The sequence below is a fragment of the Python bivittatus genome, unplaced genomic scaffold (genome assembly GCF_059951505.1).
Source record: "Python bivittatus isolate LINGU-HERP-01145 unplaced genomic scaffold, Pbiv_v1 ctg000210_np1212, whole genome shotgun sequence".
Classification (NCBI taxonomy): Eukaryota; Metazoa; Chordata; class Lepidosauria; order Squamata; family Pythonidae; genus Python; species Python bivittatus.
In genome coordinates, this window is record NW_028277053.1 from 9,899,060 (window position 1) to 9,958,407 (window position 59,348).

Here is a 59,348-nt window from a genome sequence, read left to right on the forward strand (position 1 = left end):
GGCAGCTCCTTCTCCAGACAAGATGGGCTTCTTAGTACTTCTGCACCAAAACCGGCCAGAGAAAGTCTCCTTGCAACAGAGCCAAAAAGAGATGGAAAAGCATTCCCTGTGTCTTTTTAGCAACGATGCTAAGAATTCTGTTTTCTTTCCATAAAATAGCACCACAGGAATGATTCATGCACACATCAGTTTGATGACAAATCATATAGGCATCATTGGCATGAGAGGAACCAGAGGACATCCACTTTCAGAGCCAGCCCCTGTTACCATCAAAGCCATTAGTGGACCTCTTGGATTCTTCTTCTGTTCCAAAATCAAGTTTCCTTTGAGTTGAGCTCAATTTGTGGTGCCTTGAGGGACATCTCCAGATGGTTTTCTAAGGAGTAGGACTGATGTAGTTTAACCCTGTTGTCTTCTGGGATGTTTTTCTACTTCACAGTTCAACCTACAGCCCTGGACTTCCCTGAAGGAATCGCACACAGATATTAACCAGGCCTGACACTCCCATCCCAGGCAGGGTCAGCCTAATGGTGTCACCTGCTGAGACAAAATTTCTCCTGGTACTGTGTGCTAAATACACACTCTCCAGCTCTATGCGCAATGCTGTTTGGAGCGTGCCTATCTAGCTACTGGTGGTGGGTGTGTTCTGGATACTGATCGATGAAGCTGTAGAAGAAAAGAATTGGTATCATTCCTTACAAGGTTGAGAATGGAGGGAAAAAATATGGGCCACCTTAGCCATTGTGCCCGTTCCCAGTTTCCAAGTAGCTTTTAAAACCATTAGTTTTCCCTTTTCTAGCAACATTCCCTGTACATTTTTATGAGCGTTAAAGCAAGATTACAGGGCTTTTCGTAATGCAGGAAAATGTTATTTTCATTCATAAGAAACAGTTTTCTCTGATTCTTTATGTGTTCAATCTGCTCATTTTTAAATGAAGTTTTTATGGAGCATAAAAATCACAGAATCATAGACCATGAGGCTGACGAATTATTCATATGCTAGGCTGCCAACATTTTAGATGTTGTCTCTCCATACGACAACAGTTCCTGTAAGAATAAAGTTGTTCGTCTCTTACATATGGTTTTCACAGCATGTATTTATACATCACCATATCCATATATAAGTTCCATTTTGGAATGTAAGTGTGAACAAGGCACGTTGTACAGCATGTCTTTTACGTGTTTAGTTAATAGGAAAAGCCAAAATGTAGGATAGTCCCTTCATCTTCCTCGTGGATGCATCACACGTTAAGATACTTTCTGGACCTGCTCAGTTGAATTATTCTCTTTGCTCTCTAATACCAGCATTAAGATTCAGGTTTTTCTGATGCTGCTAGAAAAAGATGATTGCAGATGGAAGTAGTTGAGAAGGAATGCAAGAAGAATACAGTACAAGCTGGGGGGGGGGGGGGGGGTATTTATTTATTTCTAATTTTTGCTAGCAAATAAAGTAGCATTTTCCAGACTACTGATAGCCAAGGCCAAAAAGAAAAAAAAACACCTCCTTACTTAAAAATTGGAGGTATGCCTCCTATCTATATCTGAAAAGTTTACTTTTAGAGTGGATCAGTGTATACTACATCCATTCTAATGAGTCCATGATGCAAATCTTTCTGTAGGCATTAATAATGGGCCCGCTTTATTCAGAAGGTGGGTGATCTTCTGAGTGTGTTTAGCCTCAACATAGCTGAAATCAGAAATATTAGAAGTTGCAGTCCATCAATAGCTCGAAAGTTATGGATTTCTACCATTTCTCCATAGGGTATTCTCTTGGGAAGCATATATTCCGGGTATATCTTGTCTCACAAATTAAAATGGTGAGTTAATTAATTTGTTAATTAGAGTTAGTCCATTATACTCCCAATCTACCCAATTACCCAAATTCTCTGGGTAATTTAGAAAAAGATTTACAACATTAAAAGTTTCTAAAAAAGGAAAGAAAAACAAAGAAAAATAATAACATGGAACAAATAATTAACTAGAGCAGAAAAGCTTTAGACTATAGAGAATCCACTATGCCAGTGTAGACTAGGCACTTAAAATCACATTGAGTCCATGGCTGTGGAAAAACTGGGAAAATGTCTTTGGGTGGGAACTAAGAGATACCCGCACAGATAACAATTCTGCATTCCTGGGCAGGATAATCCCTAAGTAGCCCCTTTCTTTAACTGGAAAGACCCTCTTCTTGAAATCAACAATCTCACTTCGCTTGGACTACATACAGTTGGCATATAGTTTAGGACTTGCAGAAGTGCAGACCCAAAGGTGTCAGGGACACATCTTTACACACCTACACAACATATATTTAAAGATTTTTTTAATCTCACCATCATTATTATTATTATAAATAACTCAAGATGGCAAACACACAGTACCTAATACTCCTTCTTCCTCATATTTTCCCCACATCAACAACCCTGTGAGATGAGTTGGGCTGAGAGAGATCCAAAGTCACCCAGCCCCTAAGGCAGGACTAGAACTCACTGTCTCCTGGATTTTAGTCTGGAGTCTTAATCACTAGACCAAACTGGACTGTGCCTCTGGTTTGTATGAACACTTTTATTAACCATCTCTTTTTCTATCCAAGGTTGCAATCAAAATAACAGTAAAAGTGAAGTATGAAGAATAAGAACATCACATGGAAAATATTCAAGGATAATGAAGTTAACTAGCCATCTGGTTGAAGGCTTGCCAGAAAAATCAAATCTTTCTACTTGGATGCAAGGAAGACCACCCCTGGAAAGGTTGTCCCTCAGCTTAACCAAAGACACCTTCAAGCAAACGTGGCTGATAGATATGAAGCAGAGTTTCTCCAACATACTTCCAAAGTATGTAGATTTATATGGGAGAGATCTTTCTTTAGGTATGCTGGTTTCAAACCATTTCTGCCTGTAAAGGTCTTAACTCACACATGGAGTTTGCTCCACAAATGAATCAGAAGCTGTTGCAATCAAGGGATCACATATACCTGTTCATTGACTTGGGTCTGCCTTCTGGCCATAATATTCTGCATCAGTAGAACTTTGGAGACAGTTTCCAGACCTGTTCCCATGTGCAATCATCTTAGAGACAGAGGGCACCAAATCTGCCTGTTCCAGCACAAGATGTACACCAAGCAAACTGGAAAAGAGTGCTCCAAGGCATAGCTGTCTCAGGCATTTGTATGGTCAAAGAGGGTGACGGGGCCAGTCCAGAACCTGGGCCTGAGCCTTTCTGGAGAAGGTTGCCCTGCACAAGCCAGGCTGAGCTCCTGTTCTACCCCAGAACACCTCCACCTTATATGTATTAAATTTAGTTTGTTTATCCACTCAATCCATTATTCACTTCATGCATTGGTTCAGATGATAGCCTCCTCAGGTGGCAATAAAAAACTGAAATTGGGATTCAGTTCATCCCAGCTTCAATGACACAACTCAAATCCCCAGATAAACTCTACCTGCAACATCATGCAGATATTAAATAACATGACTGAAGCCCTACTGAACTCCATAAGTTAATGTCCACAATGCCAATAGGAGCATCATTAGCCTAGCCTAAAATGTGCCTCTTGCCCTATTCTAGATAGGTGATTCAGCTGGGCATTGTGATATCTCCTGGATTGAAAAGTTTAGAACAAATAGGATGCATTCATATGCACTCCCTAGTCTACAGACTTCACCAGAATGAAGACAGCTTTCAACAGAGGTGAATATGTGTAGCTCAGGGTTGAACTGTGGAGTCCTTGGGGTTCTCTGAGCTTGGTTCTTTTCTTGCAAATGTTTCATTACCCAGCTAGGTAACACCTTTAGTGCACTGAAGATGTTACCTAGCCAGGTAATGAAACGTTTGCAAGAAAAGAACCAAGCTCAGAGAACCCCAAGGACTCCACAGAAGACAGCTTCCTTTGTTCATGGCTTTGTTTTACAGAATGATTGAAATGCGATTGAAACAGGGTCAGCCAGGAACATCTAGAGTTGAGAACTCTCTCTGTGTTTAGCTATATTGTGCAGAAGAGAAATTCAGGGAATGGCTAGACATTATCCAGTACAGTGAGATTCAAATAGGTCTCAGATTGGAAGTCCAGGGGAAGCCACTAAAGAGGATGTAATGCAAGAGAATCTCATATTGTGATGAAAATGAGTCATTCTTCTCTAACTCACAAATGCACAATATATTTCACATTTGGCCACAATGGAATTTAATCCAAAAATTTCCCATGCATAAATTTTTTGGAGGGAATTGAAGAGTTGGCTCTGCCAACTTGCGTGGGGCAAGGAAAGATACAAACGACCCTGGGGATGACCGGTGCCTTGACAATGCTCCCCGAGTTTATTAACACCTAATTAACATCAGCTTCTTGGAAGTATCATATAGGAAGTTTGTTTTTAGCATGTTTTAATTAGTTAATATTTATCTATTTTAATTAATGTTTATTCTATTTCTACTGTAAACGGCACGGAGTCACTCCACAGTGAGATGGGCAGTGACAAATTTGAAATATAAATTAGTGTTTCATTTCATTTAGAAATATAAATAAATAAACAAACAAACAAATAAATAAATAAAATAAACAAGTACCATACGTTTAGAGAAGAACATCGCTGAGAAATAAACCTGCATGAAATTGACTAAACCATAATAATAATCCCTAACTTAATCTTGACTAAGCCATAATAAGGTCTATATTTAAGAAGAGTTTCATCTTTGCTAAAACCACAACAATTATATTCTTTATAAAGTATGATAATTTGTCCTGCCCCTATGAAATCTGATGTGTAAGATTCAGGACCGGTCACAAGATGTCCAAATTTTAGGAAAAACATAGATGGAAAATAGCTACAACACTTGACAAAATCTAGAAGCAGAAAGCTTTCTTCAGGGGTGTTTGTCATCATTATTTATTGACGAGGTTCACTTAGATTTCTAAGAGATCTAATGGAGATGCTCTCCAAAATTCACCTGTGCCAGTATTAATGCTTTGCAGGTCTATATGTCGACCAGAGGAGTTTGAAGGGTCCAATGCTTTTGTCAAATTATGGAAGCGGAATTGCTCTGTTGTGGCATCACATCTCCCACATCACAATGCATGTACAAATGTGGCAGAGCCCGCATTGCATCAGCACAATGCTGCTTTCCCCATTGTCGCCTCCTTGACCCCCCCCCCAAATGCTTCTGATGTCAACCTTATAAAAGCATATCTTCTCCATAACACCAGGACCAGCTAACTTGGGTTGGTTTCAACTTTTGAAAACAGCAAGAATACAGCCAGCCAAGACTCCAGTTATGGTAGAATGCTACAGCAGTAGGAGGCCCCCCATGGATATCTTCTGCTTCTCACAATTCTCTCAAACTCAGATTGTCACAACAGCCACGTGGGCCTGGGCTATAAGCCCAAGGGCTGCAACAGTGAAGCCTTTCATATATTGAGGCAAAAATCCCTAGTGAGTAAAAATGAAAAAAAAATGAAGAATATTATAGGTCACAAAAATATATTAATTTTTTAAAAAAGGCTACTGTAGAACAGAGTTACTTGTAAAACAGAGCTACAAAACAACCGTTTCAGTTTGGCTGCCGAGCTGGCAGCATTATGCATTAACTAAAACACAGATATTAGGTTTTTATTACTGGGTTGATATCAATATTTTTTCAAGATTAGATCTAGATTATAGATTATTCCTATAATTTAGGAAACTCTTCCAGTGAGAGCTATCTAAATCCTGCCTTTTTCCTCTCTCTCCTTGCTGAGAAGACAAACCTTTCTTTCCCTTGGTATTCTTCTCATTTGCCTTCCCTTCTCTTCTTTGTCTGGCTGAGTCCTTCCTTCCTTCCTTCCTTCCTTCCTTCCTTCCTTCCTTCCTTCCTTCCTTCCTTCCTTCCTTCCTTCCTTCCTTCCTTCCTTCCTTCCTTCCTCTCTGTAATGGTATGTGGGAATGACCTTGGGAGATGGGGGAAAGAGATGCTGCCTAGGGAACAATCAGATAAGAGGTGGGAGGAACCCGCAGCTGCATAACGGGTACAGAAAGAAACTCAGAAAGGATCCTCCCTAACTTATCAGGCTGTAAAAAGAGACAGTGGGAGATTTGTACTTGCAAGATTCTGTTAATGTAGCCTTACAATAAAGTAGAATTAGCTCATCTTGTCATGTTTCCTGCCTGGACTACCTGGGAAGGCTGGCACTTTTACTTTCTCTCCTCCCTTCCTCCCTTCCTCCCTTCCTCCCTCCCTTCCCTCCCTCCCTTTATGCCTTCATACCTACCTTCCTTTGCCTTACAGAAGGATTTTACATGTTTCCTCACTGTCTTTCTCACACCCTACCCAGCAAAAAGACCCTCATGGTGGGCAACCAAATCTGGCCCTTTTCTTCTCATCTTTCCCTTCCTTGAATAGCCCCAGCCTCCCACCCATCTTTATTGGCTAAAGCTTGTTCCCACTGCCCCAGGTTGCCCAGTGCCACCTCATGCAGTGTCCACCAAGGAGCATGACAGTGGCAGAAATTCCCAGAGGGCAATACTGCTTGGGGAGGCCCATCCAATCAGGCCCCACCTGATGTTGTCAGAGACCCACCAGGTGGGTTGAGATAAGGTATGAGGCCACCACTGCCAGCCTGTTCTTGTTCCTGGAAGGCTTCGTGCAGCCCATTCTGTGTCTCCATATGGTGGATGTAGACATCAAAAATGACTTCAAAAAGGGCCAGATGTGGCCTACAACCTCCAAGCTTGAGACCTCTGGATTAAAAGAGTATGACCAGAAGTGAACAAAGAGCTTTAAGTGTACAGCAAGTAAAGGGTAGAATTTGCCTCTCTCTAAATTCTTCTTCAATGTTGTGTTTGGATTTCTCAGACTGATGTTTAATAACATGGCAAAACTATAAAATGAGTCTTTTTCTTGGTGTCTGGGAAGAATTTGTGTTCCCTGAGCATTTTTTCATCAGCTTGCATTAAATGATTGGCAATACAGGGTTCGCTTCATTTTCTCGTAAAGGAGCTTTCTGCAATCTTTGCAAAAGTGTTGAATTAAAATATGTCATACTTTCCAGACTTTTAATTTTATGGCTATGCACACATGATCAGTTAGGAATGGTTTCCAGAGTGCATAATGCACGAGAAAGAGCTGAGGCTGAAAAGACACCAGTCCGCCGGATGTATTCACATGGTTAATTAAGCTGCTGAAGAAGGAAAATAGAAGGGAACATCTGTAGTTCACATGAAGGTGTCAAACTTAGGAACATGGAGGTGCTACCACTAAAAAAAATTCTTAAGACTGCACTACTGGGTTTCTTGCACAGAATATGACAGCAAGCAACTGAGCACAGATCCTAGATACTAAGTAACAGTGGCACATCTTACACTTGCAAATTTATAATCACAGGTCAATTGCAGTTTGCCCCCCCCCCCAAATTCTTGCAATACAGATGCATATGAATGAGACCTGTTGAGCTGACTCCATTCTTTGTGAAGTGATGGAAGAAGCTGTTGCTCTTTTTCTGCTATGTATCCTTCCAGCCCCCTGAAGCTTGCTGATCGTGCTTCCCAATCTAACAAAAAATAAATGTTCCTATTTTTTTCTCCCCTTGGAATTTAACTGAAATGGGGGAAGCTACAGAAGCAGCAGATTGTACAATGAAAGGAAGGAGACACTCTTACACACGTTCCTTGACCAGCTGATTGGCAAGATAAGAACAAGAAATCCATAGTCTGTCTATATGCATCTGTAGGAAGGTGTTGCTGGGGTAGGGGATTGGAGGGGGAGGGAAATTCCTTAGGGCAAAAAAAAAGGGGGGGGGTTGCAGAGTAGAAAACTTTTGGGAAATTGAAAACAGATTTTTGCATTGTATCACTTTAATATATGAAATATAGATCAGATCATGAAAACATCAGATGGGGTAAGGTCCTGTACATAAAAAGGAAAGAAGCTATAGAATCTGAAACAACTTGGCCCCTTCCCTTCCCTTCCCTTCCCTTCCCTTCCCTTCCCTTCCCTTCCCTTCCCTTCCCTTCCCTTCCCTTCCCTTCCCTTCCCTTTTTGGAAATAGGAGTTTTACTACTAGTCATATTCATTATGGAAGGAACTTGTGAAAGACTCTACATACACACACCCACACACACACACACACAATAAGGTAGTCATGATAGTGCTTAAGGTGTCTTCCAATGCTACAAATGTGTCCATTGGTACAACAAGATTTGAGACCCCTTTTTTCCCACTTGTAGCTGTTAATTGTAGGAAAGCCAATTTTTTTTTCTTTCCATTCCAGGCCAATTAAGGAATAGAGTAAAGAGAATCCCAAGAAGCAAATTAATCTAGGACATGGCTCCATGTTTCTGCATTTCACCCTGGAGATTGCTAAGGGAAAAAAAGGATATTATATATGATGACTGAGGCATATCATTGGATCAGCAATCTATCCTAAATCCACAAGAACAATTCCAAATTGATGGTTTTCGCTACTCCCTCTGGGAGACAATCACACAGTTTATGCATCGTGTGGCAAAATATTTTCCTTTATCTGCCCTGAAGCTAGTTTCCAGTCATGATTTCAGTATTATGAGAAAAGAACTTTCTCCACATCATGCATAGCTCTTAGCATGCTATTCCTCCAACCCCCATCGCTGTTTTTTTTAAGAAACAGCCTTTAATGGATTTCAGGAACCAGATGGTCTGAGCGACATCATACACCAAGGATGGGCAGCCGATCAACCCACATGCCCTTTTGCAACCCCTCAACCACCTGATCTAAGATAATACCACCAAATTTCAGCCCAAATTTTGGTTATGTAATTTCATCCCATTCTTCATGACTTGGACAGTTTTAAATGCTTGGGGTAGTTTAAAGGGGATATTTTTAAAATGGGAACTTATCATGTCTCCCCAAAATTGGTTTCCATTAGGATTCCTGGAGAACCTTCTGCAAGGCCAAAACTGGGCTGAAAAATATGGGCACACTCCTCCCACTCTTCCCACCATCACCAGAGGAAATCCATTTGTTTCAAAGACCATCTTCTTGAGATGAATTAACAGAAGGACAGTACCACCCCCAAATCTGCCAGCCAAACCAGGAGGATGCCATGGTGAATGATATGGAAATGATATGGAAAATGAAGAGGTTCAGAACTGGTTGGCTTGCAAAGATCTAATTAGTTAGGAGAGGCAAGATTTCAACAGAAGTCTGTCTCTCTCCAAACACACTGCCCACATTCTCAAGATCAACAAGCTGAAAAGAATCCAGAATAACAGGAGATGCTGTTGCCAAGAATACCTCTGCCCCAATGCTGGAGTCCAAGTTGAGGTGCATCCGTTTGACATTAACCACAAAGAACCTTGCAAATATTCACAGCAAGCAACTAACTATTCCAGCCCCACCCCACATCTTGGCAAAGAAGACACTGCAAGTATGAAAAACAATGCTGGCCTGCTCTATTCTGCTGTGATGAGTGGTGGAAGAATGTCTTCTTTGCTTCTCTCACCACATAGAAAATATCCCCAAATACTCAGTCTAGTTTCACCTCCAATGTTCTCTCTTGGTACTTTAACCGTTGTCCTCTTTGCTTCATTGCTGTCAGTTCCTGATGAAATCTAGGAACTGATTTGATTTTTTAATGAGGAAGAAGATACACAGCAAAGTTGTTATTCCACTGAGGTCATTTCTATGTTCCTCAGGAAAGAGTTGGCAAACTTTTGTGAGTTGGGGGCTGAAACTCCAACCAGCCATTGGGCTGTAGAAAACTTTCCTGTGTTTTGTCACTTGAAGGCTTCCACTCTCATCCTTTCCTTGTTTCTGAAATTTTCAGCTATGAATCCAGTGTTAATAATTGGCCATTTCGCTCCTCAATTTCTGTCAAATCCCACATAGCTGAGCAAGATGACGGAATCAAGACTCACACCGACTTCAGTATGGTATCTTTAACAGGGTAAATACTGAATCTTGGAAGGTGCACCCTGATTTATGGTGACTTGCTTAAAGTGGAGAAACACTTCGTCCCAGGTTTTCTGCTACCTGGCCTTAGTTGCCATTCATTAAATAAGTTACCAGTGGGCTCACCTTGTATCTCTTGATTGTTTATATTGACTTTCCCTTCCACTTCTTTCCCAGGCTCCCCACAATCTCTTATCATTTCCGTGGCACCATCTTGGGGTGCTCCAGGGCCTACAAATGGAGTTTTATGGGCTTGCAGGTTGCCCACTCATAAGCTGGTGAGGCAAGATGATTCCCAAGTCCATTTAGAAAAGCAGTCAGCCTCACCTTAGACCCAGGGTAGGATGTTTAACCTCCTTGTGGAATTTAAGTGGCAGCCATCGGAAGCCTAATCAGTGATTTGTTGATAACCTTGGAGTCACAATCCTCCACCTTCAGATCACCAACTCTCAGAATGGAAACCAGATTGAGAATGTGCCCTGGAATGTGATAGGGCCAGATCCTTCAGACATGTCATGATGATCTGGACAGACAAGAGATTCAGAGCCACTTCTGCCTGGGCCATTTCAGGAGGGATGTTGAAGGAGAGGGTGACCCAATACTACCCCTGAAATTGTTCCAGCTACTCCAGAAGGAAATGGTTGATGCGAATCCTGACCAGTGCCAGCTCAAGGGAAATGCACTCCTAGGCCACATTGACTGGTGGCCTCACCTCCCACCAATGTGAAGATTTGCATTTTTAGAATATTTGGAAGGAGGGGCAGCCTTGGTGCCCTCTAAGCTTTGGCACCTAGTCCAGTTGCTACTTGGCCTTAGCCTAAAACTGGCCCTGATCCTGACTCTGCCTCAGTGTTTTGAGCACAGCAGTGAGTACCAGAAGGTCTACAACTGTTTGACAGTCAAGACAATTGAGCTCTGGTCAAAGAACCCCCCAGCCCTGTTTTCCCATTCTTAGGGCTTAACCTGATATGAAAGAATGAAGGGATGGACGGAGAAATGTTTCCCTTTTCCCACAGCCAGGTCTCTGAGAAACACCCTAGGTCACTCTTTTAATCCAGATTCAAATTCTTGGTTGGAGAATCCATCATGACTCCCCAATTTGAAGAGCGGGAAGGGCAGTTATGACCAGGTGGGAATGTCCCTCAATGTTTTCCTTTGCCAATTACTAAAAAAACACTCCCCTTTTGGCCTCTACCCAGACTCATCACACCTCTCCAAGCCAGCATCAAAAACATCAAAAGCAAGGCCTTCTCTGCCTTTGTGCCCAGGCAAGTGAGAGTTGATGCCAGCATGTGCGGGTCCATGAATCTCCAAGGACGCCTCTTCCCCAGCAGCAGCAGATCCAGAGAGTCAAGCACACACAAAGGGGCTGAGCAACCTTTCCAGAGGCCTTCAAGAAAGAGCAGGTCAAGAGCAGGCCGGGTTGCAACCTGCAACAGCTTACTTCTGAGGAAATGCCTCAGAAGGCTGAACAAGGGAGCAGGTGCCCACTGTGGTACCAGTTTGGCTCTTCTAGGAGGGAGGGGGGAAAGGAGGGAGGGAGGGAAAAATAGGAAGGGAGGAATTAGGAAGAAGAAAATGGGAGGGAGGAAGGAAGGAGGAATGGAAAGGGAGGAATTAGGAAGAAGAGAAGGAAGGAAGGAAGGAAGGAAGGAAGGAAGGAAGGAAGGAAGGAAGGAAGGAAGGAAGGAAGGAAGGAAGGAAGGAAGGAAAAATAGGAAGGGAAAATTAGGAAGAAGAAAATGGGAGGGAGGGAGGGAGGGAGGGAGGGAGGAAGGAAGGAAGGAAGGGAAAATTAGGAAGAAGAAAATGGGAGGGAGGGAGGGAGGGAGGAAGGAAGGAAGGAAGGAAAAAATAGGAAGGGAAAATTAGGAAGAAGAAAATGGGAGGGAGGGAGGGAGGGAGGAAGGAAGGAAGGGAAAATTAGGAAGAAGAAAATGGAAGGGAGGGAGGTGTCGTCTTGGCTTTCAGGTTGGCCACAGATGGTCGCAGCAGGAAGTTGCTCGGAAGAGGCATTTCCCCCTTCGAAGTTGCCGCCTGCAGGGCTGCATCTGGGGCGGCCAGTGACGAGGTCCTGGCACCCCCTTGGGATTGGGCTGTGCGGCAGATTGCCCTGCGGGACGGGGGGGGGGGGGGGCGCGGCTCAGCTGCTCCGCAAAGGCTTCCGGCGCCTTTCAAGCCGCTCCGGCGCGCGGTCTGCAAAATCGCCGGGCTCGGAGAGGCGGCTGGCCGCCTGATCGCGCCACAGGGGCTTCTGTGTAAACGGAGGCTAAGCAAACACAGATGGCTCGCTCGGCTGGGCTGCCCCCCCAACGCTGCCGCAGCGGCGGCGGCAGGGACTTCAGCTGACAGTCTGCGCCGCCTGCCGCCCCCCCCCCCTCCGCGCCGCTTTTGCAAATCTGGGCTTGGACGGAAGAACAGCTGCTCTGCAAACGCGCCGCCAAAGCAGCAGCGGCGGCGGGTGGGGAGGCGCTGCGTCCGGGGAAGCCTCGGCGCCGAGCGAGCCAGCCAGCCAGCCAGCCAGCCAGCCAGCCAGCGAGCACCTCTCGGCCGGGCGGGCGCCCACCATGAAGAACTTGCAGCTCGTGGAAGCGGAGGCGCGCTGGAAGCGCTTTTGCCTCAAGGAGCTCCGCGGCATCCAGAGGCTCAAGCGGAGGAGCCGGCAGGGGCAGCGCGGCGGCGGCGGCGGCGAGCAGCTGCCGGTCTCGGAGCACGTGCGCGCGGGGAGGCCGGGGGGCGCGCGGCCCGAGAGCCTCCCCGAGGGCGGCCGAGGCGCCGGCGGCCGCGGGGGGCTGGCGGGGGGCGAGCCGCCGTTCCCGCCGCTGCGCTGCGAAGGGCCGCTTTTCCCCGAGCAGCAGAGCCTGCCGTCCAGGGGGGCCGCGGGGCCGCTCGCACCGCCGCCGCGCGCCCGGGAGAGCCCCCTGGCGCCGCTCTCCGCCCACGTCCTCTACGGCGGCAGCCCCGAGCCCTCCGCATCGCCTCGCAAACGGCCGAGCGAACCGGCCGGCGCCGCCTCGGAGATCAAAGCCCTCCAGCAGACCCGGCGGCTGCTGGCCAACGCCCGGGAGAGGACCCGCGTGCACACCATCAGCGCGGCCTTCGAGGCGCTCCGCAAGCAGGTAAGCGCCCTCGCCCCCCTCCCGCCTATGGAAAGGGGGTCCGGGGTTGCCCGGGGCGCGGAGACCGTGAGGGCAGCCCCCGGACCCAGATCAGCGCATCCCCGACGGATGGCTGAGCGCGTTGCTAGCCGCTGCTGGCCCTGCGCCCGCGGCGGTGGTCTTGCTCGTTCGCAGGCGAGGTCCCTGCCCTTAACCCCAGGGCGGCTTTCTGCGGAGAGGGCCGGTACGAAAGTCCGGGGGGCGAGGCACGGCGATTTCCCCGGGACGCCACCCCCGGGTGGGAAGTTTCCCGCTGCCCAAGACGCGAGTTACCCGCTTCCCGTGGCAGCCCCCAGTTGCCTGCCAAGTAGCCCGAATCCGGTAGGTTTTTGGAAGAGCGGAATGCGAAGTGCTGGTGCCTGGCCGATGCCCCAGCCTACAGCGCTGGGGCTCTTTTTGACAGGTAACTTCATGTCAAAGCCGCATTTGATGCCCAGCACAGGCATTTCTGTTCCTCATCTGTTTATCAGGCAGGAGCAGCTCCGACTGGGTTAAAACACACACAGACAGGCAGAGGGAACACTGGACCCATTAAGAAGTTCATTAAACAATGCATGGTATGCGGCTAATTGCTTGACACGATGTGATTTGGGGTGACCTGTCGTTGCCTCCCCACACACACAACTCCTCCCAAAGAAGTAAACTTGGATGAATCACGGCTGTTATCTTGAAGTTCACACGGATCTCTCGCAGGGTATAAATTATATCTTCCTGTTAATCAAATAACTTTCCTGTCAGTTATCCGGCTTTGCGCTCCTAACATATTTTTCCAGAGTTGCTCTGTGCGTGCGGGTGAAGCAAGTTACAAAGTCAGATCATTTGTCCAAATATTGATCACTGTCGCAGATGTTGGTATCCATGTTTCTGTCTTGTATAAATATGGTTTTGTAAGGTATTAAGCGAACAAAAAGTTCTCTCTTTCTTTCTTCCTTTTTGGCCAAGGGTCCGGCTGGATTAGATGTCACTCTGCAAAACTGGTAGCACATCATTTGCATTTATCTCCAAGATAAGAACAACTGGAAGTTTGGCTTGGTCCAAACTGAACTGGAGTAGGGTTGCTTTAGAATTGCCCGATGGGTCAACCATGAATCTTAAACCTTGCAAATAATTCCTGGAAGTATAACTTAGAACAGAGAACCTGCCACCAACCAGAAATTTGGTGACTTCAGGACAGCTGGAGAATGCCAGACCGAGGAAATAATAACCACAACATAAGAGTGAGACTGTGGCATCTAAGCAGCATTCACATGACACACTGAGCCACAAGTTAGCCAAACACATTTTAATGGTAGTCTAGCCAAGATGATTAATCTGCTATGTGAACCTACAAAATTGGAATTATGAAGGTTATCATGATACACTTAACCATGAATGATGGATAAATTCATTCCTAGCCTGGGATGCTGCTCTCATGGCAACTTGGTCGTTCTAAATTTTGAGGGTTTGCTATTTGGGGATATTTAGTTCTGAACTACTACTGTAGAGAATTTAAAAGGAGCTCAGGGTCATCTAAGCCAGCTTTCCTCATCTCCTGGTGCCTGCAGTTCCAGCATCTTCAGGTAGCAAGACCACTGATGAATTTCTAGAAGTTGAGATTGACACATCTGATTGGGAAGGGCTGATGTAGCCTTAGCTCCACATAGTTTTCAGTGCAGATGTTCCATGATACCCTTGAACTGTTGATGTAATCACAGTTTGTGATTTTTGATTGATTGATTGATTATGTCCCCTCAAGTCATTTTCAACCCCTGGGGACCCCATAGATAGAATTTCTCCATGAAAACCTTGTCCTTCAATTCTTCCATTGCCACTGTAGCTGAGTCCATCCACCTTGCTGCTGCGTCCTCGTCTCTTTCCTTCCACCTTTCCCAGAATTAGAGCCTTCTCCAGAGAGCTGAGTTTGATCTTAACCATAATCACAACAGGGTCGTCTTTTGCAACTCACTGCAGCCTGTTATTACAACTTACTTGAATATACCTGCAGATAGGTGTTCACTCAGACAGCAGTCTGACCTCCCTTTGTACTTATCTGCCTTTTTAAAACACTTTTTTTAAATCAATGTTTGCAAATAATTGCAACTGTTCTGGCATTTTGGTGATTTCACTGAATCAAATCAATTCCCTGCAGTCTTTCCCCAGTGCAGAATTAAATATTTGGCAGAGCTGCAGAATGTCTGTTGGGTTTTTTCAGCGCTCGTCAACAGGGGAAACAGTGCTGTACGTGGAACCAATGTTACAAAGTTTGTTACGAGTCTCCAGATATTTCAGCATTCACCCTCAATTTCTCTTAGGAAGCAGTTGCTTTTTCTAGGAGAAAAACCCAACACTGTGAAGTTGGCCAACTTTTCTTCCCCACTTTTTCTAGCAATATCTATAGACCAACGCAAGGTCAGCGAGCCATCAACTTATTTAATTTGGTATGCTACAAAGTGCTCTCCCGCCCATAAATAACTTTGCAACAATCTTACCAAAATTGTTTAACTTTCCTAGAAATGTATTTTGCCTGAGGAAGCTCCTCTGCCTGAAATGCTGCTTTTGGTAACTCTTAACAAGAAACAACTCCTCAGCTTTTTATAGGGTCCCAATAGATAGTTATTACTGTTTTTAAAAAAAAAAAACCACTTTCCATCGTTTTGGTACAAATATACATCACTTGTTGATGGAATTATGAGGGCCTTTGTTAGCCTTTGAAAAGGCTCTGGGGGACATCACTTTAGATCCGTGCTTTTCAAAGTTGGCAACTTTAAGATGTGTGGACTTCAACTCCCAGAATTCCCCAGCTGGGGAATTCTGGGAGTTGAAGTCCACACATCTTAAAGTTGCCAGCTTTGAAAAACACTGCTCTAGAGCTTGGCTAAGGATCTTGTAGTGTGTGTTATTTGCAGTTATTGTCTGATATTTCCAGTGGTGCAGAAAGTACCATTTTAAGCAGGAGCAACAGGCTTTATTGCAATAGAATGACATATTGCTAACTTTTTCAGGGTTTTTCTCAGAGCTTCCTTGTGCTGGCTCCCCCAGGGATGGAGCTAAAGGAACATAGCCCATTTATGAAATTAAACTTCCCAGAATATCCGGAAGAGAGAGAAATTACTATTACATTTCCCTACAGGTCTGTATTGTGAAATTGTTCAAAATGACAGGGAGCCACTAAGCAACTGCTTGGATCCTGCTGCATCGTGATAGGGCATCAAAGATCATCCAGGTCAGTCACCCTATGGCAGGCATTCCTTCCCATTCCAAGGGCCATACAGTTAGTGGATTCAGTCTGGATTCCTTCTTAATTCACATCATCTGAATTTTTGACCAGATCTTTCATAAGACTATGTCCCACATCCCAGTTCCTTGCTGTGGAGGTTAAGTACTGAGGACATACTAGAAAGTAAGAGTTAAAATAGCAGTCTGAATTATTATAAGTCATTTTAGCTGTTTATTAAAGAAAATGGATTTAATAACAATTTCCAGTCATTTGTTGCCCAGATAATCTTTATGTGCCCCAGAGCTGTGGGTCTTTTAAGGTTCTCAGGAGGTCTTTTTATACCAGGTAGGAGAAAGTTACATACCACCTCCAGTTTATTTTTTTATCTTCTTAAGACTCTCCTCCATTCTTCCATGGTCTTCCATTAATCAGGTCATCTTAAAAAGCAGGGCAGCTTAGCCTGATACAGGGAAATCAATATGCTTCTTACAACCAGGAAGTTAAGAGGGAGAGGCAGCTGTTGAATTCAGGAGGTTGATATCCTGCCTGTCGTCCTCTTCTGGGAAAGGAGCAGGGCCATCCCTGGGAGACAGGGTCAGAAAAGCCAATATGTTGAATCAGTTGAAGCCCCACCCCTTTTTACATATTGATTGAAATGCTGGGGCCTCCCTTGTGCAGTCACAACCACAGTCTTGACCTCTTTGACCCCCTCTTCCCATGGGCAACCTTGCAAAGAAGCAAAAGAGACAGAATCCAGGACAAGAGATCATGGACTCTTTTGACTTAGGAAGGTGGGGTGCAGTCATTAGAACAGCAGTTCTCAATGTGTGGTCTGTGGGCCTCTGGGGGGTCCCCAAGATCCTTTCAGGGAATCATCAAGATCAAAACTTTTTTCATAATAACCCTTAAGAGGTTATTTGCCTTTTTTCACTCTCTTTCTCTCATGAGCGTACAGTGGAGTTTTCTAGAGACTACATGATGTGATGATGTCATTGCTCTGATGGCTTTGGAATGTGTATAGTCTTGTGTTTTCTATAATTTCTAAGTTAGTAGGTTTAGGGTATAAATCTGTGTTTTCAGAGATTAATTCAGTTTTAGGATTATTTATGTAAACATGCATATGAATCATAACTAAGTACAGGGACATGATTTTGCTTTGCCATAAAATAAGGCAAACTGTCTGCAATAATGTTTATGCATTGAATAGACAGACTTCTCCGAACACAAATACTTTTATTGTCAGGGGCGCACCTTTCTGAAGGCAGGGGCTGCAACATTCACCTTTAACTAGGTGGAAGGTTAACATATCATGTCACCAGAAGAGTAGAGGCAGATTTGGGGGGACCATTGTCGAGATCTTTGAAGATAGGAATGGAGGTCATCTATGTAGCAAACTGCTACCATTTCTACCCTTTAAAAAAACCTCTCAAAATAGCTCAGAATCAGAGTGCTGAAGTTTAGTGGCAAAACAGTAGATTTTGGCTGTACAATTCAGGAGAGTAGAGTTTTTAAAAATTGCTGCTGGCTGATATAGCTAGATGAACTACCGAGTTAAACCGTTATACATTTTTCAAGTATACCAAGAACATGCCCAGGATATTCTACCCATGAGAAATATTGGGTTCTTGGGGTTTACTGGTTGTTTACATATGGTAGGTGGCCCTGCCAAACTTCACTCCCCCTGCACTGATGATGTTACCTACCCTGGTAATGAAACGTCTTCAGGAAAACAACCAAGAACCCAACAGCAAAAGCCTGCGCCCCCCAGATTCTTTTTTATTGCAGTGAGAAATAATCTTCTTGCATTTTCTTGCCATCACCTTGAGTGCCATTCTCAGCTTCAGATGGATACTCGAGGAAGCAGAAAAAGGAGTCGGTATAATACAAAAAAACCCAGAAAATCACAGAAAAGCAACCCTTCTTTCTGGCTGATCATTTCTAGGGCAAAGATATTCAATCACGCACAATCAGACCAAATGGGTTTTTCCCCAGGGAAACTATTTTAAAATGACACATTCCTCTCAATAAAGCTTTCTGAAAATGGGCTAAAATCTTAAATTAGTTTGAGGCAGGTTTATCAGATCTCAATCCATAATTTGATTTCACTACGGAGTTCATGTCTTTCTTCCTATTTGTTGGTTATATTTATTTTTCAATGTATTCAGCCTGGTTAGAATGGCGCTGCAGAGTCTTCCAAAGCTTTTGCTGAGATAATTTTCTTTTCCACAATAATCACAGGCTAGTCCTCAGAATTCGTAATAATCACAGGCTGAATTTGTTGTACTTAATGTACATAATGCAAAAGAAACCCCTGTACATACCTTCCTCTAAGTGGTTTGTAGCAATAATAATATTAAGAAGCCTCTGCAAAAGCACTCTGATTATTACAGTCTAAGTAATAATTTAGGTTTGTTTTTCTCCCTTTCACCAGTGAAGCCCATGCGAAAAATGAAGAATGCAGATCCAAGTGTGTTTCTGGAATGATAGGGTGCCAGTTTTGGCTTTATTTTACTAGCTTTTACCATATCGTGTGATTGTTTGAGAGCCAGTTGGTCTAGTTGGTTAAAGTGCTGGACTAGGAATGTGGAAATCCAGGTTCCAGGCCCACCTCAGGCCCAAAGCCAGCTGGGTGACTCTGGGCCAGTCCTTCCCCTCAGCCCTAGGAAGAGGGCAAGGGCAAACCACTTCTTAAAACTCCATGTCGTTGCCAGGAACAAAGTCTGACCAGAGTAAAAATGTACATATACAGGGGTATTCTCTTTCCCAAATGATTCATATATTATAGTTGTATATTCTTCAACTAATTAAAAAAAGACAAAGGAAATGAGCAGATGGTAGGAGCTGGCTAAACTTGTCTGGGTGAGGAAGCTAAGGAGGGTTGGACCTGATGAGTTTTTGGATGGGAGTCCATCAAGCATCGCCATTCTGTAAGCTAGTCTGGGCAACTGAAAAAGTCACAGAAGGAAACAGACTTTTCTGGGACAGAACTGGATACAACTTATCCCTGCCATCATCTCCATTCTTTGATTACTACCATGAAGTATTTGGAAAATACACTGAAATCATGCCTGTTGTGATTTTACCATAATGAACTGAGAGACTGGGCAAAGGTCTGGCAATAACCATGAATTCCTACTATGTGTATTATTACCCGCCCATTCAAAATTATTGATTGGAGATTGAGGTTACTCACTGTGTTAAAAGATGATAAGGGTTTTGAACTAAGGGATTTTAAGATTCAGTTAAGTGCTAGACCACTAAATGCTGTAGACACTTCTTTCAACACCCATGAAGGTTCCTCCTCTTATCTTCATTGTTGTTTTTAAAATGCTGGGCACTTTTAGTCCAAATGGCAAATGTGTGAGTTCCTGAGGTGCAGAAAGTATCTTGTATCCTTCTCTCCTAAGAGTTTAGGGTGGGTTCCTTGCTCATGCAGTTTGATTCTGTGGCACCTAAATAACTAACCAACTTTATTCTCAACAGCCCAGGGAAATAGGCTTACTTAAGAATGGATCTAAGACCATCCAAGGAATTCATGGCTGAGTAAGAATTGAAACCCAAATTTCTCATCACTACAAGAACAACCCAATGTTAGAAGCACAATATCTTGCTATCACTGAGGCTAAATCTGCTATGAGAGGATATTCTGTTCTACTCTGCAAAGAGCAAAATATTAATCATATGATCCTTACTCAGCCCTGAAACTGCCTATTAAATTGGTGTTCTGTTAGCCCTACATACATAAATGGGAGTTCTAGGAACTCCAAGGCAAGGCCACATAAACAGTGAACAAGGAGTATTTTACTCTCGGCAAAGGATTCTGCTATTTGGGGAATGAGAAGATGTTCAAAAAGGAGAGACTTTTCTATATGGCTCCCCAGCTGGGCTATTAGAAAGCCAATAGCTTGACTAGCTAGGCATTTACCAACATTGTCTGCATATTTCTCGAAGTAAAACAATGAGAGATTTTCATTTCATGGTGTGTTTTTTAAAGTTTCATTGCATGGCAGCCAAATAGGTTCCCAGTGGATCTTTAAAATATTATAGCTCCCAGCTAAAAAAAGTAGAGCAGATTCCATAGAACATCCATCCCTTGATCCCCTCCATATGTATTGGACTATAAATACTAATCTCCTTAGCTGAGAATAATGAGTATTGGACTCCAATGCATTTCGCAGTCATCCAATTGGGGAAGTCTGTTTCAGAAGGCAGCCATTTCAAAGTAGGTCTTGTTTGCAGCATCTCATAAGACATCTGGGTAATCAATGTCTTGCTTTTTAAATTCTGTCCATATAATCTAATCTAGTCCTCCCCAAATATATAGAACGGGCCATAAAAATATTAGCATGCTGGATGCTGAAGGAGATGCTTTCACACTGCTGACAGTATACAAAGGAGCTTTTAGGATTCCAAGTGTTGGTTATATATTCCTGTTGAATAAAATAAAATAGAATAAGAAGAAAATCTTAGGGCCGAAGCTTGGCTGGAATGAACTGGCATGGTTGAAGTCAACAGAGAAGCTTCCCCTGGGAGCCTGCTGTAATCTGTGCAGTTGGAGTCTGGTTTTGCTTGGCTTAGTTCTCCTCAACAAGTTGTGCAAAATGCAGCAGGTGGGCTCCTAACCAGTTCAAAGGACAGGGATCAAATGATGCTGTTACTGAAAGGACTGGGGGTGGGTTGCTTCTTGGCACCCTTTCCGGGTTGATCTTAAACTTCAGAGGAAAGGCTCAGCACATGAGTTTCTGAAGTTCCACCTGTCTCTGTAGGAGCACTGAAAGCTGCAGAGAATCCCCTCAGAAGATGTTCCCTAGTCAGAAGCTCATCTTTCTGGAATACAGAAGAGGGCCTTCTCCACCCTTCATTGCTCCCTGGCAAGGGAATCCCACCACTTTCTCCATAATTAGAATATCTGTAAAGACACCTCTCTTTTAACAGGCTTTGAATTGCTCATCGGATTTTGTATTAGTTTGAATGTTTTGGTTTTTAAAGTTATGTTAGCCATCTGGGGTATCTCCAGAGGAGAAAAATGGGATACAAATTGAATCAATGAATAAATCAGGGGTGTACAGTCTATAACCTCACCCATCCCCTTTGTGGCTCCTGGAATCCCCTTAGGTCTTGATTTAGCATAATTCAACAAAACACAATCTCTCTCTCTCTCTCTCTCTCAGTATCTGTAAGGATAATCATGAAATGCAGAATAAGTATGTTAAGCTTCCTTTAGGCTTAGCATATCTATTCAATTCTTTAAAAACTCTGACCTCTAAAAGTTAAAAAATGTTTAGGGGGACTTCAGTCACATTTCTTCCAGTGACTGTACAATGATGTTGCTATGTCCCCTGCCATCCTGGAGCCAACATAAAAGGAAGAGGAGGAGTAAGGGCAGTGAAACATTTGTCCACCTTTTGTTAGACAACTGAACACTGCAAATCTCTTGTTTTCCTACTGTGGCAGTTATGAGTTAGATTTGCTGCTCTTAAGGGAGATAAAGATTTGATTAACATTATTTAGGTCCCAATGAAACAATGAAAAACCTCTAGCCACGCTTATTAGTAGCTCACTTAGAAGAAACCAAAACCAGGTGAATCAACGTCTAGATGGCATGAAGAGGATAACTCTTGTCAGTTTGGCATCTGCAAGATTAACCTGGGATCACAATTTACTGCAAGCAGCAACAGGCATGGAGTTGTGTTAATCGAAGATCTCCATGTCTCTGAAACCTGTTGTAGATGTATGGTATATCTGGGGGCTGTTCCTTCTGTTATTGACTGGATTTAATTCATTTGTTTTTGTCTTTCTCCTCCTCTTCTTCCAAATGCTTTAACTAACCTTCTGATTTAAACATCAATCCAGATTTGAGCCGAGGGCTCTGGATACATTTCAGAGTAATAAAACAGGAAAGGTGTTCCTTTCAGTTATTTATTTGCTTACTTACACATCTGTGTATATATATTTTAAGGAGGAAGCACTAAAATGCCAGCAACTTAGCTAAGAAGTATTCTTAGGAAACAGACTTAGCATTGTGAAGTAATAGATCATATCACCGCCACTGAACAACCACTTTCTTTCATTGGTTTCCCATTAGTGCACTCTTTCAGAAACAAACATTTACCTGTATGAATTTCAAGGATGTCTTTTGTTCTTGGAATATTTGTTTCCTTTTGTACTATTAGAAGAAGATGCATGTGTACCAAGTGATTGTTTCTGTCGGGTCAGAGGTTGGGATGTTTTTGTCACCCCCTCAACACCTCTGCAATAAGGTAACCTATTCACATCATCTAGACATTGATTCACCTGGTTTTGGTTTCTTCTAAGTGAGCTGCTGATAGTATGCCTAGGGATTTTTCATTGTCTCGTATCTGAGCAAGCTGCAGTTCAACAGGACGTTCAATTCATTTCGTATTTCAATAGGATGTTCACAGTTGCACAGCATTGAAATCGGTCCCAATGGATGTACACATCCTCAGGCACAAATGTACATATTGGTGCAGCAAGACTTTAAAACAATATGCGTAAGAAATTATGTGTTCTGTTTATTGTAACCACTTGGATCTAGAAAAGTGTATACAGTAGGTGGCCTAATGCATTTACATGAAGTGATGACTTCTGTCAAGTTTCTAGCTGGAAGTTTTCTGGCTACGATTATCAAGAACCATCAAGGGCAGTTCTACGAGTCCAAGGATACACTAGTCTCCTTTCTAGACTACAGACAATGCAGAATTCCCATATGTCTACCATACCATCTGAGTAGCTGTTTTATGCATTTTCTCAGGCTAAATAATAAAGTGCATGTAATCCCTCATGTTGTAGGATCAAACAAGTCCTCTCTCACCCTAGTTTAGAAAGAATTGACTCATGGGCAAACCTATTAAGCAATCATGTCAGGAATTTTAAGTATACCTCTGCATGTAAAGGTCAGAACACAATGAGTAAGATTGTAATGCAGATTTAACTGCATTCACAAATGTTTTTATACCTATAGAAAGAAGAATAGGCTATAATACAGTCCTATTCCTTCTGAACATAATGCTAAGACCCCAGTTGTCATTTTAGAAAAGAGCAAGTCATAGGATTATAGTGGGGGAAGGGACTATTTAAGTAATCAAATTCACTCCCTGATCAGAGAAGGAAACCATTAAAGCATTCCAGCCTCTGGTTGAACATACCCATTGAAGATATCATTGGTATCACTGTTGAAATGTTCTTACTATTAGGAAGCTATTGTAAGTCTAACATAAGTTGGAATCTGCCTTCCTAACTTAAAGTCATGATTCTGTGTCCTCTACTCTTGTGCAAGAGAGAATAGGCTTTGACCTCCTTCTCTATGATATCTTTTCAGGTGTTTGAAGAGTGTCATCATTTTCTTCCTTGGTCTTCTCAAGTCTTAATTTTCCCAGATCCATCAACCTTCATTGCCCTCTGAACCTGCTGCAATTTCTCTGAGTCCTTCTTAACTTAGGAGGTTGTTGAAAACTAAGTTCAAGAAAATCTGCTTAGTTTAATTCTAAGGTTTATGGCTCATTTCTAAGTTTTATGTCCTATCTTTCCTTTTCTCCAAATGCCATTGAAGCTGGCAAGCAATAATGAAAAAAAAAAAAAGATAGAAGCAGCATTGTAACTAAATATAATAAATCAATTAAAGAATGACTGAATGAATGAGAGAAATAAATAAAAAGAATGTAGCCAATTAATTAGAACCAATCTAAGCAGACAAACTAACTTATGCCTGTCTGAATCAAAATGTTGCCAGCTGTTTAAAACATTCTGCCTTTCAGGATACCTGAAAGGAGTATGGTGAAGGAAGGCTCTTTCATATTTCTGCCAAATGGGCCTTAATAGCGATGAGACCAAGAAAAGGGTTTCTTCCATGGATCCCAAAGCCTGGGAAGACGTGGTCTTTCAAACAGCTGAGACCCAACACATACAGGGTCATTGTTGGTGAAGTAATATTTCCAAGTGAAGATTTTGCTAGCAGTGATACATGAGTGGTTTACCACTGTCCTCTCCTGAGATTTTTTTTTTTTTACTTCCCAATCTAGCCTACAGCTCTGGGGATACCTAATGGTCTTCCATCCACGTACTATATAGGTGCAAGCCTGTTTAGCTTCTGAGTCCAGAAAGGTCAACCAGATGCTATCACCTGCTGAGGTCAAAACATTCCAACCTCAAATTAGCTGTTCTACCCCTTTGAAATGGACCATTCCAAGTCTCTGACCTTGAAATGAACCATTCTGAGCTCAAAAGTTGGAACCATCCATTTTGAAGTTGGGCCATTTCCTGTACATTCAAAACGCCCTTTGAAATGTTTTGCAAATCCCCTTAATGACCAGCATTCTGAATTCTGTCTGGAAGTGGATTAGCAGCCAGCAGAGTCATTTTAACAAAAAAAGTCATAAGGTCTGCATGATGGCCCCACTCAGGTCTGCATCATTTTGAATTACCGGATACTTGGAACATAAAAGCGCTCCATATAAAACAGGCTGGGATTTAGCTAAGGTATGTTTACTGTTATCAAAGTTGGTATCATTATAAAGGGGCACAGTTGGCAGATTAGCTCAGATGTGGGAAAGCACTCCTGGCCATTGCTGAAACCTGGATATTCAGAACTGGGTTTAGGAGGATGCTGGAATTGCAAACCTGAATTTTCAAGGAATGTATAATTTTATCCAGTGCAAGTTGCATTCATGTTTCCTAATTTTTCAAGTTCCTCATTCCCCCCCCCCATTTTAGTCTATTAGTAATTAGGCCGCTGCACTGTCACCAAAACTTCCAGAAATGTGTTTTTCAAACAGAGCATCGATCAGTTCAAAATTCAAACAATATAAGTGTTGTGTTATAATTCTATAGTGTGGGGGTCATTTTCATAACCTATCAGTGTGAAAATGTCATTGTTATGGGAAAAGTTGTCACATTCCCTGGAAATACTCAGTACGTTCTTAAGGCTACTCTAATATGTTTCTGCTTCATGTACAATATGATTTATATCAACAAAACACAGGGAAAATGTCCTTTTGTGGTCTGGGTTCTCCTTCTGGAAAAAATCTTGGAGAATTCCAAAATTCTTGTGAAAACATTAAAAATCAGCTGATTGGAAGCAAAGTGGGATTCCACTACCATAAGCCACAATTCTTCTTTCAAATTGCTTTGGTGAGAATATGCATAAAAGCCTCCCCCCCCCCGCCCCACTTAAACTAATTCACTAAAGATGCATTGGATTTTGCACAGCCAGAGAATGTCTGTTGACTCTTCCAACTCCAGTTTTATGATTCAGTTAAATCTAGGAATAAAGGTCTATCTGTGATTTCAGACCATGTGATCCATAGGCAGAGGGAATATCTAGAGAGTATGGCAAGATAGGCAAAGTCTAATGAATTACTTTTCATATACTGAATTTCATCCTTCATAATTACTGATAGTTGCTAACCATCTCTTAAGCAAGAAAGCATAAAATAAATTAGTAAGTTTCATTGAAATAAGCAAGAGTTTTGCTATAGTAGCTCCCTGCAGCATTCAGTAATTTCAGTGGGACATCTGCAAGAGTTTGCTTCCTTGGATTGGGTTAATTTAAGGGGAGAAGGACTTCATGCCAAGTTAAAAAACACACTCTTCATACTCCAGTGTCTATGTTTCATTACATACAGTACATTCTGAGTGAATCCACGTGTTATAAAGGATTTGTTAATAGGATTATTTTTTGTGAAATCTGGTATGGGGATAACTACCAATTTAGATTGCTTTAAAGAGGAACTAGATCGATTCATGGAAGATAGTTTTATCAGTGGTTACAAGCTGACTGATCGGGTTCTTCATCCTGAATCAAAGACAATGTGCCTTAAAAAATACAGTTGCTAAGGAGTAGCAGGGAAAGGATAAACTCATGCCCTCTTTGTGAGTCCATCCAGTACATCTAGTTGGCCCCATTCAATACAGACTGAGATAGCCCTTTGGCCTGTTCCAAGAAGGCTCTTCTTATGTTGCCATTTTAAGTCCCCTGACTCTTAACTGCAGTGCATTCTTTATACACGATGACCCTTTGTCACCTGGAGAACAATATGGAAAGGTATCTTACGACATCTGGCCCGTGTTTCTGTAAGATTTCAGTTCCCTGTTCAAGCATTGCTTTGATGATCTGACCTTACGTGCCCTACTGTCCTTTCCAGGTTCCCTGTTATTCCTACGGACAGAAGCTATCCAAATTGGCCATCCTCAGGATAGCATGTAACTATATCCTCTCCTTGGCTAGACTGGCAGACCTGGACTACAGCGCTGACCACAGTAACATGAGCTTCTCGGAATGTGTGGAGCAATGCACTAGGACCTTGCAAGCTGAAGGAAGGTCTAAAAAAAGGAAGGTATGTTTCAGATCCGAGGAGAAAACAGCCAGTTATAAATGAATGGGCAACACTTTCAGGTCTTTTACTTTATAAAGATTTGTTGCTGCTGCTGCTGTTTCATGGTTATCAGTTTCTTATCTTTAAGGCTTTTTCCCCCACTCTATGATTTATATTCTTTCACAGTTCCTCTACAGTCAGATTTTTTTTCCTTTTTGTTTTGAGCACATTCTTGTAGGTTTGAATAGCCTTGATGGAGTTATGCAGGTTTTAAGAATTAAAAACAGATCAAGAAATGCAGTCCTTCAGCTATGGTTTGGGTTTGCTTAATTTTTTCTTTCATTTTTTTTTTTAATTGGGAGGCATGGCACAGCTAAATATGTGTAGAATTCTGGTCTGCCATTGGTGACTTCTCAGGCTGGGGAGGGTGCCCTTTTTAACATCCTTCCATTCCCCATACTTGACTTGTTCACGTTCCTATCAGCAAAAGTTGGTAAGGAGGAGTATTTGCCAAGCTCCCAGCACCATCAAAACGCCCACTCCCAATAGCGCTGCTGCTTTTACTTTACATGGGGCACCTGGGCAAATGAGAGGAGTGAGAAAGATGTTTCCAGTTCCCCCACAACATCAGAAAAGGACCACCAGCTTGGCTGTGCAGGTACCAAAGTGTACTTCAAGGTCATCAGGATATTCCCTATCTAATTTAGCGTTCCTCACTGGGAGTTGTAGACCCAGTACATTTCTGAAACACACCAGGTTGCTGTTTCAGGTTGTTACCAGGTTGGGTAAGCTGAAGTAGTAAACAATAGATTGCCATCTTCAATCTGCAAAGATCACCCTGAAAAGCAACATGATGTTTTTCCACCTGGCAGAACTCCCTTAATGTTAACTAGTGCCTGCACTTCCTATCCAGTGCCAGTGCAGGTTCATAGGAAGCAGCAGAGGAAGACCATCCTGTCTTCTCCCAGCATCACAGTTGGCCCATTTTACTTTCCAGTCTACCATCTTGAAGCTGTTGCAGGTAGAAATCTGGGCTTCTGCCACTAGAGTGGCCTACAGCTTCCCAGCATGACAGTGGCTTTCTTTCTAATCAAAGAACTTGATCAGTGTGAGCCAGATTACGATATCTCATTGATTATTATTATTATCAGAATGACACAAGGGACTGTCTGTTTTCTGAAAACTAGCCGGGCTGTTGCCTCTCACTCATCTGGTGACTTGGCAGGGAGACCTCAGAGCAAGAAGCAACTGTGGTCTTTGCTTCTGGTGGTGGGAAAAGAGACATGAGGTAGAGCTGAGGTTCACATGAATTGCTCAGCAGACTTTTCTCCCACCTACGGTGCTGATAGGAGCTGATGATTAATCTGGTGAATCAAAACTAGGATGCTGCTCTTTATTACTCTTTTCCATCCTTCTTTGATCAAGGGAGATGCCTACAGTTTGCCTCTCCTCCCATTTGCAACCAAATCATAGATTTATACAAGGCCAAGACAGTTGGGGATGGGAGGATGAGGATGTTTAGATATACAGCCACCATCAAGATACTGTAATGAGACTGAAAGAACATGAAGGGATCTGGCAAGTATTTATTTTATTGGGTTTTTTTAAAACCCTCCTTTTCTCCTAGTGAGTCTAGGCAGTATGTATAAATCCTCTCCTTCCCTTTTTTTCTAATCTCCACAACAACCCTTTGAGGTAGCCATAGTAGGGAATAGGGGCTTGTAGGTCATCGCAACTCCATCTACTGCATTCTTTGCTTCAACCTTGAACCAATTACCTAAAGCCCTCATCAAGCCCAATTAAAGAGGAAACCAAGCATTCTGGTTGCTTTTTTCTCCTGGAAAGTGACATGGGTAAATTAGAAAACAGATTGATGCCACTACTGTTTTATGACAAAAGGAGAACAGTAAACTTCAAGTGAACTTCCTGTCTGCCTTCAGGACTCAGTCATGCTGGCTAATAAATCAGCTGGATTATGATGGAAGGATGGATAGATGGCCAAATTGAGGGCCACGTCTGTCTTCATTTTATCAAGGACAAACTGTTCTATTTATTTCTCCCAGCAAATAATGCTTCAGATTCCAGGTGATAAAATGGTTGAATGAAAAATAATGCCCCCATTTCCATAACTTTAGCTTAAATAGGGATATTTTAATAAATAAAACAAAGAAAGTAATCCTTGAAATCAGTTCTTTTGTTACCTGTGTTTACTTCTTTATGTAATCACCACCATTCGCTTCACATTTCGGCCGATGATGGACAAGCTTCCTAAAGGTGACACAAAAGAACCCTACATTTTGTCTCCTCAACTAGGTCCTGACAGCCCTTTCCACCATTTCATTTGAATCAAACAGATTCCTTCAAATTTGGAAAAAGGTGGAAGTTCTTAATGTCCCTGATGTCCATGCTGGTGTGGTCACTGACTTTGAGTCAGACATCCTAGAGAGTGAAGTCAAGTGGGCCTTAGGAAGCATTGCTAACAACAAAGCTAGTGGAGATGACAGTATTCCAGCTGAGTTATTTAAAATACTAAAAGATGATGCTGTTAAAGTGCTGCACTCAATATGCCAGCAAGTTTGGAAAACACAACAGTGGCCACGGGATTGGAAAAGGTCAGTTTATGTTCCAATTCCAAAGAGGGGCAATGCCAAAGAATGCTCAAACTATCGCACAATTGCACTCATTTCACATGCTAGCAAGGTTATGCTCAAAATCCTACAAGCTAGGCTTCAGCAATACATGAACTGAGAACTACCGGATGTATAAGCTGGGTTTCGAAGAGGCAGAGGAACTAGAGATCAAATCGCCAACATTCGCTGGATCATGGAGAAAGCACGAGAGTTCCAGAAAAACATCTACTTCTGCTTCATTGACTATGCAAAAGCCTTTGATTGTGTGGATCACAACAAACTGTGGCAAATTCTTAAAGAGATGGGGGTACCAGACCATCTTACCTGTCTCCTGAGAAATCTGTATGCGGGCCAAGAAGCAACAGTTAGAACCGGTCATGGAACAACCGATTGGTTCAAAATAGGGAAAGGAGTACGACAAGGCTGTATACTGTCACCCTGCTTATTTAATCTATATGCAGAGTGCATCATGAGAAATGCCAGGCTGGAAGAATCACAAGCCGGAATTAAGATTGCAGGGAGAATCATCAATAACCTAAAATATGCAGACAATACCACCCTAATGGCAGAAAGTGAAGAAGAACTAAAGAGCCTCTTGATGAGGGTGAAAGAGGAGAGTGCGAAAGCTGGCTTGAAACTCAACATTAAAAAAACTAAGATCATGGGATCTGGACCCATCAATTCCTGGCAAATAGAAGGGGTAGAAATGGAAGCAGTAACAGACTTCATTTATTTGGGCTCCAAGATCACCGCAGACGGAGACAGCAGCCATGAAATTAAAAGACGCTTGCTCCTTGGGAGGAAAGCTATGGCAAACCTAGATAGCATATTAAAAAGCAGAGACGTCACCTTGCCAACAAAGATCCGCATAGTCAAAGCTGTGGTTTTTCCCGTAGTAATGTATGGCTGTGAGAGCTGGACCATAAAGAAGGCTGAGCGCCGAAGAATTGATGCCTTTGAACTGTGGTGCTGGAGAAGACTCTTAAGAGTCCCCTGGACTGCTAGGAGGTCAAACCAGTCAATCTTAAAGGAAATCAACCCTGATTGTTCATTGGAAGGACTGATAATGAAGCTCAAGCTCAGATACTTTGGTCACCTAATGCGAAGAGAGGACTCTTTGGAAAAGACCCTGATGCTGGGAAAGATGGAAGGCAAAAGGAGAAGAGGACGGCAGAGGATGAGATGCTTAGATAGCATCACTGAAGCAATGAGCATGAAACTGAGCAAACTCAGGGAGGCAGTGAAGGACAGGAAGGCCTGGCGCAATATGGTTCATGGAATCACAAAGAGTCGGACACGACTTAATGACTGAACAACAACAACAACATGACCCCAAAAACTGGAACCATGAGTTTTCCTGCCAAAGCTTAGGTTCTGAATGTTTTCTTCTGCAAGTGAAGCTTTGTGATGATATTCCATGGATTGACATTTTGTTTCGGGGTCATAACAATGAGCCCATGTTTCATCAGCTGTTGTGATTCTGTGAAGATATACTTCACCTTTATTCTTGTAACCTGAGAACAAGTGCTGGCAAATTTCAACTCTTGAAGCTTTCACCTCTGCCGTCACCATGCGAGGAACACATCTTGCATAAACCTTCTGATATTGAAAAATATCAGTAATGTGACCCACATGTTCCTATGAAATGCCAAGCTTGATGGCAGCTTCCCTCTGAGTGATCTGCTGATTGTCCTTAATGAGTTCATCAGCCATTCTCATGTGAAACTCATTGGTTGCTGTCACAGTTTGTTCACTGTTTGTTCATACAGATCAACTCTTCCAGGTTTACCATCTTTACATTTTTTGGCCCAGTGATGCACAGTACTCACATCAAGACTCAGTACTCACCATAAACAACTTGTATTCGGTGCCAAATTTCAATTCCTTCAAGAGTCAAAAATTAAGTCCAGCACATTGCTTAAAGCACACTGATGAGTACTCAGTGTAGGCTCTCATTTCACAAACAAGAGCAACACAAAGCAACTTCCTGACAACTGAAGTGAAAGAACAAATGCTAAAGAACCTGTCAGAGCTTCTAGCGCATCATTACTGCCATCTGCTGGTGACATAACAGACATTACTTTTCATTCAATCCTCGTAATTAAACCAGTACTGGCATAAAAGGCATTTCTTTGCTTTTTATTCGGTATCATTGATGTCATCTACGTTATACTCAAATCTGAAGCATTACGGGATGGATATCTCTGTGGAAGTCTGGAGGAATGTTGTGGCTGTGTAACTGAAGCCCTGTCTCTTTTTGACACGCATAAAAAGAGACAGGGTTTTGGTTGCACAATCCCAGTTGCCAACTTGATTTTTCCTATTCCACCCCCTCCCCCCATGGAAGCCCCTAGATATTTTTTTATTTTTGATTGCATAGGATATGACCGCATTTCTGGATGGGAAGGAATCATAAAACCTGAACGTGCTTTTTTGAACATAGCCTCTCCCTTGTAAGCCATGTGCTCTTGGTTTTTCAGCTGTAATTTATTACATCAATCAGGGCATGATCACCTACTGGGTTTTCCTTCTGTGCTTTTGAATGATTCAGTGAACCTGTCAAGTCCTCCCTGGTGCCATGGATAGCTGTCTCCCCTCACCCCAGTCCCGCCCCTTCCTCCCCCTGTTGCAACGGAGTTTTCACCGCCATGGCAGGTTTTTCACACTTTCCCAAAATGGCTGGTTAGAGCCTGTCCTGGCAGGGAGAAGATCCAGATGTTATATTTTACTGGCTTGTGACTCACCTTTCCTTTGCCTTTTGTGCTCCACTATCTCCTTTTGCTGCATGGTTTTTTTCTTTTTCTTTTTTCTTTTGTTTTTACAATAGGAAACAAAGGAAGAATGTTGCATTCTGTCCTGTCCAACTTCCTTTGCTAGAATGCTGAATTCCTTCACAGTCTGAAGGGGGCCAGAAATAGTTTAGGAACAACAATGACATCATCATCATCATCATCATTGCAGTCAATAAGCCTTTAAAATGAGCCTATTTTTAAAAAAATATATTTGACATTCTTAATAGGGCACCATTTACCTACTTTGACAAGTATAGTAATACTTATGTATAAGCATGTATTATAATTATAATTACATATATTATTTATTATTTATATATACACACACACAATATCTATCTATATATATATATATATATATATATAAAATAATTATAAACAAGTATAATTCCTTTTCCTGAAAAGGAAAACATTGCATTCTTCTCCCCCTCTCATCCCTTAATAACAGGACCATTATGAAAGCTGCCTAACATGGCTTTTTTTATAAAAATCATTTTTATTTACAGCCAGAAGATCCAAATAACTAGCCTTTATCCGTGAATTAAAAATAGACCCATACTTCACCCTTAGGATCAGAACTCTCTTAGATCAAGAAATGCCTGCCCTCTGAAAAGGTATTTCCACCTGGAATGAGCCCAGCCTTATGTCAACTAGTAATGTGGGGTAGTTGCAAATGCCCTTAGTGGAAGACAGGACCATTCTGCTGCTTCTCTGGGTCATGAGTAATTAAATAATCCAATTAAACCTGATGCAAAAGTTTACTGCAGCAAGGATACCTGTTTGTAGTCTCTGCTCATTGTCTGTTTCTGGAAATACAACTTTTCCTACAGCCATGTATGTGTTGGGCATTTGCTGTCCAACAAGAATTATATACCTTCTCTGTGGCCTTCCCAGTGTGATAGCTAATTCTGTCCTATCAAATTTTGAGTCTAACTCCAAGTACCCAGGCCCTGCAAGCACAGAGCACAAAAGCCTAGTGTGATCCTCCGAAAGTGTATCACACAAGTTGCAAATCCTTTGTCAGCTGGAAAATACCTTGAGAAGCACTGAGAGAACGGGTTTTCTTGGCCGTCCTTCCCCTTCTCCGTACCAACCCGCCACTCTGTCTCCAGGATTTGAAAGATAATATTCCTTGCTTCATTAGTTTTCTGAACATAACAGTGCCTAGCAGTTGGGGGAGGCTGTTGACCTGTAGCTGGTTAGCTTGCAAGTTTCTTAATGTGGTGTGTGGGTGCATGCGTGCGCTCCTTTTTGGTTTTGATTAGTTATTTTGCTGGTGAGTAATATTGTGGAGCAGAGGGAAGCTGAGCTGGAGCAGGGAGGGCTTTCCTTCCCCCTCCCCTTTGCTCTTCTGGCAGTCGCAGACTCCAGATGTTCGGAGTGCTAGTTGGGAAGTCCTGCTGGCGCCAGTCGGGGCAGAGGGCAGGGGAAAGGCACGCGAGCTGGAACCAAAAGCACTCAGTCACTGCAGGATTTGGCACATCCCCAGCTCTTTGCTGGCACATTCCCCAGCATTCTCCTAGCCATCTGTTCCAAAAAAACACTTTCAGGACCTCATCATCACTCAGGATGCAGCACTGAGAGCAGAGCAGCTGCTGGAGAAGCAGGAGGGGGGAGCCCTGCGAAAGGTCTCTTTGTGAGAGAGGAAGCTGGGCTCATAAATAACAGCAGAAGAGTTGCTATAAAAGCGTTGGGATAGGGTTTGTTTCTGGTTTTTAATTGCACCCGCACGCACACACACACACGGGTTGAGAATTTAAAATAAAAGGATAATAATATGAAACTAATAGCTGACATTCCATGCTGAGGAATGATTACTGTACTTCTCTTCTTTAGAGATCAGATGGAAAGAACAGAGAACCATAATTAAACTCCTGAAGTCTTTCCATCAGGGTTTGTTTAAAAGCTTTTGTTGAGAATGAGGCAGTTGGATCGCTTTGATTCAGATGTTATATAGGAATGTGAAATCAATTCTGTCAATTCTTCATATGCAGCCTCACTGATGTTCCATAAGATATCCTCCAAGTGGATTTTACGTGAAATCCACAGGTAGGTCCATGACGATGAGAAAGAGAAAGCTGTACAGTCTTCAGAAAGAAAATGTGCCCTGAGAGCAGAAGTGTCCATAGGAAAGGGTCAACAAAACCAAGATAGCGGCGGTGGCCACAAGATCAAAGGCCCTCCCCTATTCTAGGGGTGTTATGTGACACATTTCGGATTTTGCCAGTTCCCTTAAGTGTAATAGGGAAGGGTATAAGGTCAGAGAAGACCTATTTCCTGACTGCTTTATACTCATCTGCTCTCTAAAGAGAATCAGTTATAACAAGTTCCTTGAAATACCTAGAAGGTAGAAGAGAAGAGAAGTTGGGGTGTGCAAATAGATGGAAAACAGGTTCTGTTTCGAACCCAAAACACTCCTCAGTAGTTTGGGCAAACCATTTCAGATCAGACCATTTGGCAAATGCAAAGCCCTCAGTGTTTTGGCTATTCCAAGTTTTAACTAAGCAAAATGCAGAGAGATCTTGGAGTGGCTTTTCAGAGTGAGAAGGGCAAGGAGAGCGCTTGTCCCCTATCCCCTGCAAGATCTGTCTGTCAGCTCCTTCCTCGCACCTTTCCCTCCCCCCCTCCACCAGTTTCCCAGCATTGCAAATCCTACTGCCCATTGAGTCAGACTCAAGTCATTGTTAGCTGTACTGGTGTCAAAGTAATGTTTTCCCCTTAATTCTTACTTGAGAACCTGTTTGGTATACTGGTTAAAGGCATTGGGCTAGAGAGCAGAAGACTGTGAGTTCTAGTCCCGTCTTGGGCACAAAGCCAGCTGGGTGCCCTTGGGCCAGTCCCTTTCTCTCAGCCCTAGGAAGAAGAAGGAGGCAAGGGCAAGCCACTTCCAAAAATCTTGCCCTAAAAAGCACACAGATTGCGGCAAAGTTGATGATGAGGAAAAAGATCTAATTCCTCTCAGCAATATCCAAGTTTTTTCTGTGTCCTTACTTTGATGCCAACCCAATGCCAACCCTATTTAACCAAAATCTACTTGAGGGCAAAGGAATTCTTGCTTTCCCTTTAAAATTGTAAATACCATGAGTGTACAAGATTATATTAACGACTAAGTGGAAATGCTAGCAAATTTGTTCTGGTGCTGTCCTTTGATGCTTTAGGGACTGAAACTGGTGTTGAAGGTAGGGGAGAACTCAGTAAAATTTGCCTGCCCCTTTGATTTTAATGATCCTTACTCCCCATATGCAGCTGGGTGTGAAAAACTAAAAAGTATGAACCTTGATTTTGCCATGCTTATTTTAATTTTCCTGGGACAATTGAAAATCTGTGGCTCAGATCCACATCCTTGGCAATCTCCAGTCTCAGCACCCTCCTTTAAGATGCATGCATTGGCTTCCACAAGGGAGAAAAAAAACCCCACCATGTGGTTTACACACCCAGAACAGCCCTCTTGGGGTGAGACAGTCACACAAATGTAGGATTTAACCTACACAATATTGGATGCATTTATTTTGCAGTATTTTTTTTCTTCTACATTTGTGGTACACTGAGGATGTGTTTACTAATGTGTTGGATGGCTTCGTTCATGGATAGTAAGACAGTTTCCATAATCGGGTTCTTTTGCACAGTTGTAACACCAGCTGCGACTCTCTGCCTGTGCTCACACAACACGCATAAGCAGGTCAGGCAAAGACCTAGCAGATGCATGGGTGCAAATTCTGGAAAAAAAAATCTCCCAAAGGAGTAAAAAAAGTCAGGATGGTAGCCAAAACTGTGTGATGGAAACCCCACTACTTTCGTCAGTGCATCAGTGCATGCCAAAAAGGAGCTTCCACGGGGCAAGTCTGGCTGCCAAATTGACTTTTTCTGACCCACCCTCCCTGGGGATTTACCTGCTAGAATAGGCATTTCTAAGTGAAAGCAGAGTTTCTGCAGAAGGCAGATCTGGCTATTATTTTGGCCACATTGATTCATGTATTTAATTAAAAGCCCTAATTCCATCGTCCCAGTTACTTTCTTCATGGATAGGCTTCAAAGCTTAAAAACATGGGACTGTTTACTTTATTATGAAGAAAAGCAAGAAATGTTCCTGACTGTGTACATTGGCCCTTCACCCTAACCCGCCCGATATTCTAAACTTCTGCCTCAACCTTCTCTTATCCCAGAGAATCCTCCCATCTCCCGTCCAAGCCAAGCTCACTCCCCAATCCACTAACCCATCTTTCAGAGTAAATCCTCCCAAGGTGATGTATGTAGACACACAATGGATAGATAAATAAACATTTCAAAGAATAAACTCCAGTTAATGATTCAGTAACAGAATAGCAACCTAACTGAAGGTGACTATGGAAGAGTTCAAGGCAATCTTTGAACACCAAAGAATGATGGGACCTGGCCAGTGTTAACCAGCGGAGGTTATTGTACTGCATCTGACATACGACTCTTTTCGAAAGTGCAGTCGGTGTGGATTGAGCAACCAGAGTGCTGGTATGTAGGCATTATTTGGAGCTTACAACAAATTTCTGTTTAGTTTTCACTGGCTCTCGGATTGCATCCAAATCCAGTTCAAAGATGTTAAGGCCCTAAATAGGGTTGGACCAGATAAAAGGAGTTACATTAACAGTCTCAGTACCCAAATGAACCCAACCCCTGAGGTTCCTTAATTATGAATTATATGAAAATTTGGGTAGTATTCAGGAGACAAAGGACCTATTTGGGATCTAAAAATATTAGCAGTTGTTTATTTTATGGTGTGGGGGAAGAGCTGGGCTGTGCATTCATTCCAATCAGAATGTCTTGGTGATGTGGAAAAGAGAAACTTGGAAATTTATTTATTGGAAGTACTAAGTCAGTGTTTTGTCTCTACAAAGATAAATGTTTTGACTGTATTATTTCCCCTGACTCTGCATATTTGCACTATAGGAAGATAATCTTCACAGTTAGAGGCAAGGAAATATGTCCCTTGATGCAAACCTCGATTAATGTATCTGGTGGTTCAGAATAGATTGTATTGAACTAAAACCTGTTGCTGACATTCAGAAGTTGACACCAAGAAATCATTTGGTTGGGTCAAGATTGGATTTAAAATAAATGTTCTATCAGTTTACCTGAGTCTATTAAAATTCTGTTTAAAAAAAAAAAATCTATTACATATGAGAAGTTAGGACTATTTAAATTAAGCTGGGTGCAAGAGAGTTTGCTACCTAAGGTGCAAAATGCTGATCCAAGGGATTGATGAATCTATCTCAAGGTTGTCGCTACACCTCACAGTTGCCAAGATTGCTTGGGAAGTGCACAATAGGCCATCGAGTACCCATTGCCCTGCCATCACCACCTCAATCCCAACTTCCCCAAACTTTTGCCTGATTTATTTACCTAACAATAGGGCTAGTCCTGCTAAAAAATTACACCCTGGCTTTTACTCAACATGCTAAAGTGTCTTATCTTAGACACAAAGTAGTGAAAGTTCCATATTCCCTTTGGGTCTCAAACATGAGGAAGGAAAGTTAAAGGTATCTTTGTTGCATTCTGTTTTCTCACTAAAAAATGTTGTGTTCATGTTAATAAAGTCCTGGCTTTATTTTCAGCTCCTCTCCTCAGCATTAAACTGTTTTTTACCCTCCACGAAACACTGTTGTTTGGCAGTCATGAAAAATGCTGCACCCATTAGCCTTGGTTAAGTATTCAGTCCTTCCTCTCTGCTCCACATTGCACTCTTGCATCCATTCCCACTACCTTTCATACACTAGAAGGTGAAGGTCTAAGCAAGAAGCCTGCTTTTCTCAGATGGGCCCCTGCATGATCTAAAGTACGAGTGGTGGGAGATTGAGAAAAACAGGTTACTCTTTCCTCATGCTATCCTGGTTAGAGTTGATAACAGCAAGAGATGGATGAGCTGAGGTGTGTGTAATCATGTCAGAGGGAGAAGATTGCTCCTAAACAATTGGTATCACTACCTAACATTCCACAGATGCAAAGTTAAGTATGTTGAGGACCATGGCAATGAGTGTTTCTACTTTTAGTTTACTGCATCATCATGATGAAGGACATGGTGTTCCTCAGAGATCTTTCAACTTATTTATGGAGTGCAGTGATATCAGTGCAAATAAAAGGCTGACAAAGTACAATGATTCCTCATTCAGTTTCACTGATTCTAATGCAATTTATTTCAGGAATGATAACCAAAGGGTGGATTGAGCAGCAAAATCATCCTGATGTTCCATCTTACCTTCTCAAAGCGCGCATGTTCCCATTGAAAAGAGCAGAAGGCATCTGTCATTAAATTGAAGACTGGCTATGGAAACACTCTTGGTGTGACAGTCTTTTGGAGAAGATGAAGATATTTTCTTCTACTGTTTTCTTCTTAAGCCAATCACATGTTAGTATGTGCAATGTATGGAGAGGCTTCTCCCTTTGCTACCTAGGAAATACCATCCCTGTATAATAGAGCATTGTGATGATATCACTAGTGCCAAAGAGCTGGTTGAGTTTCTGTATTGTCATCTCAAACCCAGAGGTTATGATCCATACATTCTGTAAGTAAATCAGGAGATGTGGAAATCATTGGTTGCTTCTGGCAAGATGCACATTGCACATTGAAATGCACTTGGCTCTGTAGAGGAAAGGGGAGGCAAAACCTGTTTAAAGTAATGGCTGTGGAGCTAAGTCAGAATTGGCAAACCTGTCTGTAAATAAATACAGTTCTCCATATCTGAAAGCTGAAGCACGAAAACCATCAGGACGCAACCAGTGTTACTATTCCACACATTTTTTTTTCTTCACCTTTATCAATTCCGCTCATTTAACAAGAGCCAGCTTTTCAGGGTGAAGAATAGTGACAAAAAAGCTAGAACTGTTACAAGGGACGATTTATTTCCATTTTTTTAAACACGCCATTTAACCCAATTAATTAAAATGTATATTATACAAGGAAAGGAAGGTTAAATAGCCAGAGTGTCTGTTAGCAGAATATTCCAGAAAGGTTTATAATGTTGCATTTTGAATTTTAGAAATGTTAAAGCCCGTGTAATGCAAAGGCATTTGAATACTATGTTGTATATTTCACTTCAAATTGAAGTAAAAAAAAAAATGTATGGAGAAACTCACTTGGAGTAAGCAAATTTTATAAATAATGCATGTCATATGTAACACATCTGCTTGTAATGAAGAATATAATTCAGTGTTACAGTAAAATAATACAGCCTTTTGAAGAAAAGATTACCATATTTCAGTCAAATGGCAATGTATAATGGCTATACATTGCAGCTAAATTTAACCTTCTGTTATTTCAGTATAAATTATTTGTGCTTCATTTTCACTAATGAAATTGATCTGAATAGAGTTCATCGTGCCAATCTGTTGAGAGATCTCACAAGTGTATAACTCTTCTCATTTGGAACAGCAAGATCTTCCAATCTTTAAGCTTAGTCCTAAATATTGCTGCTCTTCCTGCACTGAAAGGTGTCTACACAACTTCAGTCTTCCAGCTAAGGTGGTAATTATGTTCATAAAACCTTAAACTGCAGTCCTAAAGTCCCAGCATCCCAAGATCTTCTTTCTCAGCCCCCAGGTAAACACCCAGAGCAATTCAACATGGAAGGAGGGTGGGGAGGCACTGGATCTGAAAGATTTCTTAAAGGCTGGAAAGGCGATGAATTCTGTTCTCCCCTGGCTGTTTCCCATGGCACGTCACAGCCTTCACCATTCGAGCAGTTCTGTCTCTGTATGTCTTCTAAACAGCCTCAGTATGAAGGAGGGCTGGTTGAAGGGCAGAATTGGGATAAATCTAGTCTGTAAGTTCATGTAATGTCCTGGAAAGACAACACAGTAATCAAAACAAGCGGTGACAATCCTTTTGACCAAGAACCTCAACATAATCAGTCATTAGAAAATGAAGTGGGGAGTAAGGAATCTTGTTGGTATTCTCTGGATAGCAGCACCCTCTGGAGATCACCGTTTTGGTCCATGTAAGTAAGAAGAATGTTGTAAATAGAAAAATGTTCTTCATGACATCTCAAATATAAAATGGAAGAACGAGGAAAGCAAATTTGAGTGTTAAGAATTACAGATGCTTTGCCACTGTGAACGAAATAAACGCCTTAAACGTGCAGATTGTATCTACGGGAGTATGCAGACTCTTTTATTGTGTCCTTAGATTAATCTGCTTACCACAACACAAGTGTTCTCAAATATGAACTGCTAATCATAGGGATCCAGTTTCTTGATCAGACATGGATCAAAAGCTGATTTGAACCACATTTGGCATTAGCTTCACACAGCCCACTGTGGAACACGTGGTGTTTTTCCTGCCTCAGCTATGCATAGATTCATGAAAACTAATCAATGCTTCATGTCTGCAGTGTCAAGATATGAACTGGGAGAATGGTCGGTTAGAGATCTTTGCATCAGTTCGACTGCTGGAGCAAGCTTCTCGCAGTTTACAGAAAGCAGTAACTGAAAGATAGTTTCTCATGGAAGAATGCTCATTGTTAATCTCCAATCATTATGCGCTGTCTGATGGCAAATCAGAAAATCAGGTGATTACCCAACAACCTTGAAGCTGAAAGATAAAGCTGGGAACAAGTTCTAAGCAATTAAAATACATGTGAAAAGAGGTTGTTTAATATGCGTGTTGAAAGGGAAATAGGAATATCTTTTCAAGCTTCTCAGCATATGACCAGTGAGATGCTCAGTGTAGTTTGTCACACTCATAGAAATCAGAGAAATAAGACAAGATTGTGACTATTAGGCAAAATAATAATAATAATAATAATAATTAATAATAATACAATGAAATAAACTGTCTTCAGCTATTTTCGCCCACTTAGGAGATGAAGCAAATTTTCTGGTTATTATTTTGCAGACAGTTTTTAAAGATGGGGAACGTGTTATATCATGGCCACAGACAACTTTTTTGGTTCCTCGCTTTATCTTCTCTCCTAATTGGACAGTAAATTCCTAGCTACCATCTCTAAAGGATCTGAATCAAGGGGAAAGGACCCTGAAACATAAAGCAAAGATCTTCTATTGTATGTAAAATTTCCTTTCAAGTGAAAGCCTAATTGGAAACATCCATAAAGCATCCTTCAATTGTTACAGAAATTCACACCTCTTACAGTCTCAAGCATTGACCAAGGAATAGCACGGGACAGTATGGAACAATGGGCCCTGTGCTTTGCTTTACTACAACCAGTAAACATGAATGCATTTAAGAAGGTCCAGTCCTTCTGTTAGGTTGAAAAGGGTGGCTGGCTCAGAGAGCAGATTTTCGACATAAAAGAGAGCAAGTTGTTAATTATGGAATTTTTGCCATTGAATATTTAGTGCTAGATCTGGAAAGAGGTAAATCGATAATTTTTCTGTTCTGTCCGACTCAAGTGCTGCAGAATAATGGGCAAAAAAGAGGCACAGCCTCAAAATCAGAGGATGTTCCATCCCAGTTACGCAGCTGGTCAAATTACTTGATCAAACTTTTACAGCTCAACCAACTTTTGTTGTACATTCTACGCCACTTAAATCACAGAACTGCCGTTCTTGTGGAAGCTTTTTTATGCACTATCCTACAAATGGAATAGATCCTTTGATGAGTTAATCAGGATGTCTCAATAATTAAATGGCCAATTCTCAGGCTGGATCAATGCAAATGACACGTTAGGGCAATGGCAGTGCAATTTCTCTTGGAAAGAAAGTGGGAAGGCGCAGTGGTGCTCTTCATGTGTTCCCTCCTTCCTTCAGAATGGAGGACCCAAATTGTCTCAGTTCAGTTTGGCCAATGGGTACCACAGCATCCTTCCTTGTCAGATTCTATCTTATCACCTGTTTTGCCTGCTGCTGTATCATGGTGGGCCTGCCTCAATAACTGCTCATTACTGTACATCAGGTATTAAAGGCCGTCACAAACATGGCCATTTGGAAAAAATACTTCCACCGCTGAAAGTTTGTCTGCAGGGGTTCCGAGGGGAAAGACTGCCCTCCTCTATTTAGGAAACCTTTGGTATAAGGACACGAAAAAGGCCTTTCTGCTGTCTGAAGCACCTCTTGGATTACAAACCCACCTATAGCCAGTTCCACTGCAAGAGACAGTAAAGTTTGGTTGCAGGGACCTTTCCCAATATGGCATCTTCAAATCTGTGCATTATTTTTGTGCAAACAGAAGGCCTAAATTGATCATAAGCTAGATTAAGAAGATCAAGATCAAGAAATCTGTTAACCCTATGAGGTAGTCCAGACAAGAACCACAACCAGGAGTTCTAGCTCTATCTTTATTGTAAGGATACATTAACAGAATCTTGCAAGAATGAAAGTCTTTCTCCCCTCCTCTTTTACTCTCTGGAAAATTAGGGAGGGTCCCTTCTGAAACGTTTCCCATGCCCTCCCCCCTTCTGTGGGCTGAGACATCTTTTATATGCCGGTTGTCCCATCTGCGGCTCTCCCTCCTGTCTCCCAAGGTCATTCCCACAGACCATTACACAATCAGATAAAAAGAGGATCGGTCCAGACTGTGGAACTCACAATGTGACAAGATTTGTGAGTCCAAGGGACCCACTGAAAATATAAGAAGGACTCTTACTGTTCTTCAAAGTCATAGTGAAGACAGTCTGATTTAGAGAGAGCTGAAATAGTTGCACCTTCATCTTAACCTTTCAGCCATCCTTTTAGCACAGGAATGAGAATTTTTAGCTAGCAGACTGAATGTGAGAGCGTAAGAGCTGTGTTAAGCAAAGGACTGACTCGCCTAGGCCAAGGACTTACGAGCAGACCAAAGAACACAATGCAGGTAAATTGTTTTGCTCTCTCAGGGCCAGACCAACTCTCAGGCTCTCCCCGTCACCATCCTCAACCCTTCCAGTTGCCACCACTTATATTCTAGTGTACCACTGATTACATTTAGAATCAGATTTTCTACCAGGAGCTCAAGTCAACCTACAGGTTCATTCCTTCTCTTTATCTAATCATTTGCCCCTCCCCATATCTCTTTCCTTAGGTGTAATAGAGGGCAGTGCTTTTGGATGGCTGCCTGCCTTTATGTGCTCCCCCAAGATGTGATGTGTAACATATGGGGTTCCATTTGGGGTCATACAAAATGTCCTGTATCAGGCTAGTTGGCAATCATACCAAAGTGTTCCCATTGGGGAACACACCCCTACCTTATCTAAGTAAGTTAGGGAAAAGGAAGCAGTACTGTACTGGTAACCCAATGGCAGTGATGGCCAAGGATCACTGATTGGCAGAAATGTGCTGATGTACAGAGATAAGGTACACTGAACGGGTTGTTCAAAATATAACCCATCATTACATTGACCAAAACTGCTACGGGGCTGGTTTTGGAAAGTCTTGGTTCTGAATGTTAAAGATCCTGATGGTTCTACAATACAGAAGAACCTAATTTCCCAGCTCCCATCTGAACCTGAAATCTTCACCTAAAGCCCTTCACGCTTGTACACAAGTGGGTATCTAGACTTGCAAAGGTGAGATGAGGAACTATGAGGGAGATTGGTATTCTGTCATCTTGTTAGCTTTCTGGTTTACTATAGTGGAATCTAGACAATTCTGCCTTAATCTGGTGTGGTTTTAGGTCCTCAAATTGCTGTAATTGCAAGTTCTTTATATTTTTCAGATTGGCTATCGCTTGTTCTTTACTACAGTACTGTTTCATATTTATAGGATAGTTTCTATTTTATTTATGTTTATGGTACCTTAAATATTGTCCAGTAAAAAGGGAATATATAGGCTTTTAAAAAAAATAAACAAAGTCTCAGATAACATGCTTATGTTTAACTTAATCTGCAGTGCTTGATCTCTCTGACTCTATAGCTTATTCTCTGAAAATGTGCTACAACAATGGTAATGGCTTTAAAGAGCAATTTTGGAGAAGGCTAAATTATTTTATATATTTAGTGTACTGAGGAGATTGTTTTGAGGTGTCTGTCAAGAGGGAGAGAAAGCCACAGAGAACCAGTGTGATATAGTGGTTTAACTAGACCTGAGGGACACAAATTCAAGTCCATCTTCAACCATGGAAGTTCATCAGATGATTTTATGATTGTTCAGCTCAATCTATTACAGGGCATGTGTTCTGAGGAAATTGGAGAATGTAGCATTATGTATTGTGTATTTTTTCCTGAACAAAAAGTAGAATCTAAGTGTATCAGAAAGACATATTTTCCCTTTAATTTTCTGTAGAAAGTGAGATTTACAGACATTAACATGAAGTGTTCTTCCTTATGCCAAGCACCATACCAGAATCTATGAAAGGCAACATTTATTCTTTTAAAATATTTGAAGTGGGATAACTATGATAACCTACAATTAATTAATTATGGAATGCTGATACGTCACAAAGACACACATTCAAATCTTAAATTGGCTTTCTATGCACAAACTGGCCAATCACAATTTAGTGTGGCATGATACACAACCCCAGGTCACAACCTGGGATTCAGTTTGCATGGCTCCATAAAAATACTGTAGACTGAGTAAACCATAATAAAATTAACTGTGGGTAACTATGTTCTGTGAAAAGAGCCATTTAGTTAATAATGACAAAATGATGCATTTTGTATATCATTCTGGAAGTATCCATTTAAATATCTAGGAGGAACAATATTTAATTTAAATAAAAACAATGGTTTCCTGTACAGAATACTGAAGTCCTACTCAATTCTGTCATAATATTCAAAGTGAGTCAACTAAATATAATTATTTTAAAGCTTATGATTACAGCATTTAGATTTGAAATTTCTGCTACTCCTTGCAGATAAAGTACCCCAAGAATACAGCAGTCAAAGAATAAAGGATATACAGAAGATTAAAATTCATAATCTAGAAGGTGGATTGGAAATGTTTTTGAAACTCCATTTATTCTAGGATTTTACCCTGAAAGTTTTACCTTTAAACTCTGCACCATGATAGTCCAAAACATATTTAAAAAGCCTAATTCCTTGCAGAAAAATAATTGCACCTTTTAGACCAACATACATTTAAATCTTATCTAATAAAATAATTAATCATAATTGGATGTTGACTATAGGTATGGAGGTGATGTAGGTATGAAGAAGGAAAAAGAACTGGAGATCAGCAGCCCTTTCTTGAGACCGCTGGACAATTCCCATAGGGCAAGACTTTGTGGGTGACCACCAAGACCATCCTACAGCACAGGTGCTGCCTGGGGCTTTCATGCTGCAAACATCTTCATATGTGGAAGGATCCATTGGACTCAGGCGTTTGGCCCCAGTGAACTAAGTTCTTCTGGTGTGCCCCCCTGCTCTGATCCCTTGCTTGGTTCTTCAGGGGAGAAACTCTTGGTATCAGTGCCTTCCTCTGACCTTCAGCTGCTATGTGGAACTGCTCTGGCCACCGGAGTGCATGAGTTCCACCCATGGGCCTCAGGGCAAGCCTTGAAGCAGTCAGGAAGGGCTACCACCAAACCTCAGAGTATCCTACTTCATCTCTCCTACTTCACCTCTCAAAGCAGATGCTTTGGCTCACGAGCACTGGGCTAGTCCCACTCTGTCTTCATTTCCCATCTGATGCAGGTGAGGTACTGGATGTCCTGGATTGAGGCACAGGGAAAGAAAATGACCATGGCAGAGTCCAACTGGAACATACTTTGACTTGGTTGAAGTGGACCCTGTACAAGGTTGGTTTCTCAGGAAAACCGGCTAGGTGTTTTCAGGAAAGAGGAACTGGGTATTTTAAGTCGGGCTACGAGATCTGGGCTTCAGATATCCAGACAATCAGTAGATGGTAGCAAATGACTTGCTTCTGTCTCTCTCTCCTGCTATCTAGTGGTCATCCAGAGATTTGCAGCCCAGAACTGGTAGCCTTGGTTCATATTTTGAAATCTAACGGCAAACACTTTTTATGGAGAAACAGTTTTGTGAATCCACAGAGCATATGGTCAAAGGCTGCACAACTGTGAGCAATATCTACTGTCTACCCCCATCCTAGATTTTGCTTTCTAGGCACTGCAGTATCCAGACCAAGGGCAACATCATACTGGATGCATGAATGAATCTTATGACATGGGAGGAAGGACAAACTGCCCCACCTACATGCTAAGGCTGGTGGACAGCTCTGGACTAAATCCTTCTCTTTCTTACCCTATTCAATATTTTGAAATGGCATTTCAACTCCATGAGTGCTCACAGAATGGAAACGCTCTTCTTTAAAGACTTATTGCAAGCTTCTTTTTCTGCAGTGTTGCTTTGCCTCTGCAAACCACGCACTACTGGAATCCAGTCAAAGTTTTACGGTCCTTCAAATTGAGGTTGGAGCCAGAGAGGAAATACTAAAATCCTGTATATACAACTTCTGTCTGTGACAGGGAGAGAAATTCCATGAAAATTAGCAACTCAGTAGTGGATGAAGTTATATCTGATTCAAAGTCTAGGAGGTTGTTTCTTTCTCATTGCAAGAAACAATGACATTGTCGTGCAAGAAAATTTAGGATCTTTAAGTAATGTTGAAGCCTAAGTTGGGAACAAGTTTTGTTAGCGCCAAGTATTTAATTAACAACAGCCCATCATTTCGGAAGGTTATGCACTCTAAGGAGTTTATGCTAGGAGGAAAATACCCTACTTGTTTTCAAATTTTAAGTGCTATATGTGTTCAGTTAACATTCTGGAATCCATATGTCAAGTCTTTATCTTACTTTTAGTTTTTAAAATTATATATATGCCAAGGTTAGGGAGGTGATTCCAAGTATTTCCAAAGTGCAATCCATCAGTCAATCAATCAATTTCAGTACCAGTTTCCAGGGATTCCTCCACCCCTTTATCCCATTCCAAAATCATCTGGAAATATAATGGAAGGGACTTAGTCTCATAGAAGAACCACAAAGTGGAAAAAAATACAACAAATTACTTGGTTCCATATTTTAGGGAAGTGTATCCTATGTAGGGGTGTTAAACTATAGAACAGAATTGTGATGCAGCTAAAAAATGAATTAGTGTTGTGTATGCCTCCTGGAGCTCCTGAAAAAAATGGCAGAATATTAACACACTTTCTATTCAATGTGGTCTTCACTCAAGAATTTTTTTAAATTCTTGAACATTTCCAGACAAACAAGCTGTCCCCATTAAAAGAATATATTTCAATACATATGGCTGACATCAGGTCAAAGTATTATCTGATTGTTATTAATCTGTGACATCTCCTTCACATATGCTAACAGGGGTATCCAGGAGGCAGGGTGTCAAAAAAGTCAAGATGGCATCTGTGACCATGTGCTCTCACCCCCTTTCTATGTGTGTTGCAGACTTTTTTGACAACCTCTCCCCCCATTTATTTATTAAATTTGTCCCCCACCCATCTCCCCCCAATGAGGGCACACAAGGGACAAGATACCCTTGTATGCTAAGCAACAAGGGGTAGATTTGAATTTATAAAATGGACCCATAGCATTTTTCGACCATTATATGAAATGCTATAGCATGGATACTTAGGGATGACCTGTGCACCAAAAAGGTACTATTTCCACCCAATTTCCAGTGATGTAGTAGTTGCGTTTGTTCTTTGCCGCAAAGGATAATCTTGCAGCATTTAAAGAGAAATAAAAGCATTCATGTGTAATGGGATTCTCTGCATTAGAGTTTAATTCTTCAGGTATGGAATGCATATTTTGGTTGGCGGGTTATGTCACGCCTTTGATGGAATGGGGTCTAATCCCCAAAGTTTAGGTCAGAACACTATGGCAAGAGTTTCAGGTGTCACAACCATCTTCTGAGCCAAATTTCCAAAGCCCTTTTTTGGGGCAGATTCAAAATTCACCTATCTGCTCTGAAAATCTTTCAGAAATGGTCTGAAACAGCTTCAGTGAAGCAACTACTCCAAACGAGGACTCTAACAGGTAGGTCCATGTGGTAAGATCCCAGTCATTATAGGGGCCTATTGCTATGAAGAAGCTGTTTCAAACCTTTGATAAGGAAGTTCCCAGGGAACATATGATGATGACAATCATATGGACCACATTAACAGACTCCAGAGACTTGCACCAACCCTCCAAACTACTTTTTGGAGTTGGGTCTCAGTTCTTCTGGGTTAAGATCTCAATTTCTCTGTCTCTTCCCTTGAGAAGCTGTATTATTTCAAATGATGACATTGTAATTAATCATTGTAAATGAGGTTGGTAGTTGAAGATAAACTGCTTTCTGACCTGAGGTTAAAGATACAGACTTTAACAGCATCTGTATCTTTAATTTGCTCTCTTGCTTGCTGAAGGCATTTTTGGAAGGGATTAATCAAAGTTCTCCCATTCAGTATTTGGGTTGGCTGATACATTACAGTCATTGCAGCAGCTCTAAAAAGTTGCTCAGATGGATTAGTGGACCTTTAAAAAAGAGACTAGATAGATAGATAGATAGATAGATAGATAGATAGATAGATAGATAGATAGATAGATAGATAGATAGATGGGTGGATATGGTTACTTGATTACTAGAGTATTATTGGACCATTAGTGTAATGTAATCTTCTAAGTCTGAGGAAATAGAACAAAATATTGTAGGCTGGAAGATCTGCTCATTCCTTCCATATCAAGAAAGGGGTAGCTATATCTCTCCTGCTTCAAGAAGCAGATAGAAAGAAGATCAAAGGAATGGAAGAGTATAATCTTAACATGTTTACCAATAAATGGGGTCTAAAGTACAGATCTCCACTTTTCCAGATTCTGTAACCTAACCCCTTTTCTTCTTAATCAGTTGGATTAATGACACTCTCTGAGACTCTAGCACTCTTGCGAGTAACTGTTAGTGGCTTGACAGTTGGAGATTATGAGTGCATTACAAGTGACAAACTGGAGAACTATTTCTTACACAAAGGATGGGTTGGTGAGGATGTTATAGACCTCTCCTGACCAGCCCCAGTTAGGGCTTAAAGTGACACCCCAACTAAAAGAGGTAGCCTTTCTCTTAAGTACATGTATTTGTTGATTTCTCCACACACACACATACACACCCTATCTTTCTGATTTAAGACAGCCAGTCTAGTGTAGTGGTTAATGTGGGGGTTAGGAGTGGGGAGCACCCAGTTCTCAGCCAGATAAGTTCATTGGATGATTTTAGGCTGGTCCAACTACCTCACAAGGTTGTTCTGAGGAAAATTAAAGAAAGGAGTACTGTGTACGGCATCTAGAGCTCTGGAACAAATGGCAGGATACAAATCAAATCAATCAATTAATCAAAACTATACTTCTGGGATGGACGCAAAAAAAGCCAACATTCAAGGGATTCAACTGGTATCACTTCCTTTAGAGATATACCTGAGTTATAAAATGGAACCTTCTCTGTTCGCACCTACATAGGTTATCCTCCATTTGCCAGCAGTGGTGAAAGAAGCGATTGCAGACCCAATCAGGGAATTGTCATCCTAGCTATGCTTCTCTTGCTAAACACCATTAAGCATAGTTGTTGGCTAACCCAGCTTGATTTTCAAAAAGGAGGTTAGGAGCAATATCTTGTGCGCCACCACAAGAGGTCTGGGTTATTTGATTAAAGATGTTATATTTTTAGCCCTGTTCAGGCATTCAAAAATCAGAACACTCCCCAGGTGAGTCTTCTAATGAAGTCCCACCCGCCCCTGATGTCAGACCAGGGGGGTCCACAAGGAGGTCAAAGACCTCCAGATGGTGGCCCCAGCCATGCAATTGAAGCCCAACCTTTCTTCCTCCATTGCCCTGCAGATACCCCTATGTCAGCCCCATTCAGCTTTCCTTCTGTAGACCTCACATGAGTGGTTTTATCAGGGGGGTTGTCTGAAATGCTTAAAATATTCAGGGTCCCAAATACTGAAATTCAAAACAATCTGGATAGCTTAAAGGAAAGGACTGAAAGTAAAAGTATGAGATAAATTCAAGGTTCTTCATTTAGGAAATGTACTGGTTTGGCAATGTACATGTGAGACAGATCCAGGAATAGCAGACTGCATACCAAATCTGAACCAGCAGCATGTTGTGTTGATCCAAATGGCAAATACAATTTTAGGATGCATTAAGAAAAAAATCTATAATTTCCAAATCACTGGAAATAATTATTCCATTCTACTTTGCTTTGGTTTAACCCTCCCCTTGAGTACTCAGTTCAGTTCTGGGCACTTTAAGAGGAAGAGGAACAGGTTCACCGAAGGACAATGAGAATGATCAGGAGATGAGAATTGTCCTAGGAAAAGAGCTTAAAGGAGTGAGATTATGGTTAGCTTGAGAAAGCTGAAGTGACATGATAGCTCTCTTCCAATACCTGACAGGATGTCACATAGAAGAAACTCAAGACCAGTTCAGACAGACCTGGATCAGACCATCTGTCCAAAATGTTTTAGAGATCCTGCACCAAGCAGGGGTTTGGACTAGAATCTCTGATTCTATTATTCCCCCTCATTCCAGACTGCAGGATGTGGAATAGTGAGTTTAAGCTGAGGAAGGCAGTTCCCAAAGGAGTGTTAGAGAAAGAAATCCCAACAGTCAGAGCTGAAATGAGTGGGCTTTGCTTCATTGGATGGGGGGCAAGCAGAGAGCCATCTCCCCTGCACTAAGGAGAGGGTTGAACATGATGGCCCCTTCCAACCCTCAGGTTCTATGAACATGTGAATGGGGGTTCTACCTCGTATGCATCAAACTCTCTCTGAAATATCAGAGCATTCCTGCCTCTCAGATGCTGTTCTGTTTTGGTTCTCGTTTGCCATTGTTTTTCTCTGCCCTGAATCTGCTAACCGAGCGTTCTCTGGTCTGCGAAAGTCCAAGGTGTTCTTTCATAGTTTCTCCTGTGAATATTTAGGAAAAGAGGGGGAAAGGGGGATATTTTTGGCGAAGTATTTTAACCTTACAAAAGACAGCTGAGCGGCTTGCAGACCTCTGAGATGACAGCTGAACAGCGCCACCTGGTGCCTCCTTTCCCACATAGCAAAAGACCAAGGGACGTCATTTGCAGCTGAAAAGAGACTCAGAACATGAGACCTGAGGCACTTGTGAGTAATCCCAGAGTAATCTGACAGTTGTTTCACAGGTTACTGCTGAGATAATGCTAGTGCAGGAAAAGGTGTTTTGTATGCTCCAAATCTCCCCTCTGGTCCTCTTGAATGATCTGAAGCTGCAGAAGACAGCTATTGTTTCTCCCCGTTCTGTGGCTGTTGTCCTCATGTTCCTCAAGTCTCTTCTTGCCACTGTTCCCCCAGGACCCTGGAAATATTAATCTGGATTTTCTCTCGTCAGGGAGGGAAAGGGGACCTTTGGAAATCTTCTCCATTGGAAGACACCACACTTGGATGGCTGCAATGAGGCATACTCTTTCCATTGGTCTGAAACAGCAGCTTAGTTTAGATGCCAGGAAACAGCAGTTCATTAGCCCATTGATTTAATTGATTTAATTGGCTGAAATAGAATTTCTACTTCCAAGTACTCAAAGAGATGCTCATAGGTTTCTGTGCTTGAACTGGGAAAGTAACTTGAGCGGTCTGGGGAGTAGACACCCTTTTAGTAAGAAGGGTGCCATTTTTCTCTTCTATCTAGTTTAACAGAAATGTGATGATCAACCATGGGTCTACCTCAAGACTCTGAACATGACTCACTGAAGGCAGACACCATTTATCCCAATAAGGAAAACAGCCTTTTCCTGGGCCTGATATCTCAACATTTCCACTCATTTTAGAGAAATTTGAATGTCATATTTCACCTATAACCCTTTTTTTTTTTTTAACTTACCAACATTTCAGTCACTTAAACAACTTCACTGTTGCATGACTTAATTCAGTCAGCTGATGGAGTTAATGGCATATTTGTTCTGGTGTGCCCAGTACAGAAAGAATAGGGTATAGGAATCAACACGACCCATAGTGCTTTCCATTTTATGCAAGAAATGAGAAAAGCCTTGGGTTGGTTGGCTCTGAAAATGTAGTCTTAGGGTGTCTTTGGAGGATTGCCCTGAGAAATTGTCACAACAAACAGCAAATCCTGAGTCACAGCTGTAGAAGAGGCATAATCTTTTCCCCAGAAACCAGTTAAGGGATTCCAAACAGGTTCAACTGCTTCAGAGGAACTTAAGACCCCTGCCAAGAACTATAGATTAGTCAAAAAAAATAACAGGAAAAAGAAGTGAAAGCAATTTTAGAGAACTGGGTTCTTTTTTTCTATCAGAGGAGAAGGCAAACTTTTAGAGATGTCTGCAGGCTGTTGCTGCTTTGGCCAAATGATGAGAGCAGTGTCATCAGACTGCAAGCTTCACTCCTTTTGGGTATGTGTGTGATGTAATATTTTCATTGCTGAAATTTTCCTTTATTTCCTGGAAGAGTTTAAAAGGAAAAATTAGCATCTTTAGTTCTGCAGAAGCTTAAGACACGGTTTTTGTCCCTTGAAACTTTGAAAGGGTAGGGAATTTTGGAGGGGAATTAAGGTTTTAAAGGGGCACCCTAGACCTTTGCAAAACTAATGGCATCCTTTTTGCCCCTTAACACCCATCCAACCCCCCCCAAAAAACGTTAAGAAGGCAAACTATATTCAGACCTACCCATTCTGGGGGGCTCCTCAGAGTGAAACTGAGGGGCTAGGAGTTGGGCTTTATAAGTTGCTTACTCCTGTTCTATTGAATTTTCCAAGTTTTTGTCCTTGTTGAAAACTTAGACAACCTTCTTACCTAAACCCAGGAATGAGTTGAAATAAATGTTTGTATATGAAATTAATCTTCTTTCAAATCTCTCTAAATTCCCTTAAAACAATTATGTATTTCCAACCTGATTCCACATCAAAATAATTTCCAAACAAAATAATTTCCAACCCTTTCCAGGGTTAATGATGTCTTCCCTTTCAAATATGAATATGTTAGTTTATAGAGATGGATTTTTAACCTTGACAATCCTCAAACTACATCTGTTCTCACTTATATATTTATTTATATCCTGCAGCAATAAAAATGACTCCCTTGGATTTATGATGACATTAATTTAATTCCCTGGCTCTTATTCCTAGCCCCCTGAAGAAAACTTATCATGGAGGAAGAGAGATTTATAGAACTTTCGTTTCAAAGGATGGGTCAAACCCAGCATATATATATAATCAAGGCTACCAGTTCTGGGCTGCAAATCTCTGGATGACCACTAAATAGCAGGAGAGAGAGACAGAAGCAAGTCATTTGCTACCATCTACTGATTGTCTGGATATCTGAAGCCCAGATCTCGTAGCCCGACTTAAAATACCCAGTTCCTCTTTCCTGAAAACACCTAGCCGGTTTTCCTGAGAAACCAACCTTGTACAGGGTCCACTTCAACCAAGTCAAAGTATGTTCCAGTTGGACTCTGCCATGGTCATTTTCTTTCCCTGTGCCTCAATCCAGGACATCCAGTACCTCACCTGCATCAGATGGGAAATGAAGACAGAGTGGGACTAGCCCAGTGCTCGTGAGCCAAAGCATCTGCTTTGAGAGGTGAAGTAGGAGAGATGAAGTAGGATACTCTGAGGTTTGGTGGTAGCCCTTCCTGACTGCTTCAAGGCTTGCCCTGAGGCCCATGGGTGGAACTCATGCACTCCGGTGGCCAGAGCAGTTCCACATAGCAGCTGAAGGTCAGAGGAAGGCACTGATACCAAGAGTTTCTCCCCTGAAGAACCAAGCAAGGGATCAGAGCAGGGGGGCACACCAGAAGAACTTAGTTCACTGGGGCCAAACGCCTGAGTCCAATGGATCCTTCCACATATGAAGATGTTTGCAGCATGAAAGCCCCAGGCAGCACCTGTGCTGTAGGATGGTCTTGGTGGTCACCCACAAAGTCTTGCCCTATGGGAATTGCCCAGCTTGTCTCAAGAAGGGGCTGCTGATCTTCAGTTCTTTTTCCTTTCCCTTTTCCTTCTCCATACCTACATCATAGTTGATTCAGTCAACACCTTTTCTTGGTTATTGATCTAATTAGGATGAATGACCTTATAAGATTTAAATGTATGTTGTTCTAAAATATGTTGCTGTAACATAAAATATATGTTGCTCTTATTTTTCTGCAAAGGGTTAGTCTCTTTAAATATGCTTGTTTAAAGAAAAAAAATAATTTCATGAAATAATTCTGGAATAAGTAGAATTTCAAACCATTTAAGTCTACCTTCTAGAACCTTACATGCAATGTATGTTTCTCCACAGTTTATCATCATTTGTCTGTTCTGAACAAGTGGAAAATATTTGAGATTTTGCAAACAATGAAAAGGAAAGTTAGAAAGCCAAAACTCAAGAAGATCTTAAGGTATGGCATATTAATTTCTTTCAGGTGGGAGAATGAGAACCAGATAGTCTTATGGGGATCTTTGGGGTAACTACAAATCCAGACATGATTGTCATTTTATAAGTAGATTATCTTTTGATAACTAGAAATTACTGGATTACATTTCTGCAAATATGGTTAAGGGGAAAAGTGGTGACTGAATTTTTTACTGTATAGTTCCCAAAACAATTACAGGTAGTCCTTGACCTATGACCATTTGATCGTCCAAAGTTACGATCGTACTAAAAAAAGTGACTTATGAGCAGTCCTTACAAATGTTGCGATCAAAATTCAGGTGGTCGGCAACCAGCATGTATTTACAACAGTTGCAGCATCCTGGGGTAACATGATCACCATTTGTGACCTTCCGAGGGGGCTTCCAACAAGCAGTCAATGGGGAAGCTGAATTTACTTAAGAATCACATGACTCGTTTAACAATTGTACTGATTTGCTTAACAACAGTGGCAAAAAAGGTAAAATTGGGCGCGACTCACTTAACAACCACATCACTTAGCAACTTAAGTTCCGGTCCCAATTGTGGTCATAAGTCAAGGAATACCTGAATCTAGATTGGATTTTCATTGATTGGCTTTGCCACAAAACATGAGATACCGGGAGGGACTTTATTCTGGATTTGCAAGTTATGTTTTATGTGGCACTTGCTGAAGAAAAATTGTATTTACAGACTACTTGCAAACAAATACATTAGAACAACACCATCAATTTAAAAAAGAAAAACATTCAACCACTTCTGATACATGGGAACAGCACAGTTCAATGCTCTTATCAGAAAGGACATTCTGAAGTCAGACTGTTTAGATCCCAAAACATTTTGTGCAGCACTAGCTGTCAGTCACTGGAGGCACAGAAATTTCAATGGCTAGAAAGGATGCGCTTATATCAATTTAGATGGATGCATTAAGTAGAACACTTTCTGGGCGGAAAGCAGTTTGGTATCAGTTATACGTACCCAGGTAACCTTTGGGTTAAATTATTGGAATGTAATCCTATCTCTGAAGACAATTGGAAATTTCAGTTAGTTCAAAGTAGGTTACAAATGGAGGTAGCACAAGACGATCAGTTTGTCCGAGAGCTGCCAGTTGATTTTCAGGCCTAGTTCAAAGCTTTACTTCTGATTTTTAATTCCCTAACAACTTGGAGCACAGTATTTTCAGAAACCCCTCTTCCCTTAAAGTATGTTCTTACCCTGGTGCTTCAGTCATCTTTGGAAGTCTCCTCAGAGTGTCACCATCAAGTGAAGAAAGGCAGGTGTGGGAGATTATGGGGAGACTGGGAAAGGAGGAGAAGGAAGAGTAGACATAAAGTCTAGAGATAGGAGGCGAGCCCCTTGATAACTTATCCCATAAATGGCCCTTCATCCTAGGTGGCAACAAAGCTTTACTTCACCTTGGTGAACTCACTATGAAATGAGGGTTGGAAACTCCACTTATGGGTCTAAGATTTACCTTAAGCTAGCACTGACACCTTACTGATGTGTATGTAATTCTTGCTTCTTTTACCTTGTCCACTGCGTGGGGCTTGGCAGGGGCCTCAAGGAAGAAGTCTTCCCAATTGTAGGAGTTATGGCAGTGATGGAATGGGATTCCATTCTGAGCAATGAGGTCGCATCTTTTGGTGTCTTACTGCTATAACGCTGTTCTTTTAAATATCTTTAGTAAATCTTCCTGCTTTGGTGTCCATCTGGAGAATATTGGTTATTGGGAAGATTGGATGGACGGACGGACGGATAATCTGTCTATCATCTATCTGACAACCCCATTTTAACATACATGACATATGGTTAGTTCTTAGAGATGGTAACAGAGACTAGCAGGCAGGTATTGCAGTGAGTCATCTTCCTAAACAGAAAACTATAAGCCTTGTCATCCTCCTCTTTCAAGGGCAATTAAAGTGGGAGGAAAAATATTTAGTAGGTCTGACACAATCAGTCCTGTTTCTCAAGATGCTAAATATTAATTTTTCGAGCAACTTTAATAGACATTATTTACAAGCCTGTTCTCTCAGCAACCTGAGAGATACCATTGTTCTGCTTGTTAGAGTAATATCAAGACATTTCCTTTTCATACAAGCACCAATCCTTGGGATCCTACCCTTCTCCCACGTGGATGGGGATTTTCGCTGGTGCTTGGAAAAGTGTGATGTGCATTGCATTAAGCCATCATGTCATCTGTTTGCTTAGCAGCATGTTGGCTTGTTCAACAAACCATGTAATAGCACATTAGAATTCCACCTGTGAATGCCATCCCACTCAAAGTACATGGAAATCCAATCTTCATAAAAACATTGTTCTTTGTTAACTTCTATTGTCATTATTTCATTTTACAGCAGCTCATTTTTTCATATTGGTTCAAAATAGGGAAAGAAGTACGACAAGGCTGTATACTGTCACCCTGCTTATTTAACTTATATGCAGAGCACATCATGAGAAATGCCAGGCTGGAAGAATCACAAGCCGGAATTAAGATTGCAGGGAGAATCATCAATAACCTCAGATATGCGGACGATACCACCCTAATGGCAGAAAGTGAAGAAGAACTAAAGAGCCTCTTGATGAGGGTGAAAGAGGAGAGTGCGAAAGCTGGCTTGAAACTCAACATTAAAAAAACTAAGATCGGGAGGGCGGAGCTGGCGTCGCGGCGATACGGCGGGCGATCCTGGGCTCCCAGGATGGCAGCCGATATCTCCTCTCCCGGACGGTCCCGATGGACCTAAGCCGTCCCGTAGAGATGGCGAACGCAAAGGGCGCGTCCCGCGGATCTCAGGGACGCCGCAAGTCCCAGATCGATCCGGGGAGAAGCTCTTGAAGCCGGCGGAGGAGAGGCAGCCAAAAATGGCTGCGAAAGCCGGGACAGCTCCAAAGGAAGATGGAAGAGAAGGGTGTCAACTGGGTGAGATGGACTTTTACTATTCAACTATTCTTAGAGAACACCTTAAGTAACTTAAAGAGATTTTTAAAAGTGAAGAAAAGTGGATTAAGCGGCGAGATTGAACCCTATTAAAAAAAAGAAGGGGGAGAAAATTTTTCTTTTCAACTTTCCCTTTTTAGTGGAATTTACAAGATGTTTTTCTTTTAAAAAAAATATATTTTTAACTGGATTGGCTTTCTCTTCTTAATACTCAATAACTCTTTATTTTAAGCCTTTTTTTTTACTAAGATTTCTTTATTGTTATAAGAAATTTATATCTTTTTGACTTTGAAATGGGGAAAGTGGAGTTAAAGAAAGTAAATGAAAGAAAGTTGCACTGCCATTTAGAGGCGCGACTTAGTGCTTTTTTTTTCATTGTGACGCACGCTCAAAGACCCTGTGCTTTCTAAAAAGATAGTGGGATGTGCATGTTTATACAGGTGCCATCCGTAACTATAAACAAGAAAGTGGAGTTGAAAGCGACTTTGAAAACATTAAGATGGAAAGTTTGAGCCAGTCACAAGAGCCTTGATTAGTGGCAGTAGCTCTTTTTTCTGCTAGAAGCTCTGCTTTGCTCTCTATTCCCCCCAGATGGATTTTTTTTTTTAAAGAGGCTTAGCCTTTTCCTTCTTTTCCTTTTCTTTTTTATTTTTCCTTCTTTTTTTTTCTCTCCTTTTGCTTCTTTTTTTCTCTTATTTTTGGCAAGAACAGAGATAAAGAATCCTTTGACTCAATGAAGGTTTATTAAGATAATAGACTATATGAGAAACACAATGCAGAAAAAGATCTTTAAACTATTGAGGATGACTATAAAAAATTGGAAGAAGAGCTGCAGAAATTCTCAAAAAAAAAAAAAAAAAGATATTAAAGCTAAAATGGACTTAATTAAACATAAAACGGGATCATTGGAAAAGGAAGAAATAGTACAAGAAATCAGAAACATTAAACGGAATTATTGTGAGGCCTATAAACTGAGAATTAAAAGGGTTAATCAACTGATAAATGAAGAGAGACAGATTTGTTCTTGGCACTGAGGGTGAGAAAGATTAGACAAGATTATAATGGAAAATCGTACTAAGAGAATGTACAAAAAGAAGAAGTAAAACAATATTGAAAGAAACTATTGCAGATGTTTAAAGAGAAAATCAGGGGAATACAACAATGATGGAACTGACAGAAGCTTCCAAAAGCAGAATGTTCAAAGGACACTTATTATTGCTTTCTCTTATCCAATAATATAGAAAAAAGGAATGAACAGCCAGATATTTTAGGATATTGAATGAAAAGGGTGAACTCAAAATTATGCAAGCGCTGGAATAAAGTATAAATCTGAGATATATAGTTAAAAATTGTATAACATGTAGTGAAATCTGGTTAGAACTGTAACTTGGTTAGAATTGTAATTGATACTGTAACTGATATTGGTTAGAATTGTAACTCTTAAGAATTGGAAAAATTAAAAAGTACTTATGCAGGAGGAAGTTATTCAAAATTATGGAATGTGCAGAGATGAGTTAAATTGAGATTTGAAATTAGAGTAAGAAGATAAGCAATTTTATATGACACGGGATTTGTTTTTATTAATGATTAGATGAGAAAATATAGTAATGTAATAGATTAGGAAATTTTATAATAGAAATTTGATATTAATTATTATATATATACACATATAATAGATAGAGATGTATTACTAATCCTATTGAAAGTTAAAATTTTTTGTAATATATGATTTTATAGATTAGCTATGAATGATTAATAATTGTTAATTGATAAGTATACAAGTATATTTTGAATAGATGATATGAGAATTTAAGATTATGAAAGGGGCACCAACGAGTTTAACTGGTTGACACACGGTATAAAATGGAAGATGCTTTTTTATGCCTTTTTATGTTTTTGTTTGTTCATGTTTGTTTTGTGTTTGTTGTAAAAATAAAAAAAACATTATAAAAAAAAAAAAAAAAAACTAAGATCATGGGATCTGGACCCATCAATTCCTGGCAAATAGAAGGGGTAGAAATGGAAGCAGTAACAGACTTCATTTATTTGGGCTCCAAGATCACCGCAGACGGAGACTGCAGCCATGAAATTAAAAGACGCTTGCTCCTTGGGAGGAAAGCTATGGCAAGCCTAGACAGCATATTAAAAAGCAGAGACGTCACCTTGCCGACAAAGATCCGCATAGTCAAAGCTGTGGTTT

General features: G+C 41.5%; 1 protein-coding gene and 1 long non-coding RNA gene across 2 annotated transcripts; one reads left to right on the plus strand and one right to left on the minus strand.

Annotated features, from left to right (window-relative positions):
* Window positions 1–12,318: 12,318 nt before the first annotated feature.
* Window positions 12,319–40,368, plus strand: ATOH8 (atonal bHLH transcription factor 8). Its single transcript, XM_088139450.1, has 3 exons — window positions 12,319–13,011; window positions 26,407–26,598; window positions 38,170–40,368. Exons 1-3 carry the CDS (start codon window positions 12,460–12,462, stop codon window positions 38,173–38,175), a joined length of 750 nt encoding a protein of 249 aa, XP_087995576.1. The 5' UTR covers window positions 12,319–12,459; the 3' UTR covers window positions 38,176–40,368.
* Window positions 16,482–38,150, minus strand: LOC148216163 (uncharacterized). The gene is made up of 3 exons (XR_015795914.1): window positions 33,035–38,150; window positions 31,952–32,105; window positions 16,482–16,828 (listed from the first exon to the last, which is right to left on the minus strand). It is a non-coding gene; the product is annotated as an uncharacterized LOC148216163 (long non-coding RNA).
* Window positions 40,369–59,348: the final 18,980 nt, after the last annotated feature.

Coding starts and splice junctions, on each gene's coding strand:
- ATOH8 (XM_088139450.1), top strand. CDS start 12,460: ATGAAGAACTTGCAGCTCGTGGAAGCGGAGGCGCGCTGGAAGCGCTTT. Junction 13,012..26,406: donor TCGAGGCGCTCCGCAAGCAG/GTAAGCGCCCTC, acceptor TGTCCTTTCCAG/GTTCCCTGTTATTCCTACGG.